At 41.0% G+C, this 72,089-nt stretch overlaps 1 long non-coding RNA gene across 1 annotated transcript; it reads right to left on the bottom strand.

Moving 5' to 3' along the window:
• Window positions 1-18,066: 18,066 nt before the first annotated feature.
• On the bottom strand, window positions 18,067-45,166 carry LOC140209471 (uncharacterized). The gene is made up of 4 exons (XR_011888992.1): window positions 45,059-45,166; window positions 28,785-28,849; window positions 24,246-24,386; window positions 18,067-18,154 (listed from the first exon to the last, which is right to left on the bottom strand). It is a non-coding gene; the product is annotated as an uncharacterized lncRNA (long non-coding RNA).
• Window positions 45,167-72,089: the final 26,923 nt, after the last annotated feature.

Raw genomic sequence — 72,089 nt, forward strand, 5'->3', positions numbered from 1 at the left:
ATCAATGTCTATGTGAGTGCTACTGGGCAATAGTCATTAAGGCAGCTCCTATTATTCTTCTTAGGCACTGGTATAATTGTTGCCTTTTTGAGACAAGTGGGAACTTCTGCTCGCAGCAATGAGAGGTTGAAAATGTCCTTGAGTACTCCCACTAGTTGGTTGGCACAGGTTTTCTGAGCCTTACCAGGTATTCCATCAGGACTTACGAGGGTTCACTCTCTTTAAAGACAGCCTAACATCAGCTCTGAAACAGAGATCACAGCGTCATCAGGTGCAGCAGGGATCTTCACAGCTGTAGTTGTGTTCTCCCTTTGAAAGCTGGCATAGAAGGCATTGAGTTCATCCGGCAGTGAAGCATCGCTGCAATTTCCCCCGGGATCAATAAAGTATGACTATGACTTTGACTATGACTATGACGTTCATGCTATTGGATTTTGTTTTGTAGGACGTAATGTCTTGCAGACCCTACCAGAGTTGCCGTGCATCTGATCTCACCTCCAACCTCATACGAAATTGTCTCTTTACCCTTGAAATAGCCTTCCGCAAATCATACCTGGTTTTCTGGTATAGGCCTGGGTCGCCAGACTTGAATGCCACAGATCTAGCCTTCAGCAGATGATGTACCTTCTGGTTCATCTACAGCCTTTGGTTTGGGAATGTACAGTAACTCTTCATGGGCACACAATCATCCACAAAGGTTTTAATGAAGTCAGTAACAACTGCAACATACTCATCCAGGTTCAAAGATGAATCCCTGAATACAGTCCAGTCCACTGATTCAAAGCAGGGTACAAAAATGGCGTACTGTCTAGCAGAGAGGTAATCTTGGGAGCAGTCATCGTCAGAGTGGTCTGAGTCAGAGTGGTAAGGCTTTGGCTCAACAGGGCTTTGGCAAGAGCAGGCAGAGGCAAGGTAAGTAGGTAAATTCAATCCATATTTCTTATTTCTTTTTTCTTATCTAACTTTTCTAGGGTAGTTAAGAAAGCTTATGGGGTGTTAACTTTTATAAGTCGAGGGACAGAGTTTAAGAGTCACGATGTAATGATGCAGCTCTATAAAACTCTGGTTAGGCCACACTTGGAGTACTGTGTCCATTTCTGGTCGCCCCGCTATAAGAAGGATGTGGAAGCATTGGATAGGGTACAGAGGAGATTTACCAGGATGCTGCCTGGTTTAGAGAGTATGCATTATGATCAGAGATTAGGGGAGCTAGGGCTTTACTCTTTGGGGAGAAGGAAGATGAGAGGAGACATGATACAGGTGTACAAGATAATAAGAGGAATAGATAGAGTGGATAGCCAGCGCCTCTTCCCCAGGGCACCACTGCTCAATACAAGAGGACATGGCTTTAAGGTAATGGGTGGGAAGTTCAAGGGGGATATTAGAGGAATGTTTTTTACTCAGAGAGTGGTTGGTGCGTGGAATGCACTGCCTGAGTCAGTGGTGGAGGCAGATACACTAGTGAAGTTTAAGAGACTACTGGACAGGTATATGGAGGAATTTAAGTTGGGGGCTTTTATGGGAGGCAGAGTTTGAGGGTCGGCACAACATTGTGGGCTGAAGGGCCTGTACTGTGCTGTACTATTCTATGTTCTATAACTCTTGAGAGAATAGCGGGTATGTATACAGATCCAGTGTTCCGTGCTGGATGTCAGATATGGGATTTCTGGGAGACTACCAGCCTCCCCGATGGTGACATCTGCGCCGGGTGCATCAAGATGCAGCTCCTTAGGAACTGCAGTAAGGAACTGGAGCTGCAGCTTGATGAACTTCAGCTTATTTGGGAAAGTGAAAAGGTGATAGCCAAAGAGCTACAGGGACGAAGTCATCCAAGGCTACAGGGGACAGATAAATGGGTGACCGTCAAGAGGAGGAAGGGAGAATGTCAGATAGTGGAGAGCACCCTTGTGGCCGTCTCCCTCAAAAATAAGTACGCCATTTTGAGTACATTTGGAGGGGACAACCTACTTGGGGGAAGCAACTGCTGACAGTGAGTCTGGATCTGTGGATCAGAAGGGTAGGGAACAGAAGAGGATGGCAGTGGTGAGAGGGGACTCTATAGTTAGGGGGACAGATAGGGTGATTGTGTGGATGTAAAAAAGAAACACAGATGTTAGATTGCCTCCCAGGTGCCAGGGCCCGTGATGTTTCTGAATGCATTCACAATATCCTGAAAAGGGAGGGTGAACCGCCAGAAGTCATGGTACATATTGGTACCAACAGCATGGGTAGAAAAAGGGAGGAGGTCCTGGAAGGAGAATACGGGGAGTTAAGAAGGAAGCTGAGAAGCAGGACCTCAAGCGTAGTAATCTAGGGATTGCTGCCTAACCTCGCAACACTGAGGATAGGAATAGAATTAGGGGACAGATAAATGTGTGCTTAAAGAATTAGAGCAGGAGGCAGGGATTCAGATTTCTGGATAATTGGGAACTCTTCTGTGGCAGGTGTGACCTGTACAAAAGGCACTTGAATCCGAGGGTGACCAATATTCTTTCAGGCAGGTTTATTAGAGCTGTTGAGAGTGGTTTAAACTAATATGGCAGGGGGATGGGAAACAGTATGATGGAGCTGAGGATGAGCCAGCTCACAAGTAACATGATGTAACATGAAAGTAAGGAAGGACAAACCAATGATTGGGTACAAATGCAAGAGGGGAAGTTCTCAAATGGCGTGAGTACACAGTAGTGGCTGACAAGGAAGTTAAGGGCTGCATAAAAGCCAAGGAAAGCGCACATAAGGTAACAAAATTGAGTGGGAAATTGGATGATTGGGAATCTTTTAAAATCTAACAAAAAGCAACTGAAAAAGCTGTAAGAAGGGAAAAGATGAAATATGACGACAAACTAGTCAGTAATACAAAGCAGGATACTAGAAGATTTTTCAGTTATATAAAGATTAAAAGGAGGTGATAATTGATAGTGGACCACTGGAAAATTATGCTGGTGAGGTAGTAATGGGGGACAAAGAAATGGAGGGCAAACTTAATGGATACTTTGCATCGGTTTTCACTGTCGAAGACACTAGCAGTGTGCCAGAGGTCCATGAGTGTAAGGGAGAAGGAGTGACTGCCATTGCTATTGCAAAGGAAAAAGTGCCAGGCAAACCCAAAGACCATGACCAATGCATCTGGACCAGATGGACTACACCCTGGTGTCCTAAGAGACGTTGCTGAAGAGATGATGGGTGCATTGGTCATGATCTTTCAAGAATCCCTTGATTCTGGTGTGGACCCAGAGTACTAGAGATTGCCAATGTCACTCCACTCTTTAAGAAGGGAAGAAAGGAAAAGAAAGGTAATTATAGGCCAGTTAGCCTAACCTCAATAGTTGGAAAAGTTTTGGAGTCTAATATTAAGGATGAGGTTTTGGGGTACTTGGAGACTAATGATAAATTAAGTCAAAGTTAGCATGGTTTCTGTAAAGGAAAATCTTACCTGGCAAATCTGTTCACGTTCTTGGAGGAAGTGACTAGCAGGTGGACAGAGGAAAGGCAGTGGATGTGAAATACTTGGATTTTCAGAAGGCATTTGATAAGGTGCCACATGAGGCTGCTTAACAAGATAAAATTCTATGGTATTGCAGGAAGGATACTAGCATGGATAGGGGAATGTCTGACAGGAAGGAGGCAGTGAGTGGGAATAAAAGGAGCCTTTTCTGGTTGGCTGCCAGTGACTAGTGGTGTTCCTCAGGGATCAGAGTTGGGACCGCTACTTTTCACATTGTTTGTCATTTATTTGGATAATGGAATTGATGGCTTTGTGGCAATGTTTGCGGATGATACAAAGATAGGTGGGGGGTAGGTAGTGCTGACAAAGCAATGCGATTGCAGCAGGACTGAGACAAATTGCAAGATGGGCAAGAAAGTGGCAAATGGAATACAGTGTTTGGAAATGTATGATAATGCATTTTGGTACAAGGAACAATAGTGCTGATTATTATCTAAATGGAGAGAAAATTCAAACACCAGAGGTGCAGAGGGACTTAGGAGTTCTTGTGCAAGAAGGTTAATTTACAGGTTGGGTCTGTGGTAAAGAAGGCAATTGCAATGTCGGTACCAAGGGGAATAGAATATAAAAGCAAGGAGACAATGCTGAGCCTTCATAAGACAATAGTTAGGCTGAGCTTGGAGTATTGTCATTAGTGTTCGTCTCCATATCTCAGAAAGGATGTGTTGTCATTGAAGAGAGTTCAGAGGAGGTTCACGAGGATGATTCTAGGAATGAAGGGGTTAACATATGAGGAGCGTTTGGCAGCTTTGGGACTGTACTCGCTGAAATTTAGAAGAATGTGGGGTATCTCATTGAAACCTACTGAATATTGTAAGACCAAGATAGGGTGGATGTGGAAAGGATGTCTCCTGTGATGGGAGTATCCAGAACTAGAAGACATAGCCTCAAAACTGAGTGATGACCTTTCAAAACAGAAGTAAGAAAGATTTTTTTTTAGCCAAGAGAAGTGAATCTATGGAATGCTCTGCCACAGACTGCTGTGGAGACCAAATCCATGGGTATATTTAAGGTGGAAGTTGATAGTTTCTTGATTGCTCAAGGCAACAAAGAATATAGCGAGAAGGCAGGTGTATGGGGTTGAGTGGGATCCAGGATCAGCCATGATAGAATGATGGAGCAGACTTGATGGACTGAATGCCCTAATTCTGCTCCTATGTCTTATGGTCTTCTGGTCTTATAACACAAAGCAGCCAAATGATTCCGTCATAGCTAGCAAAGGCATATGTTTAATGTAAGCAGGATCAGAGAGTGTACAAGAATCTGTTATGACACCATCAGGCAGTATTCTAATTGAAAAAAACAGACAGGAGGTTTATAGTCATAGCCATAGTCATAGTCATATTTTATTGATCCCGAAGGAAATTAGTTTTCGTTACAGTTGCATCTTAAATCATTAAATAGTAATAAAACCATAAATAATTAAATAGTAATATGTAAATTATACCAGGAAATAAGTCCAGGACCAGCCTTTTGGCTCAGGATGTCTGACCCTCCAAGGGAGGAGTTGTAAAGTTTGATGGCCACAGGCAGGAATGACTTCCTATAACGCTCTGTGTTGCATCTCGGTGGAATGAGTCTCTGGCTGAATGTACTCCTGTGCCCAAGCAGTCCATTATGTAGTGGATGGGAGACATTGTCCAAGATGGCATGCAACTTGGACAGCATCCTCTTTTCAGATACCAATATATCAATGAACAGGATAAGCAAATCTTATCTTAAATCATATCTACAGTACATGCCACTAGGAATCAAGGGATGTATGCAGGAAAATGGCTTTAAATAAAAGATCAAACTTGGTCTCACTAGGGTGGATAAGAAAGGCTAATTTGCTATTTCTGCTCTGTTTTTTATGTAGTTTGTGTATTTGTGGTGATTTGATTGAATGCATCCCAAACATGGATTTTGCAGTTACTTGAACAATATGAAGAAGTGGAGCATCAAACATACAAAGTCATATGTATGACTAACCAATATCCAAGATGGTCAAATGTAAAAATAGATTGGTATGAATACACCAAATACTCAGGCAGAATAAGGGCTAGAGTTCCATATGGAATTAATGAAAATGTCAGAGAGTGAATGGGTAATACCCATCATAATGACACATCATTATGATGAGTCCTGATGAATGGTCTCAGCCTAAAGTGTCAACTGTTCCTTCTTCTTCATGGATGCCGCTTAACCTCCAAATTCTTCCAGCATTATGTGTGTGTGTGTATATATATATATCTCAGACAGTTCAGTCTTGCAGATATTCTAAACTGTTTCTAAATAAAGTTGAAAAACAAACAAAACTTCACTCCCACATCTCAAGGTTGTCAGAAGAGAAGGGCTTCGTTGAGATAGACCTATCAAGTGAACATGCCCAGTTTAATTAAATTAAGAAAGCCAGCACATTAATAACTTCCATACTTGTCTTCCAAGCTATTCAATAGTGTACAGTTATCCTCACAACTATTTCAGATAAATATGGAACGTTGCGCAGGATCAAACAAGACTTGAGTAATCAGCATGATGAGCTAAATACAACCACCACAGAAAATAAAAACCTTTTGGAAAACTTTATAAACAGATTGTAAAGCTGAATAACAGCAAATGAGCCTCTGTTCAGAAATAAGTGATTTATTTGGGGCTGCAATTAGATTAAAATTGGCTACCGCAATTTATAGAGAAAGTTGAGACGCAGCCATAAAATCCAAAACGTATCATTGAATTACATTCATTTCTAGGGTGAGTCAGTCTTATTTCGCCACCGAGTAGACACAAATTCACTAGCTATTAGAGAAAGACAAGCAATGATTGGTAGCTATTGAGAGATCAGCAAAAAATTATATGATTTATGCAAGGAATCTCTCAGTACCAGGTAATTTTAGTGCACTAAAACTCCAACCATATATTAAAATTTGTAATAAAGCAGAAATTGTTTTCATTATGAATTCCCACCACTGCCTATAAGGAGTTTGTATGTTCTCCCCATGACTGTGTGTGTTTTCTCCAGGTGCTCCTCTTTCCTCCCACAATCCAAAGACTTACCAGTTGGTAGTTTAATTGGTAATTGTAAATTGTCACATGATTAGGCTAGGATTAAATCAGGCTATTGCTGGGCGGCGTTGCTTGAAGGGCCGTAAGGGCCTATTCCCAGCTGTACCTCAATAAAAAAAATGACATTTGGAACCTATGGTCAATACCTTAAATAAATATTTCTTGTCTGTATTTCCTGTGCAGAAGGACATAGAAGCTAATGAATTTAGGGGAGAAAATGATAGTCATATTCATAGTCATACTTTATTGATCCCGAGGGAAATTGGTTTTCGTTACGGTTGCACCATAAATAATTAAATAGTAATAAAACCACAAATAATTAAATAGTAATATGTAAATTATGCTAGGAAATATGTCCAGGACCAGCCTATTGGCTCTGGGTGTCTGACCCTCCAAGGGAGGAGTTGTAAAGTTTGATGGCCACAGGCAGGAATGACCTCCTATGACACTCTGTGTTGCATCTCGGTGGGATGAGTCTCTGGCTGAATGTACTCCTTTGCCCAACCAGTACATTATGTAGTGGATGGGAGACATTGTCTAAGAAGGCATGCAACTTCGACAGCATCCTCTTTTCAGACACCACCGTCAGAGAGTCCAGTTCCATCCCCACAACATCACTGGCCTTACGAATGAGCTTGTTGATTCTGTTGATGTCTGCTACCCTCAGCCTGCTGCCCCAGCACTCAACAGCAAACATGATAGCACTGGCCACCACAGACTCGTAGAACATCCTCAGCATCGTCCGACAAATATTAAAGGACCTCAGTCTCCTCAGGAAATAGAGACGGCTCTAACCCTTCTTGAAGACAGCCTCAGTGTTCTCTGACTAGTCCAGTTTATTGTTAATTCATATCCCCAGGTATTTGTAATCCTCTACCATGTCCACACTGACCTCCTGGATGGAAACAGGGGTCACCGGTGCCATAGCCCTCCTCAGCTCTCTAGTCTTTTTCACATTGAGCTGCAGATAATTCTGCTCACACCATGTGACAAAGTTTCCTACCTTAGCCCTGTACTCAGCCTCATCTCGCTTGCTGATGCATCCAACTATGGCAGGGTCATCAGAAAACTTCTGAAGATAACAAGACTTTGTGCAGTAGTTGGAAGTCCGAGGTGTTAATGGTGAAGAGAAAGGGAGACAAGACAGTCCCCTGTGGAGCCCCACTGCTGCTGATCACTCTGTCGGACACACAGTGTTGCAAGCACACGTACTGTGGTCTGCCAGTCAGGTAATCAAGAATCCATGACACCAGAAAAGCATCCACCTGCATCGCTGTCAGCTTCTCCCCCAGCAGAGCAGGGCGGATAGTGTTGAACGCACTGGAGAAGTCAAAAAACATGACCCTCACAGTGCTCGCTGGCTTGTCCAGGTGGGTGTAGACACGGTTCAGCAGGTAGACGATGGCATCCTCAACTCCTAGTCGGGGCTGGTAGGCGAACTGGAGGGGATCTAAGTGTGAACTAATCATAGGCCGGAGCAGCTCCAGAACAAGTCTCTCCAGCATCTTCATGACGTGGGAGGTCAATGCCACTGGTCTATAGTCATTGAGGCCACTGGGGCGCGGCGTCTTCGGCACAGGAACAAGGCAGGACGCCTTCCACAGCACAGGAACCCTCTGGAGACTGAGGATCAGGTTGAAGACATGCCGGAGTACTCCACATAGCTGAGGGGCACAGGCCTTGAGCACCCTGGTACTGACACCATCCGGGCCTGCAGCCTTGCTTGGGTTGAGACGTTTCAACTGTCTTCTCACCTGTTCAGCTGTGAAGTCCACCGTGGTGGTTTTGTGTGGGGAAGGGGGTATAGTCATGAGAGCAGGGTGGGGGACTGTGAGGAGCGGTGATGATATCCAGGAATGTTGCAAAGGAAAAGGTGCTGAAGGTTTTGAATTGCATAAAGGTGGATAAATCCCTCTGGTCTTACTAGGTGTATCTAAGATATTATGGGAAGCAACTGCTGGAACCTTAGCTGAGATTTTGTTTCTTTATTATCTCCAGGTCAGGTACTGGAAGAACAAAAGATACTCAATGGTGTATATTTATTTATGAAAACAGGGATAAGCCTAGGAACCTCAGGTCTGAATTGGAGAGAATGAGAGATTGGGTAGGCTAGGTCTGTTTCCCCTGTTGCAAAATAGGCTGAGAAGTGACATGAGAGAGGTATATAAAACTATGAAAGTCAAAAATAAGGTATAGAGCCTGTGCCAGTTTCCCATGGCATTGATGTCTAAAACAAAAAGCATTTGTTTTATGATGAGAGGGAGAAGGTTTAAAGGGGATCAGAGGTGCAAATTTTCTTCATCCACCAGTGGTGAATTCCATATTTTCACCAGTATTTGTATCAAGACATAATTTTGGACATCATAAGAAACAAAAAAAATCTCAGTTACAGAATAGCAGTTACTGAAGTTATGCCTCAAGTCAGAAAGGCCATAAAAAGAGCACACAGGATTAATCATCGGAAGGAAAGTCAGTCTTCCTGAGAAGGTTGAAACGAGTGAGGCTACCCCCTCCCTTTCCCACCAATTTTTACAGGAACACCATTGAGAGGGTCCTCACCAGTTGCATCACCGTCTGGTAAACGAATTGCAAGGTTTCTGACTGCAAGTGCCTCCAAAGTGTTCCAAGGACTGCTAAGAGGATCATTGGGATCTCTCTTCCATTCATCAAAGACATTTTTTATAAGTGCGCTTACGCAGGGCCCTTAGCATTGTCAATAATCCCTCCCATCCATTTAACAATCTCTTCGACCCCTACCATTAGGCAGGAGGTATCATAGCATTAGGACAAGGATGGTTAGGATGGGAAACAACACTCACAACATGCTTGTGGAACTCAGCAGGTCGGGCAGCATCCATGGAAACAATCAGTCAATGTTTTGGGCCGAAATCCTTCATCAGGACTGAAGGGGGAAGAGCCAGAGGCCCGATAAAGAAGGTGGGGGGAGGGTGGGAAGGAGAAGGCTGGTAGGTTCCAGGTGAAAAACCAGTAAGGGGAAAGATAATGGGGTGGGGGAGGGGAAGCATGGAGGTGATAGACAGGAAAGGTGTAGAAGGAATAGGAGAAAACACAATGGGTAGTTGAAGGAGGCGGAACCATAAGGGAGGTGATAGGCAATTGGGGGAGGGGGCAGAGTGACATAGGGATAGGGGAAGGGAGGGGGAGGGAATTACTGGAATTGGAGAATTCTATGTTCATAGCAAGGGACTGGAGACTACCTAGATGGTATATGAGGATGGGAAACAATTTCTTCCACCACACCATGAGACTACTGAACTCCCTGACACCACCTAGGTCTCATCACGTACGAAATGCCTGTAGTTTATACCGTTTACTTTTTAATTTGTATTGTAAATGCCCCTTATTATTTGTTAATTTACATGTTGTAATATTACTTTATGTGTTGTGTCTGTGAGTTATATGGACACTGTGTGCACCTTGGTCCAGAGGAACCTTAATTCATATAGCAGTATACATGTGTGCGGTTGAATAACAATAAACTTGTACATAAACTTGAATAAAATGTAAAGAACTGCAGGGAAGTTATGGTAACTATACTGAATTTTGTTTTAATATGGGATGTATCAGGTGTCCAGAGAGCTGTAGTATGTCTCGTGACATGGCATGTCGTGTCCATTCCATAGCAGTTTACTCACGTTTGGTCCCCTCAAGACACTTAGCTTCCACATGTAGCTGTTTGCACGCATCAGCGGGCACACCCTGGTACACCGCTTTGACAGGTGGGCTAATCCAGGGTAGCCGCTGGTCTCACACACCTGTGGGACAGGGACAGAGCTCTGGCCGACTGGATGGATGAGATCTATAGTGAGATCTAACGGCCAGTAATGCAGTACTGCAATGCACTGTGGAGAGAGAAGGGCATGAGGAGGCACAGAAGATGTCATTCTCATCTACTGCAACCAAGGAAAACCCGTTTGTGACACTTGTTCATACCAACTGGACCCAGAGTTCTGAAGTTGAGAGAGTGGAACTGCTCCAGGGCAACCACTTTTCTACTTAAAAATTCCTCCTGCATAGGTTTCCAGTCATCGTCAGACATGATGGACAACCACCATTAAATTTTGTTTAGAACATTCTTGCTGTATTATATATCATTCTGGTGACAATATTATAAAATACTTTATAGATAGACTGCACATTAAATTTCTTATTTATCTGATAATAATGGTCTTTATTTATGCTCTTCTCCACATCCCAGACAACTTATCACCATTCATAATTTTGATCTTAAGTAACCCTTCAGTCTTCTTTTCTCAAGAGAAAGTACTCACTGCCTTTCTTGATATTTATACCCTTATGTAGTTTTATAAATTCTTTTGTATATTTTCTTCAGCCTTGCCAATGACTCTGTATCTTTTCATATGAAACCCTCTCACCGGGCTCACACACAAACTTGGCTCGTTTGCTAGCTTGACTAACAGCCTCATGGCTCAGCAGTGAGAATGCCATCTTTCATAAACAATATACATCTCGGGTCGGTATGACTTGGGGTTCAACCGAACAGGAAAGTTGGTATGTTCCAATTAACTGAACCCCGACTTGAGCGATTTTTGTGTAAATACTATTCATACACAATTATCAGTTGGCAATAAATAACAGATTGTACATTATGCAAAATTATAACAAAAGTATGTTTACTAATTTTGGCTTTATAAAACAGTTATTAAGAGAAAGTAAAGAAAGAAAAGGGCCCATTACAGTTAAACCACTCTAAATGGGCACGTTGTTAGAGCTCATCTCTTCTAAAAGCTGGATGTAACCATTACTCACAGCACTGAATCCTCATCACCAATCACTGGTAGAGCTTCCCATCTTGGACTCCTTCATCTCGTGAAGCATTCCTTGCAATCATTCTTCCCATCGGATCTAATCCTACAGACATCTCTCCCAATGTTCTCTCCTACACATTTCCCGCCAAAGGACCACAAACCCCTCCAGTGTCTGTCACAACTTCTTCTCCATCCAGCTCTCTTTAGAACCTTCTTCCAATTCCACCATCTTGATTGGTTGACACATCATTCTTAAGTTGAACATCATAACCCCTTATCTTTAGCCGAAACCAAAACATTCTACCAGCAGGACACACCGCATTTACAGAAAGCTACTAAATGAAATACTCCACAGCATTATCAGTAGAAATCTTAACTGGGACACTACTCATATAATACGGCAAGCAGAACTGTAAGTAGCATTTATAGTTTAACTGAGGTTTCATACAAGTTAACAATTCCTTACATTTCAGTTCTATCACAATGGAGATTAATTTGACTGTGGCATGCTTTTTTTTAATAGCCTTTCTAAGCTGAGGCATAAGGTTAGCAATTGGTACTTTTGCATCCAAGATTACTTAGTTCATCTTACTCAACTGAAGTCACATAACCTTGCTTTTCTTTATAGTGATTGGGAGCTATAATTATTACTTCAAGGCTATCAACACTTTAAACATGGTGTTCTGTGACTGTACTCTATGTTGCAAAATATTTATGGAACTATCAAGAGTCAGCCTGTAAGAGCACTTGAGTAAACTATATTCACTTTCAGCTTTTTGTATCTCAAATGTATACATCTGTACATTCTGAAGGGGCTTTATTGAAGGCTAAGAACACACTGATTGCACATCATTTACAATGTCTTTCTTCTTTGATCAAGCCAAGATCTCCAATCAAGAGACGAAAAGAGAGTGCAGGTGAAATTATAACATTACTCAATTCCACACTTGCCGTGACAGTCCAGGCCTGTTTGTCTAGCTACCATATCCGATGCGGACTTTGGTGAGCATGGTTTTCCATGAAGATCTATCCTTCGGTTTTTGGATAACTTCCATTTCCTCGATATGTAGCCACTTGGCTATGCTTTTGATGTACATAACCTGAGGTCTTCCTCTAGATTTACTCCCCTCAATCTTTCCAAGGAGTATGAGTTTTTCTAGTTCATCTTTCCGCATGATGTGTCCTAGGAATCTGAGTTGTCTTTCTCTTATTGTTGGTATGAGTGATCAAACTGCTTGGGATCTTCTGAGAACTTCTTCATTTGATATGTGTGTGGTCCTTGATATTTTTAACATTCTCCTGTAGAACCATAATTGAGCTGCTTCTAGTCTCTTTTCCATTGCTGGAGAAATGGTCCAGCATTCACTTCCATAAGTCAGGGTAGAATACATGTAGCACTGCAGTATTCTGTTTTTAGTGTACGTGCTCATCTTTCTGTCTGTTAATATGGTCTTCACTTTTTGGAAAGCTTCTTTCGCCATTGCTATTCTGTATTTGATATCTGTGTCATACCTGCCATTACTTAAGGTTAGGCTGCCAGGATATTTGAATTTGTTGACTTGTTTGATGTTTGTATTTCCGATCTTGATCACACATTGTGGGATGTTTGTCTTTCTGGAGATGACCATGCTTTCCGTCTTCTTGGTGTTGATTGAGAGGCCTCTGCGATTACAGTCCAGGTAACAAAACTTAAAAGGTTAATCTGGAAGTTTCACTTGTATGTCATCATTTGCAGACCACAAGTTGTCCAGACCCAATGGCAGAGAAATTGTAGTTGTGCACATCCTTTAATGCAGAATATACGCAATTACAATAGCAGAGACCACAGTTGTAATTACGATAAGAATGGGAAGTCCAGCACACCTCATGCATAGGACTTTGTGCAGAGCCTGAAACTTATTCTTTCTTGGCTGAGCATTACACACTTCCTCCTCTGTAGTCCACATACTAAAGTTGTTTGTTGAGCACACCAGTCATATATATCATCATCACAAACACGATGAATTCTGCAGATGCTGGAAATTCAAGCAACACACATCAAAGTTGCTGGTGAACGCAGCAGGCCACTCATCTCTAGGAAGAGGTACAGTCGACATTTCGGGCCGAGGCCCCTCGTCAGGACAAAGGGTCTCGGCCTGAAACGTCGACTGTACCTCTTCCTAGAGATGTTGCCTGGCCTGCTGCGTTCACCAGCAACTTTGATGTGTGTTGCATATATATTACCATGTTTTGACTAACTATCCAGGTTTAATTGTGGGCGAGTTGGCCAACAATGCCTAGGTAGCACACTGAAGTAAGGAGTCCTTTTGTCAGACAGTAAGTCTTTTAATCCAATAATCACATTTTATTTTATTGTGGCATTTTGAATGCTTATTGTGCAGCACATTCTTGTCTGAATTCTGACAATGTGTATTAGTTGTCTTGCATTAGCTGTATCTAAAATTCCTGCATCATTACATTTCCAGGGTTGACATATCATGGCTATCAGTGCAGCTTGTACCATGAAAAAAAACTTGTGACCATGTGAATCTGTATGCTTATACAATCTGTTATATAGCAAGAGAAAGAGAAATGTAGTCTGTGCTCTTTCAATCAGAATGTAAGAGACGTGCATAATAGAGCTGCTGGGTACTTCCTTAGTTAGAAAAAGTTCATGTCATTGTTACCTTCAACTCCATAGCAATACAGATTTCCCACTGCCTTTGTGCCACAGTTGCAATTGGAGCAAGTGGTACTTCCCAATAACAGTTTTATTTATTGGTGTGAGTGAGGTTGAGGTGTGATATTGCTCTTTGAACAGCTTATGGTTTTGCCTTCCCAAACTTCCTTCCTCCCTTCTTGTATTTGTTTGCCCTATTGTGTGGGCAGCTCATCCTCCCAGTTGTGCCGGACTCCAAAAGGAATATCGGTCTGTGAACCCATGTCTACAAGCAACTTGCTTGTGTGGAAGCTTTGACTGAAGATAAAGTCTTTCATCACCTGGCCCACCACTCCCCATGGTTTTTTTAGCATTTTTAAAAATCTCTAGATCATACAAACCTTGTAGAAATTCAGTGGACATCAAGCAACAACAAGTAGAAGCAGGATTTGATCACTTTAGGTAGTGCTAGTGGGTGACCCTTCCTGCAGCTGAGTGTGGTTCAGCTATGCAAAACTAACAACAACATGTTTCTGCTGAGCTGAACTGCAATATGGCAGCACTGATATCAAAATAGCCTTATACATTGATTATATAATATGCCATTTTTACAAATGGGATGGTAATATTTAATAATGGTCACACTAATGTTCCCATCAACTATATATCAGTCTCTTGATACTGAATTTACATCATATGCTCAGCATCTCATATTCTTGATATATATTGCTTATTTAATTTATTATTATTTCTTTCTCTTTGTATTTGCACACTTGTCTTTTGCACACTGTTTGAATGTCCAAGTTGGTGCAGTCTTTCATTGATTCTATTATGGATTTCTTGAATATGACCGCAAGAAAATTAATCTCAGGGTTGTATATGGTGCTATTTATATATCTTGATAATAAATTTATTTTGAACTTTGAACCTTGAAATTTCACCTGGTGGAAGTGCCGAACTAACTATTTGAAGTTGTTATCATGGGTGACTTTAACTTCCCTAATATTGATTGGCACCTGATTAGTTCCAAGGGTTTAGATGGGACAGAGTTTGTTAAGTGTGTCCAGGACGGATTCCTGTTACAGTATGTGGACAGGCCGACTAGGGGCAATGCCATACTAGATCTAGTACTAGGTAATGAACCGGATCAGGTCACAGATCTCTCAGTGGGTGAGCGTCAGGGAGACAGTGACCACCACTCCCTGGCCTTTAGCACTATCATGGAAAAGGATAGAATCAGAAAGGACAGGAAAATTTTTAATTGGGGAAGGGCAAATTATAAGGCTATAAGGCTAGAACTTGCGGGTGTGAATTGGGATGATGATTTTGCAGGGAAATGTGCCATGGACATGTGGTCAATGTTTAGAGATCTCTTGCAGGATGTTAGGGATAAATTTGTCCCAGTGTGGAAGATAAAGAATGGTAAGGTGAAGAAACCATGGGTGACAAGTGAGGTGGAAAATCTAGTCAGGTGGAAGAAGGCAGCATACATGAGATTTAGAAAGCAAGGATCAGATGGGTCTATTGAGGAATATAGGGAAGCAAGAAAGGAGCTTAAGAAGGGGCTGAGAAGAGCAAGAAGGGGGCATGAGAAGGCCTTGGCGAGTAGGGTAAAGGAAAACCCCAAGGCATTCTTCAGTTATGTGAGGGAAAAAAGGATGACAGGAGTGAAGGTAGGACCGATTAGAGATAAAGGTGGGAAGATGTGCCTGGAGGCTGTGGAAGTGAGCGAGGTCCTCAATGAATACTTTTCTTCAGTATTCACCAATGAGAGGGAACTTGATGATGGTGAGGACAATATGAGTGTGGTTGATGTTCCAGAGCATGTTGATATTAAGGGAGAGGAGGTGTTGGAGTTGTTAAAATACATTAGGACGGATAAGTCCCCGGGGCCTGACGGAATATTCCCCAGGCTGCTCCACGAGGTGAGGGAAGAGATTGCTGAACCTCTGGTTAGGATTTTTATGTCTTCGTTGTCCACGGGAATGGTACTGGAGGATTGGAGGGAGGTGAATGTTGTCCCCTTGTTCAAAAAAGGTAGTAGGAATAGTCCGGGTAATTACAGACCAGTGAGCCTTGCGTCTGTGGTGGGAAAGCTGTTGGAAAAGATTTTTAGAGATAGGATCTCTGGGCATTTAGAGAATCATGGTCTGATCAGGGACAGTCAGTATGGCTTTGTGAAGGGCAGAACATGTCTAACAAGCCTGATAAAGTTCTTTGAGGAGATGACCAGGCATATAGAGGAAAGTAGTGCAGTGGATGTGATCTATATGGATTTTAGTAAGGCATCTGACAAGGTTCCACACGGTAGGCTTATTCAGAAAGTCAGAAGGTATGGGATTCAGGGAAGTTCGGCCAGGTGGATTCAGAATTGGCTTGACTGCAGAAAGCAGAGGGTCATGGTGGAGGGAGTACATTCAGATTGGAGGATTGTGACTAGTAGTGTCCCACAAGGATCTGTTTTGGGACCTCTACTTTTCGTGATTTTTATTAACGACCTGGATGTGGGGGTAGAAGAGTGGGTTGGCAAGTTTGCAGACGACACAAAGGTTGGTGCTGTTGTAGATAGTGTAGAAGATTGTCAAAGATTGCAGAGAGACATTGATGGGATGCAGAAGTGGGCTGAGAAGTGGCAGATGGAGTTCAACCTGGAGAAGTGTGAGGTGGTACACATTGGAAGGACAAACTCCAAGGCAGAGTACAAAGTAAATGGCAGGATACTTGGTAGTGTGGAGGAGCAGAGGGATCCGGGGGTACATGTCCACAGATCCCTGAAAGTTGCCTCACAGGTGGATAGGTTAGTTAAGAAAGCTTCTGGGGTGTTAGCTTTCATAAGTCAAGGGATAGAGTTTAAAAGTCGCGATGTAATGATGCAGCTCTATAAAACTCTGTTTAGGCCACACTTGGAGTACTGTGTCCAGTTCTGGTTGCCTCACTATAGGAGGGATGTGGAAGCATTGGAAAGGGTACAGAGGAGTTTTACCAGGATGCTGCCTGGTTTAGAGAGTATGCATTATGATCAGAGCTTAGGGGAGCTAGGGCTTTACTCTTTGGAGAGAAGGAGGATGAGAGGAGACGTGATACAGGTGTACAAGATAATAAGAGGAATAGATAGAGTGGCTAGCCAGTGCCTCTTCCCCAGGGCACCACTGCTCAATACAAGAGTACATGGCTTTAAGGTAAGGAGTGGGAAGTTCAAGGGGGATATTAGAGGAAGGTTTTTTACTCAGAGAGTGGTTGGTGCGTAGAATGCACTGCCTGAGTCAGTGGTGGAGGCAAATACACTAGTGAAGTTTAAGAGACTACTAGGTAGGTATATGGAGGAATTTAAGGTGGGGGCTTATATGGGAGGCAGGGTTTGAGGGTCGGCACAACATTGTGGGCCAAAGGGCCTGTATTGTGCTGTAGTATTCTATGTTCTAAGACTGTGATTCCTGACCTGATACAAGGATCAGAGATTTCAACTTCTCACCTGATTGGCAACTAGCTACCTATGTTTCAAAATGTTGAAACAAACCTCTCCAGTTTAGATACCCAGAAATACAGAGCTTTACATTGGGCAATGTTCTTAAAGTACAGGCAAGTGAAAATTAAGAAGTGTAAGGAATATCTGACGGGAAGCCAGCCGCAGTTCTCAGCCCAGTTTTTGGACTATAGATGCACTCATATCTTGGTGACATCACTCATTAAAAACACTCAGTTTAATACTTGAATTACTCTTTAGGATTTATTTTTAGTCCTTCTGCCATTTTACAAATAAACCTTTATGTTCATAGGTAACCCTTCTTCTCCTGAAGGTGTGTTTGTGTGTGTGTGCGCGGGAGCGCAAGCACGTGCACATGCATGAAGGGGGATAGGATGGGTGTGGCCACTGAGTTATTTCAGTTGGCACACCGACTATGGCATCTAAAGTAAACCAGCTACTCTAAATACAAAGTGCAAAATGGACTATTTTGCTATCTTACAATTTTTTTTGCGGCAAAAAAAGCCTTATTTTGTGCAAATGCGAAGATAACATAATTACTTCTTTATATGTACAATTTAACTTTGAAATGAACAGCTTTTATTCTGAAAAATAATTATATTTTCCAGCTGATGACTTTGACAAGTATTAATTCATTTTGCTTCCTGCTATTCAGAAATGTCAAGCTTTTTCTGTGGTAGATCTGTCAAGATCTGAAAGGAAAGATAATAAACAAATGTTTTGAACACAAATCCTTTGACAGATCGCTACCGAAGACGATTGTTAAGTTCCTGGTTCCTGATAGACCTGTTGTCTACTTCTGAATTCTCAGACATTTAGCATTTCAGGATATTTAAAATTCCTTTTTTTCTATATTCTTAATATTACTGGAAAATCAAAAGCTTAGAGCTCTACTTATAACATGACAAACATATGATGAGTCACATGTGATGGTGTAAACTTTGCTTTATATATGATCTGGGAGCTTCAGAAGATGTATGTTTGTTTCACAATCTCTGCTGGCAATGTGACAAGACATTCCATGAAACAAAAGAGTGTTACTGTGATGAATTGATTTGGACTTTGTCCACATTTGGCTTGCCAATATCCAAAAGGACTGTAGTCAGCTTGTGTTTGCATTATCAAAAGAGGATGGAACCTCCTGTGTAAAGTGGGTGATGAGTGGTGGTCAGGGCAACTTCGGCAGATTTCAATAGCACTGCTGACATCCATAGTGTAATTGTTAACAAATCACAGGACCATCTTTAGATATAACTGCTCCAAAAACCAAATGTCAACGTATTTAGGTGGCACTAGCAGTGGAGGTAAGTATATGATTATCTTCTTCTCACAATAGTGAGAGATGGAAGTCACATTATTGCAGGTCAAAATTACCAAATATTAAGAGTATAAGCAGGCCAAGGGCAATGAAGACAGAGTTATACAGGTAACAGACTATCCAGAAGGACACGTTAATAAGTGAAACTTCTAGAACCTCCAAATCTAATGATCTGGAACAAAAGCAGAACAGGGGTGGAAGAAAGGAATTTGCATATGTATAGCTCTGCGCATCACAGGATGCCCTGAAGCATTTCACAACAATTTAGGATTTGCAATATAGTAACTATTTTAAAGTAGAGAAAATGACAACCAATTTACAAACAGAAACCCACAAATATCAGTGAGATGAAGAGCAATTTAATTTGTAAGCCAGTGATAAATGTAGAACAGAATAGCAAAAGATTTTAAGGTTTTTCCTTTGAATAATACCAGAGGATCTTATATGTCTACATGAGGTTGCTTGGATTTATTGTCTGATCTCTGGATCTACAACAATTCAGGATATCCTCAAGTCTGGTGTGATCCATGAAGCTTTCAAAATGTGACTGCTACTTGAGTGTACATGCTCATATGCAATCACAAATTATGTCCTATAATTTTCAACATCTGGGAAAATCTCACAGCTGAGTTTTTTTTTGAAATTGGCAAGCAGTAATATCTGGCAGTGTTAGTTAACTAGTATGGGCACTAACATGTACTGTAGGTCTTCTGAAGGAGAATCTACACAATGTGAACAGCTGGATCATGTCAACACCAGAAGGACTGCTTGGGATCTTGAATATGCAGGAGGACTTTGTTTTCTTGTAATAACTGCTAACATTCAAATAATATCAAAGGGAACATGTATTGATGTAGAAGCTGTCAGGTAGTTGGAAGCTGAATAGCTATAACCACAGAGTTCCTACCTTGCATTTTCAGCTTTTTAAGTTACCAATTAGCACCATGACACAGGACTGATAGTTTTGTGAAAAATGTGTGCTTAAATAGTGACATTCAGAAACACCACAGCTATTCATCCAAACACAGGAGATTCTGCAGATGCTGGAAACCCAGAGCAACACACACAAAATGCTGGAGAAACTGAACAGGTCAGGCAGCACCTCTGGAAATGAATAAGCAGTATACACAAAGTGCTGGAGGAACTCAGCACGTCAGGAAGCATCCATGGAAAAGAATAAACAGTCGACGTTTCAGATCAAGACCCTTCATCAGGCCTGGAAAGGAAGGGGGAAAGAATCAGCCTGAGAAGCTGGAGAGGTGAGGAGAGGTGAGGAGAGGAGAGGAAGAAGTACAAAATGGCTGGTGATAGGTGAATCCAGGAGAGGGGATGGGGTGATGTAAAGAGCTAGGAAGTTGATTAATGAAAGGGATAAAGGTCTGGAGAAGGGGGAATCTGATAGGAAAGGACAGAAGACCATGGAAGAGAAAGAAGGGACAGGGGAGCACCAGAGGGAGTTGATGTGCAGATAAGGAGAGAAAGTGTGAGAGGGAAATAAGAGTGGGTAATGGTGAAGGGGAGGGAGGGGGACAATTACTGGAAGTTCGAGAAATCAATTTTCATGCTATCAGGTTGGAGGCTACCTAGACAGAATATAAGGTTTTGCTCCTCCAACCTGAGTCTGGCCTCATTATGGCAGTAGAGGAGGTCATGGACTGATGTGTCAGATTGTAAATAGGAAGTAGAATTGAAATGGTTGGCCACCAGGAAATCTTGCTTTTTGTGGAGGCCTGAAACGTCGATTGTTTACTCTTTTCCATGGACGTGGCCCAAACTGCTGAGTTCCTCCAGCATTTTGTGTGTGTTGCTTAGAATTTCCAGCATCTGCAGATTTTCTTGTGTTTATGAATAAGCAATCAATGTTTCAGGATAAGACCCTTCATAAATGCTGTCTGACCTGCTGAGTTCCTCCAGCGTTTTGTGTATAATACCTTTCATCTAATCAAGTACCCTTAAAATCAAATTCTACCATAATTATGGGAATGCAAAACCTAATTTACACCCTTCACAATCCTAGGATAAAGCACGGTGACGACTATATCATCTGATACAGGTATAGAGTCTTAGAGACACGCAACATGGAAACAAACTCTTCAGCCCAACTCAATCATGTTGGCTAATTTCCAGTGAGCTGGTGCCCATAGCCTTCTAACTGATTGTAGCCTCTACCGGTTAGGGTTGACCATGGATATTGTGTCCTAGCTGTCTAGATACGCAAGCCAGGGCAGTACCATATGAAAAGCAAGCTGGTGCCCATGTAGCAAGCTCTCCCTCTCCACGCATCCGATGAACCAAAGGAACGGCAGAGACCGATACAGTTTGGCACCAGCAGCATTGCAGGTGTTTCCAGTCAGCGTTGAGCTCAATGTAGGACTGTCTTAGGGACTCAAGCTCTGGAATTTTCCTTTGGGGTTTACTCCCGAAGCCTCCCTTATGAGTGGGTATAACCGCAAGGCAGCAGAGGTTTGAGATCAGAGTTTCCTTCTTCTAGATCAGCTGCCAACCATGGCTGACAAGTCCCATCTGCCCAAAGTGACTGTTTTTAAGGCACCAGTCGCCTGTCCTTGCCCCTTCTCCTGTCCGTAGAAATGCTTCTGCTAAGCCACACATGAAGGCTAGGAGCTGGACTTGGTTGTCAGAGGCTACTTGAATCGTACAGCATTGGGAGCATTTGATCGGTATTGGGAGCCTGTTTCCACAACTGCTCCCAGCTATAACAACTTAAAGGAACCATAGCCCTTTAAATTCCTCCAATTCCTATATTTATTTAGATGTTATATAAATGTTGCTGATCTGTCCACCTCAACCAATTTATTCTAAAAACACACTGTTCTTTGTGTGAAGAAGCTGCCTCTGATGTACCTTCTAAATCTTTCACCTCTGATCTTAATTCTATGACTTCCAGTTTTTAACATTCTCTCTCTGGGGAAAAGACTAAATACTTTCACCCCGTCTTATGCCCCTCTTGATCTTATATGCCCCTATCTGGACAGCTCTCCACCTCCTACATTTTGGGCTCTCTGCTATAGGAATGATGTTAATAAACTAGAAAGAGTGTAGAAAAGATGTTGCCTGGAGAGTTGTGTAGATTAGGGCTTTATTTAACAGTATGATCAAAATGATACACAATACTCCAAGTACAGCCTCACCACTTTCTTGTAAGTGCTTTATAGTGATCGGATTTAAGAGCTAAATATTGGCCTGGCCATCAAGGAAAAATTCATTGTTCTTTTTCAAAATAGTGCGAGAGAGAGAGAGAGAGAGAGAGATAACACCAACATAGCTAGAGATAGTATCTATAAATTGAAACACATGGCACTACTCTATCCTCTCAATACTGTACAGTAAGTCTGCCTGGAGTCTTGTGTTTGAGACTCAAAAGAATTGACAAGGTCACAAACAACTGACTTTGCCACCCAATTAGCATTGTTGACAGTCAGCCAACAATGTTGCTACCTGTGAATTTAACTGCTCTAGTAATCAAATATACACATATGCAAAATAAATTTACCCGCTTAGAGAATCAGAATTTTCACATCATAAATGGAATTTCGTAATCAAATCAGCCTTCCATATGGATAGAACACATGAGCATTGGCATTCAATAATTTCAGCCTACCAGTTTTGTCCCTGCCCAGACTGACATGCCATTTTCCTGTTTCACCCTATCTGACATAGTCTCCATGTCAGTTTTGTCACACCATGATTCTCACAAAATGTGTGCTCCCACTTAATTTTGATGTTTGTCATACATATGCTACCTGACCTGCTGAATGTGTGTGTTGCTCTGGATTTTCAGCATCTGTAGAATCTTTTACTGTATGTACAGAGCAGTACAACTGAGGAGCAGGCTGTTTGGCCCACAATATTGTGCTGAGCCAATTAAATTAGTAATCAAATGGCTAACTAAACTAATCTCTTCTCCCTACATGAACTCCATATCCTTCGACTGAAATTACCCCCTCTCACCTTAAATGCCTGCACTCTGGTATTAGACATTTTAACTTTCTGACTTTTAAACAATGCCTCAGCTAATAAATACAAGCATTTAATATGCCTTCTTAGCCACTCTATCAACCTGTGTAGACACTTGCAGGGAGCAATGAACTTGGACCTCAAGATCCCTCTGCTCATCAACTCTGTTAACGGTCATGCCTTTAATAGTGCTATGTCTCTTTACATTTGACCTATCAAGGTGCAACACTTCACATTCAGCCGGCTTAAACTGTATCTGCCGTTTCTCTCTCCATATCTGCAATTGATATGGTATCCTGTCATATTCTTTGCCAGTCTTCTACGCTATTCGCAACACCACCAATCTTCATTTTATCTGTAAACCTATGAACCCAGCCATCTACACTTTCACCCAGGTTATTTATATGCATCACGAGCAGCAGAGGTCCCAGTACAGATCCCTGTGGAACAACGCCAATCACAAACCTTCAGCTGGAATAAGTCCCTTTGACCACTACCCTCTGTCTTTTATGGGCAGGAAGGTTCCCAATTCAAATGGCTAGTTCACTATGGAGTCCTATACATCTTAATCTAAAGGATGAGCCTCCCATGAGTGACTTTGTTGAAAACTTTATTAAAATCCATGTAGCCAACATTCACAGCTCTGCCTTGATCAATCATCCTCATCACCTCATCAATAACTCAAACAAGTTAGTAAGACATGATTTGCCCCATATAAAACCATGCTGGCTCTTCCAAATTAGACCATGGTTTTCCAAATGCTCAGAAATCCTATCCCTAAGAATTATTTCCAGTAACTTCCATAGCACTGATGTGAAACTCACTGGTCTATAATTTCCAGGATTATCCATGTTTCTCTTCTTCAATGGAATAACATTAGCAAATTGCCAGTCATCCAGGTCCTGGCCTGTTGCTAGAGAGAACACATAGGTATTGGTCAAGACCCCAGCAATCTCTTCTCTTGACTCCCTGAATAGCCTGGTGTATATCCATCAATCCCTGGGGAGTTATCCATCTTAATAGATAAGAGACCCAACTCTAGCTTTTCCTGAAAATGCCCTGGCATATCAATACACTGAGCACTGATCTTCCTATTCTCTGTGTCTTTGTCCTTGGTAAATAATAATGTAAAATACTCATTAAGGACCTCACCCACATCCTCTGCATCAAAGCAAATGTTCCCACCTTTATCTTTGAGTATTCCTACCCTAGTTTTCCTCTTGTACTTGACGTGTGTATAGAATGCTCTGGGACTCTGTTTAATCCTACATGCCAAGCACTTTTCGTGGGCCCTTCCGGCTTTCCAAGTTTCCTTCTTGACTTATTTTCTGGCTTGTATATAGCTCCTCAATGGCTCTGTTTGATTTTACCTTCCTAAGCTTTATATACTTTTCCTTTTTTTTTCTTCACTAATATGGAAGGAAACCAGAGTAGCAGGAGAGGATGTGCATGGTTAAAGGGAGAACATTCAAAGACCAGACATACGGTACCGGATATCATATCAAATCCGGGTCACTGGAACTGTGAGGCAGCAATTTTCCTACATGTATTGCTGTTCCATCCACCGATGTTTGCTTGCAAACCAACTCCTGGAAGAATAGTCCTTTAGATGATTGTCTCTCCCCAGCCAGCTGGAATTAGATTCAAAATACTCATTAAAAATTTGCTGATATTACAACATTTAGAACTACAACTGATTCCTAGCATAGCAGTATTGATTGAGTAGAACCATACAGTAAGAATGAGGCAGCATTCTGCAAACACATCTTTAAGTGAAAATGCCTTTCACGCTCAGTAAGCTCATTGCATTCTGGAGGAGCTGTTTGTATCTGTTTTGTCCTACAGGCAAAAGTGCCAGGACAAATCACCATGATTAGGGCAAATTTTATGTCATGCTAGATGAAGCATTTTGTAGACCTGTTGTGACTGATCGTTAACATTAGTCAGTGTGATTATGATTAATATGCTTGGTTTTTCAATGACAGTGAGCAAAGGTATGGGAGAGAACACTGTTTTAAGCTTTTGCCACATGTTTCGTTTTTAGGATTATGATTCTTTCTTAATCTCGGGGGATCTATTTTTTTCTCCTGTTGCCTACCTGTCACTTACAAGAGGAACTAAAAACAAACTCCAAATGTTTTCAGGGAGACCATTCTGAATATATATTTTAACAAGATATTTATAATTCTGTTTGGATCTAGTTTTTTGATTAAAGTTCAACAAATAGCTTAGAAATGACAAATGCATAATGTAGTACCACTAAATCCTTAATCCTGTTTCAACAGGAGACCAGTTAATTTCCTGACCTGCTGAATTTCTCAGGCATTTTGTGTGGTTCTCAAGATTTCCAGCATCTGCAGAATCTCTCGTTTCTCTTGTTTCAATAGCTAATGACTAAAATAAGAAAAAGAGAAATAGGGATTCAATTGGAATGTGTTAAGTGTTTATGTAATAACATAACTGACTTGACTTGGTGTGATGGTATTGGGTTCGCTGACCGTGAAGATCTAAACTCAAACAAAGACCTTAAGCCCTATCAGATATAAATAGCCACAACTATTCTCACTACAGGGAGATTATACTGTAACTACACAATCCACAAAGACAAGTTTATTTCCCTGTTGATTCTCCATGGCAAGTTTAGCTGTCAATACCTACTATTTAAGCAAAGAGTGCCCCCCCCGCCAGTACTACCAAAGAGAAGAAGATTCTTACAGTTAACAAAATAGTTTCAAACAAAGTTCTTTTATTTTCAGTGATACATGTTTCTAAGAATCTTGTTTAAGAATTCAAACAACATTCTTAAAACACAGTTAAAACTCAGAGGAGTTCTATCTTATAAAATACTTCCAAATTACAAATTATTTCTATAACACAAAGGATTTCCAGAAGAGAGGTACAATTTCTTTAAAGTAAAAAGACATACCAAGGTTGCAGACAAAATAATCATCCATTGCAGATGTTGAACCTAGAGGAATGTATTCTATTTCACCCTATGTTTCTTTCAGGCTTCTTGATGTCCCATTCCTCATTAGCTTTAACTGTTCTCTACATTTATACATTTCCTTTGCCATTAGGTGACTTCTCATGTATGTGATATTTCCTCAGATACCTTTGTTCCAAAAATTTCTCAAAGCTTTTGGGAGACATAGACCCCAGCTACTCACTACTAATTCTCTAAAGCTAACTTCCTTGAGTACATAAAACTCCCAATGTTAAAAGATCAGGATTTGATATTATCCATCTGATCTTCAAGCTTCCTTGAACTAAGAAACTTAGATAGTTTGTCTGTTTTGATACCAGCCAAATTAATTAACCCATTGTCTTTACTGCACCTCCGGAGCAGCAATAAACCAGGAATTGTGGGCCAGTAGTCTGTTCCATAGACAGAACTTGTTTGCAAAACTGTGATTTCAAACTTCAAACTTATTACTACTTTCCATTTTCATTTTAAGAACTGAAGACCAGCTCATATTTATGACCTGAAGGTAAACAATGATATTAGTTGGGAGTTTAAGTTACAACTTTTTGATCTTACAAGTGGCTGCCACTGTGTTTAGAAAATCTGCTTGGCAAACATGAGGACCCCATCAGTCAAGAAGCAGATATCCATCACACTTGTTCCCTTGGAAGATGAAGATCAGGTTGAAATCCTTTCATCACAGCAGACTTAATAAGTTAAAACTACTTCTTTTCCCACAATTGCAGCTTGACCTACTGACTATATACAGCATTTTCTGTTTTATTTTAGATTTCCTACATCTGCATTTCCTTTTAATTTACAAATTAATATAAGTTTATATCTGAAAAGGTACTATTACATTGCAAAAGGAAGATATGAAGACATGAACGTGTGTTATATTTGTTGATTTATTAAAAAATGTTTGGAAGTACTATATCCTGGATTATAAAATTATAATGGCTCAGGCTTAGTTGTCTTTTTAATGTTCATAGGGGTGGTTTTGGGGACAGAAAGGGGAGGTGGAAATCACGTTAGGATTTAGGGATAGAGATGTGGAAGAAGTAGAAGTCAAGCCAGAGTCCAGGCCTCTGCTCCATGATCCATGTTTGAAAGCCAGTGATATGGGAATGTGATGAAGGATACCTGTGGACATATATTGGACCAACAAACACTGCGGATAAACATCAGCGAGGACAGGGGCTGGTGACAGGCCAAGATTAACATGTTCTACCAGTTGGATGGGTCCAGGGATAGGAGGCCTGTGTCGGAAGGAATCTTTACATAGGTAAATCAACATGTCCAGGGTTTGAGGCCTGGAGTTTGGAGTCCCAACACTGGTGAGGCCAGAGTTTAAAGGCTGGAGTTCAGGGTTCCGTCATTAGTGAGTCACGGGTCAATATCAAGGATCAAAACCTGAAAATTTATGAAGTCCAGAAATTTGAACCCATTGGCCAAAACTCTGGTTCTGAAAGTCTATTAGGGAAGTCAGAAGACCAACATATAAGAGCCCATGAGACCACAGAAGGCTGGGGGCCTAGAGGAAGCCTATCCTATTATGTGTGTGTAGGAGAGAGGAAAGGAGCTTGTTCTGCGGTTGTTATTTTATTGTTGTTTTGTTGCTGTTTGTGTTGTTGCACTGAACACTGTGGCATGCTATGTTGGTGCTGGGATGTGTGGTGACAATAGGGGGCTGCCTGAACACAGTCATAAAATACCTTTAGATTCTGTTGGATTGTTAACACAAAGGACACATTTCACTGTATGCTTCCACCTACTGAATATGTGATAAATAAATAAATCTGAATTAATATTACACAGTAGATTTAATCAATACCAAATGCTGACTTAGATTTCATAAATGTAACTACTATAACAAAGCATCATAGAAAATTTATGACATATTTGGCCCTTTGTGTCTTTGTCAGTCAACAAATAGCTCTCCAGATTAATTCTACATTTTATTTCCTACCTGTACAGGTCATATCACTTAGTTCCCAAATTTCTTTGGGCAGTGTGATTTATCCTTCAGTAGAAATTATTTTTTTCCTCATCCTTTTTCCAGTCTGTCAAATCTTAGCCCACTGTGTCTTGACTCGTCTGCTAAAGGATAAGGCTCCAAGAGCAGGATCATGCCTGTAGCTGAACCTCCTGAACACTTTCCTCTTGCCTGGGTGAGTAGAGATACAACAAATCTCTGGAAGTTTGACTTATCAGCGAGCTTGTTGTCACACCATTCACCAGCTAAAACAATCACATTGTTCAATAAGATCCATGATCAAGGACTCCCACCATCCAGGTCATGCTCTCTTCTTGCTATTTCCATTGGGAAGGAAGGTGGACCCAGGTTCAAGAACAGTTACAACCATCCAATCTTCAGGCTCCTGTAGCAGCATGGATAGATAACTTCACTTGCCTCAAAACTGAACTGATTGCACAACCTATGGACTCACTTTCAAGAAACTTACAACTTATGTTCTCCATGTTATTTATTGTTATTACAGTGGATTCTGGTTAATTGGGGCACATTAGGACCAATATATTTTGGCTCAATTAAGTGGCTACCCCAATTAGCCAAAGTTTCATGGAAATAGTGTAAAAAGGTATAAAAAAAACAAACTGAGTAACAAATTATATATTTAATTGAAATACAGACCAAATTGGAACACTACCATGACCGACAAAACAGTGTATTAGTTCCTAACAGTTATCAACAGAGGGATTCATCCAGTGTACGCAACAGACAAAATCAGCGCAGGCACCTAGTACAGATAATGGACTGCCTTCATACAACGCCCTCGACAATTGCATTCTCCAAGTCTTCATTTACATTTTAATATTTAAGGTGATTGGTGCTACCTTCAAATTCTACGTAGTTCCTAACTTGAAGTAGTGAAATTGTTTCATTTTCACTTCCAACTCTTTCTGATATCTCCAAGCTGAATGCTTAAAACTGCGATGAGCAAAATGACTACTGCTGATGGCACTGATGCCAGTCATCATGAAATGATTGGAACAACTGAAAATGGCAAATATCAAAAAGTCCATTCCTGCCACATTGGATACTCACCAATATGCCTACTGACACACCTGCTCTACAACAGATGTCATAGCATTCATCTGGTCCTGACACACCTAGAAAACAAAGACAATGGTGTCAGATTGGTAGTTCTGGAATTCAGTTTGGCATTCAACATTGTTATTCCATTAACCTTGGTGAACAACTCCTACTCCTCAGTCTAAATATACCACTGTGCAACTGGGTGTTGGACTTCCTAATGAGTAGACCTCAGAACATCAGGATGCAAAATCGCTCCTCCCTCCCTATCATCCACAATAGAATTGCTCCCCGGGACTGTGTGCTGAGCTCATTGTTAGACACTCTGCTTACACATGACAGCACGGCCAAAACACCTGTCTTTGTAAGTGACTGGAGCAGTTAAATGAAAATGTGCTGTAACACTTTGGTGATATAATCATTCATGTCTTGGGTCTCAGGAGGGGAAAGGAAGACCAGATGAACTTGTGAGGATCTCAATCATGCAGTCGGGTGGTGGAGGTGGCAGAGTGCTGGCTTCCCACTTGCTGAAAGCAATAGCTAAGTCATGGGATTCCTGGGGGAGTTTGGTGAGGTTGAGATTTTTCTCTGTCTCCATGAGCAGGCCTTTAGTTATCAACCCATTGTGAACAGATACAAGACTACTGTAATGTCCTAGAGAACAGGCACCCAAATCATTTCAGATCCTGTGAGAGCACAATCTGTATGAAAGAGAATATTGTAGGCAAGCAAACCAAGCACACTGACATACGTCCCTCTGTTTAAACAGATTTTGGCAATCTGATCACTTAAAAGATGATTATAAGCTGGCATCAGCTAAAGTTGCAGGTAGGGAACTGAATGGGCAGGTGAAGCAAGGTCATGATTGGAGAACCAGGGGTAATCCAAGATGAGAGGAGTGCTGAGCGAGTTGATAAGAAGGAATTGCTTGGACTTACGATGAACGTAAAGCTCACGTACACAAGCCATGTGACTGCTCTGAATATCCCAGACCCCAAAGGATGTCTGTCAATGACCGTGATGCAGAAAGGGTGGAAGACAGGCTTGATAGAAAGCCCAAGCTGCACACAGAGTCCTGTCCAGAAAGTTGCCAGCTCGCCCGGAATCCATTGGTGCCTTCCATGTGCCATGATAGTTTAATGACAATAAGCGATAAACATTGACACTTCTTTCAAAATATACTGTATTTACTAAATGTTTACCAATTGTAACATTAAATCATTGGCAAACAAATGATTGACTCTGAAAACGGTCTTGAAAACAGTCTTACTACATCATCTTTAACTCTTCTCACTTTGAGTTTTCTAACTTTCCCATCTTCATTAGGGAACATTTATATGACATGTCCTCAAGGCCAATGATACATCTTGGCTTGGTTATATTTCAGTAAGATGTCATCAACTGCTTGTAAATTTGGCCTCTCAGTTCTCCACTTTTTCCAACTCTGGTGATTGTTAATGTACTCTCTTTGCTACCTTAGACAAAAGTTTTGGCCAAACTCTGGACTTGCCTCCATTGCTGCCTGTATAGGTCAGCATTGTGTAAGTGACCTGGTGAATCAGGAGGCGAGACAAACTTTTGTGTTTGATGCCTAATAGGGTCAAAAATGAGGCTTCTCTGGATTTGTAGAGACTGAAGTAAGTGGTCTGGTGTTTACAATAGCTGTGACCTTGGCCATGAGGGTTGTCAGGATGTTATGTGAGTTTTGAAGACCCAATTGTAAGGAACATTGCATCAAGGATTGGAAAAATGATGCTAATTATTCTTTCCCATGAACCACCTATCAATTTGTATGACCTCCACATGTTTTTCTTGCCATGATGGACCATGAGCTAAACACATTCAAGCACACATGTGTAGATCCAGGTTCAGTGCTCAAGTGATCTGCTGGCAAGTCTGTCATTCTCTGTTTCTGATATTTACCCTGGAACTAGTCACACAACTGTAGACTAGGCTACTCATTGTTCACTTTCCCCCAACTATCTATCGCTCCTATGGCTCCTTCAGTGAATTGCCAGTTTTGATGACACATTTGTCTGTGGAAATGTCTGATATGCTTTAATCAAAGACAATTCACATTTGTGCAGGTTTTGGGGGATGATAAACACTGAAATTGAGCAAATACCAGTTTTCTTTGTTAGGATTTGGTGGAGGCACTAACTCAGCATAATTGTTCCAGAAAGTGTCTCCATGAGCTCACATAATGATATGTCATTACTGGTTTCCTTCTCCAATTGTGACTGAGGAATATAAGTTGACTAAAGGCCTGCTCTCTGTTATTTGGGTAGGAGTGCAGAAAGGAAGTGGAACTACCCAACATTTTGACTCATCTTTGCTAAACTCATGATTCAAAGGAAGACCTCACCTTTGATGGAAGATGCAGGCTTATAATCATCTTTCAAATGACAGAAGATATATTGCCAAAATCTGTTTGAGCAGAGGTAAGTATGTCAGCGTGTTTGGTTTCCTTGCCTACAATCTTTTCTTTCATACAGACTGTACTCTCACAGGGTCTGAAATGATTTGGGTGCCTGTACTCCAGGACATTACAGTAGTCTTAAATCTGTTGACAGTGGGCTGAGCACCATTGAGGCAGATTTCACCCACCATGACCCAACCTAGGTCTAGTGGTCTGGCATAAACTGCATCATGCCCAACCTTGTGCTGTTCACGTACCTTATGTGCAGGAATGGTGTCTCTGCCAAGCAACCAGAGAATCTCAGCAGAAGAGTCAAATAGGCAAATCTTGTCAACTACGACCTTAAGGTATGAATGACCACGTGCAGCTTAACAGTTGGGTTTTCATCTCTGTTGTTGGGAATATCCTCACTCCATGAGGATTGGCAAGGGTAAGCCGATCTCGCCTCCTGTTACCTCTACGACAAATCCACTGGTGTTTATTCTGGCAATATTTGATGTTCCAGAACATGTCTTTCAGGTGTATGGGGAAACAGAACTTTGAATACTGAAAGCATCAAAGAACGTTGATTTTGCCAATGACATGTTGCTTTAATCATCTCATGTCACAATGTCTCTATCTTTTGCTCAGTATGTCCTCTTGAGTAGATGCTGACTAGACATAACTTACAGCAAGGATTTGCTTTGAAAGTCCTTCCACATACCTCCGTGCATAAGGCAATTGGTACATCTGAAAACCTGCCCGCCATGCTCTGTTGCGGGTATGCTGGAACCAACAGTAGACCAAGGTGCTGGCCCTGAATAAAGTTCTGATATGTTCTGGTCACTGCTGCACTCACTGATATCTTAATAATGATAAATGATAAACATAATGCTTTCTTCAAAATATATCTACTAAATGATTACCAATGTTTACACTCTACTGACTTCAAGGACCTTTTAGATTACAAAATGGCTTCTATGGTTCCTACTTTACAATAACGAATTCACTTTAAGAGGGCTTCGTTGACTGGGAAACATTTCAGCCTCTAAATGTCATAAGGGCGGTGGCTGTGAGCGGACCCAAGTGCAAGACACAGACACTGAAGTACTAGGGACAGGACTAGGATACAGGGCGATGGCAAAGACATGGACAGGAAAACCAGGAACCTGGAACAGGATTGAACAAGAGAGCTAGGAGCCCGGGCTTGGACTCCGAGCCAGAGACTGGACAAGGACCCAGTATCTGGGTCATGCCTCTGACTCGGACCCCAGAGCTAGGTAAGGACAAGGCTTGGCAGGCAGGCAGGATGAGGCTGGAGTCTTCAGGCTAGAAGCTAGAGGCTAGAGACTTGGCAAGAGGCTAGAGGCTAGAAGCTGGAGTCTACAGGCTCGAGGCTAGGCAAGAGACAAGGAGAGGCTTGGCAGAAGGCTGGAGACATGAGGTGAGGAGAGGCTGGAGACTTGAGATGATGCGAGGCTGGAGGCTGGAGACTTGAGGCGAGGCGAGGCTGGAAGCTGGAGACTTGAGGCGAGGTGAGGCGAGGCTGGAGGCTGGAGACTTGAGGCAAGGCTGGAGGCAGGAGACTTGAGGCGAGGCTGGAGGCTGGAGACTTGAGGCAAGGCGAGGCGAGGCTGGAGACTTGAGGTGAGGCGAGGCGAGGCTGGAGACTTAGACTTGAGGCAAGGCCTGGCAGGCTCCTCCTGGGCAGGGCACGAATCTCCTGGGCAGGGCACGGATCACCACCCGACAGAGGCAAGGGACAGGAAGGGACAGAACCAACCCCGGGTACGGCAAGATGGCCTGGCTTACCTGGGTGGAGGCAAGGGACAGGAAGGGACAGAACCAACCCCAGGTAACGGCAAGGCAGCCTGGGTTACCTGGGCGGAGGCAAGGGACAGGAAGGGACAGAACCAATCCCAGGTAACGGCAAGACGGCCTGGGTTACCTGGGCGGAGGCAAGGGACAGAAAGGGACAGAACCCACCCCAGGATACGGCAAGATGGCCTGGCTTACCTGGGCATAGGCAAGGGACAGGAAAGGAGCTAGGTACAGGGGGACTCCAGGACCAGACAGCAAGACAAGGCAAGGCTACTGGCAAAGCAAGGCAAGACGAGAACTTCAGGTGAGGCGAGAGTTACCGGCAAGACAAGACAATGCTTCTGGCAAAGCAAGGTGAGACAGAACTTTAGGCAAGGTGAGAGTTACCGGCAAGACAAGGCAGGGCTTCAGGCGAGGAAACAGAAGGCAGGGGAAGGGAATACAAGGAGTAAGGACAAGAACAATCCAGCAACCATGCCCTGGTCTCTGGAGGTATTTATGCAGCCAGCCCCAACTAGCATCAGTTGCCTCAATTAACTCAACAAGGACAGAAATAGGGTAGATATGAAAACCTGGACCGTGAACCAGAATATGGACTTCACGGACAGGACTATGACACTAAATAAAATTCAAGTTCTTTTTTTCTCACTTATTAAGCATAAACACAGGAGATTCTGCAGATGCTGGAAATCTTGAGCAGCACCCACAGAATATTAGAGGAATGCAGCAAGTTGGGCAGCATCTGAGGAGAGTAACAAACATTCCTGATGAAGAGCCTCAGCTCAAAATGTCAACTGTTTACTCATCACCATAGATACTGAGGTTATTCTTGTTAATTCATTTAATTAAATAAACCTGGAAATAACATTTCTGGTATTGGTCATGGTGAAAGTTTGTCTGGTTTACAAATGTGATTTATGGAAAGAAATCTGCAAGGGGAGTGGGAATGACCAATAAATGCTGATCCATCCAATAATGACTGCATTACATGGAAAAAAATAAAGATTTGAGTTTTTTAACAACCACTTTTTAAGGCCCCCACTGGCAGGGTTATTTCGAATATAGCAGATATTAATTCAAGCAAGAATCAGTCTTCAGATTTTATAGTAAATTGCAAGCACTAAATTGAAGCTAAAAGGACAAGTTGGCCCACAAATTAAGTGCATATGCATTAGGCAAATGTTAAGACAATGAGATTGTTTTAATTGGTCTGCAATCCAGGCAACTATGGGGTTAAGTAATTTGAACAATTATAAGTAAATTCAGGGACGTTTGCAGTTAGCAACTATACAGTGTTCAGAATATTCAGAGGTAACACTATTGTAGACATGCAATTCAAAGGAAACATTGTCTTCCTGAAATATTGAAGTAAATGATGTCATTGCAACTACTGAAACTGTATTGAATCACCTATTGATGTTAAGATATAAAAATATAATGTACTTTCGAGTTTGTGAGACTCTAACCTGAGGTTCTTCAGGAGAATATCTGCTTATCGTGATGAATAAAGTCTTCTATATCACCAGCTTCATTGTCTCTCCGGTGACTTTGATCACAATATTTGGGGGCTCATCTGGGATATGTTTGTAACACACTATATGGCCAGAGACTTAAGCTGTCTGAGGGGTGAGTGTTTTCCAAAGTAGCGCCCACACTTAAAGCCGTTTAGCTCAACAACCATCGAGATTACGAAATATCAAGGAATACAGCAGAGATCTGTATAAAGTGTGGTGTATGTGTGCTCATGTGTGTTCGTGTAAGGGATGAACTGTTAGACATTTTTGAGTAGCTTGGTGAGAAAGGGATACCAGTTGCGAAAGGTGGCCATTTGGGTGTGTGTATACCTGTTTGAGAGACTGTACAGCAGTGAATTTGGCTGTGAACATGTTTTTCTGTGTTTTAAGAATAAGTTTGAAACTTTGAGATAACGATGTTATCTTTTATATGGAAAGGAATACAACAGACAAGCATACAGCAGCACAGATTGCAGAGTACATGCTCTGTGGTTTCAAGTACAGTATGTGCTGCTTAAGTTTTAGTTATTCCTTATATTTTGCTTAAAATGGGAATTAGAGCAGTAATATTTGAGAGAGAGGTTATACTCAGGTATCTCTGTCATGATGGCAACTATCGAGATCAGACAACAGCAGGTCAATAATTCTGATAACCCCAGCAAACCCTTGATTCTAATTATCACCATTCATACACTTGTCAGTCTTTTGTCTGACTTGCCCTTAACTAAACTCACTTATGGGTATTCAGAATTCTGGCAGAAAATTGAAGAAGTTATTGAAATTCACCAGAAAGATATGCACGTGCTGGTGAAAGCAGAATGCCTGAAGAATATGGGGGACAAAATAGCCCAGGCAGTGCGGCAACTAGCGTGAATGCCGGTGATGAGGAGAGATACGGTTTCTTTATGGGGGAAGTGAACCAGTGGAGGGGAGGTGAAAGTAATTGGGGAATAATGATGACAGTGGCTCAAAGAGCTGATGAAGCCGCCAGAGCGTAAATATCGAGCATATGAGGAAAACTCAAGGTTGGACAATGCAGGGAGGGGTGATTCAATCTTCCTGAAAATGCTGAACGATGGCCTGAGCTCAGCCCACCAAAGAAGTTTTAGGCTTAGGTTGCAGTGGAATCGACTTGCCCAGCAATAGTATCATGGGCTAGGGAGATAGATCAGAGGAGGGGGAAGAGAAGTCATAAAGTGGCTGTAGTGAATGTAGCTGTTGTGAAGACACAGAGAATTTGCTTTGTGTGCCAGGAATCAGAGCCCTAGCAAGGAAGTGCTGAAATAGACATAGAAGGTTAAAGGAGATATGTTTCAGCTATGGTCATGTTGGATGCAGTGTTCTTAAATGAGAGGAAGGTAGGAAAGTCAATCACCAAAACTATTGGACTATTGGGGAGAGTTTAAACTAGAATTGCTGGTGTGGGAACCGAACTGAAGAGACGGAGGAAGGGGTGGTTGTCTCATAAATAGAGGAAGCTTGTAGACAGTGCCAGAGGGAGGATAGGCAAGTGATAGAGAAGGGATGCGCTCAGACTGATAGTTTGAGATGTGTCTATTTTAAAGCAAGAAGCATCATGAACAAAGCGGATGAGCTTAGGGTGTAGATCAGTACCTGGAGCTAGGATGTTGTGGCCATTACAGAGATTTGGATGGCTCAGGGGCAGGATGGTTAATTAGAGTGCCAGCTTTAGATGTTTCAGAAAGGACAGGGAGGGAGGCATAAGAGGTGGGGACGTGGCACTGCTGATCAGAGATAGCAGAAAAGGAGGAAGTCATGGAATGATTGTCTGCTGAGTTTCTGTGGGTGCAAGTTAGAAACAGGAAGGGGTTAATAACTCTACTGGATGTTTTTTATAGAGCACCCAATAGTAACAGGGACATCAGGGAGCAGATAGGGAGACAGATTCTGGAAAGGTGTAATAATAGCAGGGTTGTCATGGTGGAAGATATAATTTCCCAAATATTAATCGGCATCTCCCTAGCGCAAGGGGTTTAGATGGGGTGGAGCTTGTTATGTGTGTTGAGGAAGGGTTCCTGACACAATATGTAGATAAGCCTAAAAGAGGAGAGACTGTACTTGATCTGGTATTGGAAAATGAACCTGGTCAGGTGTCAGGTCTCTCAGTGGGAGATCATTGTATCCCTTTACCATAGCATTGGAGAGGAATAGGAACGGACAAGTTAGGAAACGGTTTTATTGGAGTAAAGGGAAATATGAAGCTATAAGGCAGGAACTTGGAGGCATAAACTGGGAACAGATGTTCTCAAGGAAATGTACGACAGAAATGTGGCAAATATCCAGGCGATAGACACTGCATAGGTATGTTCCAATGAGACAGGGAAAGGATGGTAGGGTACAGGAGCCGTTGTGTACAAAGGCTGTTGAAAATCTGGTCAAGAAGAAAAGAAAGCCTTATGAAAGCTTCAAAAAACTAGATAATGATAGAGATCTAGAAGATTATAAGGCTAGCAGGAAGGAGCTTAGGAATGAAATTAGGAGAGCCAGAAGGGGCCATGAGAAGGCCTTGGCGAGCAGGATTAAAGAAAACCGCAAAGCATTCTGCAAGTATGTGAAGAGCAAGAGGACAAGACAGGAGAGAATAGGACCGATCAAGTGTGACAGTGGAGAAGTATATGGAACTGAAGGAGATAGCAGAGGTACTTAATGAATACTTTGCTTCAGTATTCACTATGGAAAGGGATCTTTGCAGTTGTAGGGATAACTTACAGTGGATTGGAAAATTTGAGCATATAGACATTAAGAAATAGGATGTGCTGGAGCTGTTGGAAAGTATCAAGTTGGAAAAGTCTCTGGGACTGGACGAGTTGTACCCCAGGCTACTGTGGGAGGTGAGGGAGGAGACTGCTGAGCCTCTGGCAATGATCTTTGCAGCATCAATAAGGAAGGAAGAGGTTCCAAAGGATTGGAGGGTTGCAGATGATGTTCCCTTATTCAAGAAAGTGAGTAGAGATTGCCCAGGAAATTATAGACCAGTGAGTCTTACTTCAGTGGTTAGTAAGCTGAAGGAAAAGATCCTGAGAGGCAGGATTTATGAACATTTGGAGAAGCATAATATGATTAGGAATAGTCAGCATGGCTTTGTCAAAGGCAAGTCGTGCCTTACGAGCCTGATTGAATTTTTAAGGATTTGACTAAACACATTGATGAAGGTAGAGCAGTAGATGTAGTATAGATGGATTTCAGCAAGGCATTTGATAAGGTAACCCGTGGCAGGCTTATTGAGAAAGTAAGGAGGCATGGGATCCAAGGGTACCTTGCTTTGTGGATCCAGAATTGGCTTATGCACAGAAAGCAAAGAGTGGTTGTAGGCAGGTCATAGAAACTACTAGAACCAATTTACTAAGATTATATGGAGATGTGAAGAGCACTGTAACCAGGGTAACATTTGAGGCAAAACAACAGCAACAAATTGCTGCTCAGAGAGGACCTAATGGAGAAAAGATAGTCCTTTTGCAGTTACATAGCCAAGTAGTGGTAAGAGAGCTGCCTGAAAAGGCAGGGTTTTCTCCTCGGTGGAAATGACCACAGGTGGTGCTCCTGACCCAGTGAGGTAGCCAGTGGAAACACTAAACTCAGGTTAAATTTTCAACACCATAAATCAACCAGTTGTTTTTTATAAAAGTTGCTGGTGAACGCAGCAGGCCAGGCAGCACCTCTAGGAAGAGGTGCAGTCGACGTTTCAGGCCGAGACCCTTCGTCAGGACTAACTGAAGGAAGAGTGAGTAAGGGATTTGAAAGTTGGAGGGGGAGGGGAAGATCCAAAATGATAGGAGAAGACAGGATGGGGAGGGATGGAGCCAAGAGCTAGACAGGTGATAGGCAAAAGGGATAAGAAAGGATCATGGGACAGGAGGTCCGGGAAGAAAGATGGGGGGGGGGGGGGGAACCCAGAAGATGGGCAAGGGGTATATTCAGAGGGACAGAGGGAGAAAAAGAGGAGTGAGAGAAAGAATGTGTGTATACAAATAAGTAACAGATGGGGTACGAGGGGAAGGTGGGGCATTAGCGGAAGTTAGAGAAGTCAATGTTCATGCCATCAGGTTGGAGGCTACCCAGACGGAATATAAGGTGTTGTTCCTCCAACCTGAGTGTGGCTTCATCTTTACAGTAGAGGAGGCCGTGGATAGACATGTCAGAATGGGAATAGGATGTGGAATTAAAATGTGTGGCCACTGGGAGATCCTGCTTACTCTGGCGGACAGAGCGTAGATGTTCAGCAAAGCGGTCTCCCAGTCTGCGTCGGGTCTCGCCAATATATAAAAGGCCACATCGGGAGCACCGGACGCAGTATATCACCCCAGCCGACTCACAGGTGAAGTGTTGCCTCACCTGGAAGGACTGTTTGGGGCCCTGAATGGTGGTAAGGGAGGAAGTGTAAGGGCATGTGTAGCACTTGTTCCGCTTACACGGATAAGTGCCAGGAGGGAGATCAGTGGGGAGGGATGGGGGGGACGAATGGACAAGGGATTTGCGTAGGGAGTGATCCCTGCGGAATGCAGGGGGGGGGAGGCAAAGATGTGCTTAGTGGTGGGATCCCGTTGGAGGTATTAATTCCACATCCCATTCCCATTCTGACATGTCTATCCACGGCCTCCTCTACTGTAAAGATGAAGCCACACTCAGATTGGAGGAACACCTTATATTACGTCTGGGTAGCCTCCAACCTGTGGCATGAACATTGACTTCTCTAACTTCCGCTAATGCCCCACCTCCCCCTCGTACCCCATCTGTTACTTATTTGTATACACACATTCTTTCTCTCACTCTCCTTTTTCTCCCTCTGTCCCTCTGAATATACCCCTTGCCCATTCTCTGGGTCCCCCCCCCGCCCTCCTAGTCTTTATCCCCAGACCTCCTGTCCCATGATCCTCTCTTATCCCTTTTGCCTATCACCTGTCCAGCTCTTGGCTCCATCCCTCCCCCTCCTGTCTTCTCCTATCATTTTGGATCTCCTCCTCCCCCTCCAACTTTCAAATCCCTTACTCACTCTTCCTTCAGTTAGTCCTGACGAAGGGTCTCGGCCTGAAACGTCGACTGCACCTCTTCCTAGAGATGCTGCCTGGCCTGCTGCGTTCACCAGCAACTTTTATGTGTGTTGCTTGAATTTCCAGCATCTGCATAATTCCTGTTGTTTGAGTTGTTTTTATGTCTCCCCTCTTGCTGTGAAACAGAGACACCTCTTTTTCCCTTATTAGGGGAGAGAGAGAGAGAGAGCCTGTGGTATGTCGAATTACCAGGTGAATGAGTAGTCTTTGCAGTACTGCAAGTCTGCGTCGTTGCTGATGCTTTGCTGCACACTTGAGTGCTGGTGGGGGGTGCCGATGCTCTTATGCTGCTGGGGGGGGGATCGTCTCTTTGCTGCTGTTTTTGCTTGGGAGTGGGGAGCTGGGGGGTTGCTTTGGGGTTCTAACATTTAACTGTCAATCATTCTTTGGAACATTCCTCTGTTTATGTGGATGTTTGCAAAGAAAAGGAATTTCAGGATGTATATTGTATACATTTCTCTGACATTAACTGTACCTATTGAAACTGTATGACTTGCCTTCTTGACACCCTCGCAGAGAGAAGAATGGATCAATTCCACCCAGCAACAGTGTTATTACAGTAAATCCAAGTGGTGAGTGCCTGCCTGCTGCTTCACATCTGAAGTCTCCTGATGAAAGCAGTCTTGTGGATGAAATAGAATGGGAATGTGAATGCAGAAGACACAAAGAAAGCATGTCAGCAAGCTATGAACAATGTGCTAAAGTATAACAATAACTGTACTTTGTAATGAAAGCTGGTTCCACAAGGCAGTTGATTAGTTATATGGATCAGGATAGAAAGATATTGGGAACAATGATGGGAAAGGATCCAATTTATGGTATATATTAAAAGTTCCACAACTTTAATTGCAAGGCAGATCAAGGAAGAGAAGAAGTTTATACTTTATACTTTATTGTCGCCAAACAATTGGTACTAGAACGTACAATCATCACAGCGATATTTGATTCTGCGCTTCACACTCCCTGGATTACAAATATTAAATATTAAAAATATTAAAGATAGTTAAAATTAGTAAATATTAAAAATTTAAATTATAAATCATAAATGGAAAATAGAAAAATGGGAAGTAAGGTAGTGCAAAAAAATCGAGAGGCAGGTCCGGATAATTGGAGGGTACGGCCCAGATCCAGGTCAGGATCCGTTCAGCAGTCTTATCACAGTTGGAAAGAAGCTGTTCCCAAATCTGGCCATATGAGTCTTCAAGCTCCTGAACCTTCTCCTGGAGGAAAGAGGAATGAAAAGTGTGTTGGCTGGGTGGGTCGAGTCCTTGATTATCCTGGCAGCACTGCTCCGACAGCATGCGTTGTAAAGTGAGTCCACGGACGGAAGATTGATTTGTGTAATGTGCTGCGCCGTGTTCATGATCTTCTGCAGCTTCTTTCGGTCTTGGACAGGACAACTTCCATACCAAGTTGTGATGCACCCTAGAAGAATACTTTCTACGGTGCATCTATAAAAATTAGTGAAGGTTTTAGGGAATGGGCCAAGTTTCCTTAGTTTTCTCAGGAAGTAAAGGCACTGGTGGGCCTTCTTGGCAGTGAACTCTGCTTGGTTGGATCAAGTCAGGTCATTTGTGATATTGACCCCCAAGGAACTTAAATCTTTTGACCTGTTCTACTTACGCACCACCGATGTAACTTGGGTTGTGCGGTCTGCTACTCCTCCTGAAGTCAACAACCAATTCCTTCATCTTGCTGACGTTGAGGGATAGGTTATCGTCTTCGCACCATGCCACCAGGTTTTTAATTTCCTTTCTGTACTCAAACTCACCATTACCCGAGATACGGCCTACAATTGTTGTGTCAGTAGCAAACTTATATATTGACTTTGATGGAAACTTGGCTACACAATCATGGGTGTACAGTGAGTGCAGCAGGGGGCTGAGTACACAGCCTTGTGGGGCACCGGTGCTCAGAGTGATTGTAGAGGAGAGCTTGTCCCCTATTTTTACAGCCTGGGTCCTGTCTGTGAGGAAGTTGAAGATCCTGCTGCAGAACTGAGTGCTAAGGCCCAGTTTCTGGAGCTTAGGAATCAGTTTATTTGGAATGGTGGTATTAAAGGCAGAGCTGTAGTCAATGAAAAGGAGCCTTACGTATGCGTCTTTATTCTCCAGGTGTTCTAAGGAGGAATGTAGGGCCAGAGAGATGGCATCTGCTGTTGACCTGTTGCCTCGGTAGGCGAATTGCAAAGCGTCGAAGTTGACCAGTAGGCTGTGCCATAACCAATCTCTCGAGGCACTTCATAACAATTGATGTCAGTTGTTCACTGCATCCAAAAGCAGCCACCCAAGCTTGGAATGAGAATGGACTCGTGAGCTGGGCCCTTTCAGTGGCTGGGAGAATGATTAAAAGGACAGTGTGGGAGGGGTGCCAATGGGGTAAGATCCTGGCAGCTAATCCAACAGAGACCACCCCAGACCCTCCTGTACATTGGTCAGATGCACTGAAAGACATTGTTGGATTATTCTGACAATCCAATGTTATAAAAATAGGATGTGTTCAAATTTATGGAACATTTTATTGCCATCTCTGCTTAGTCTTGTAGATAACCAGTTAGTGATGATAGTGTAGATTTATATGCACAGAAGGACATGATAGGTTAGTAATTGTGGAAAGGATCTGAAGTGAAGGGCATTTTTTGCAGCCCTACTTAATTAAATCCTTTACAATATTTGGCCTTCTTGGGGTAGATTTCTGTCCACAGATCAAAAAGTGGGCATGTTAGAGAGTATTCTGGAGTTATGTCAATATAGCAGATATTAATTCGCACAAGACCCAGTCTTCAGTTTTTATTGTAAATTGCAAGCAGTAAATTGAAGTTAAAAACACAGATTGACCCACTAAGAGATTGTATATATATATATATCAGCCAAACATTAAGATAATGGGATTGTGTTAATTGGCCTGCAATCTAGGCAACTGTGGGTTTAAGTAAATTGCACTATTGTAAAGAAATCCAGGCAAATGTCACATCAAATGTATTTGAACATTCAGAGTTGTCTCCCACTGTAGATATGCAATTCAAAGGAAGCATTATTAACCCAGAGTATTGAAACAACCCAGAGTATTGAAGTAAATTATGTCATTGCAACTATTGAAACTGTATTTTGATCTTAAAGGTATAAATACGTTTCTTTTGAGTTTGTGAGAACCTGCTTAGAGTGTCTTCAGAGGAATGCCTGCTTATTGTGATGAATAAAGACAATAACATCGCCTGTTTCAGTGTCTTCTTGGTGACTTTAGTTACAGTCACAACACGTACAAGATAAAGAAATGATAGAATACTAATTCATTTCTTTTGTATGGAATCTTCCATTTAAAAAAACTTATTGCCACTTATATCATACATGTTTAAAAGTAACACACATAAAAGTTGCTAGTGAACGCAGCAGGCCAGGCAGCATCTCTAGGAAGAGGTGCAGTCGACGTTTCAGGCCGAGACCCTTCGTCAGGACTAACTGAAGGAACAGTGAGTAAGGGATTTGAAAGTTGGAGGGGGAGGGGGAGATCCAAAATGATAGGAGAAGACAGGAGGGGGAGGGATGGAGCCAAGAGCTGGACAGGTGATAGGCAAAAGGGATAAGAGAGGATCATGGGACAGGAGGTCCGGGGAGAAAGACAAGGAGGGCGGGGGGGGGGGCCCAGAGAATGGGCAAGGGGTATATTCAGAGGGACAGAGGGAGAAAAAGGAGAGTGAGAGAAAGAATGCGTGTATAAAAATAAGTAACAGATGGGGTAAGAGAGGGAGGTGGGGCATTAGCGGAAGTTAGAGAAGTCGATGTTCATGCCATCAGGTTGGAGGCTACCCAGACGGAATATAAGGTGTTGTTCCTCCAACCTGAGTGTGGCTTCATCTTTACAGTAGAGGAGGCCGTGGATAGACATGTCAGAATGAGAATGGGATGTGGAATTAAAATGTGTGGCCACTGGGAGATCCTGCTTTCTCTGGCGGACAGAGCGTAGGTGTTCAGCAAAGTGGTCTCCCAGTCTGCGTCGGGTCTCGCCAATATATAAAAGGCCACATCGGGAGCACCGGATACAGTATATCACCCCAGCCGACTCACAGGTGAAGTGTTGCCTCACCTGGAAGGACTGTTTGGGGCCCTGAATGGTGGTAAGGGAGGAAGTGTAAGGGCATGTGTAGCATTTGTTCCGCTTACATGGATAAGTGCCAGGAGGGAGATCAGTGGGGAGGGATGGGGGGGACGAATGGACAAGGGAGTTGCGTAGGGAGCGATCCCTGCGGAATGCAGAGAGAGGGGGGGAGGGAAAGATGTGCTTAGTGGTGGGATCCTGTTGGAGGTGGCGGAAGCTACAAAGAATAATATGTTGGACCCGGAGGCTGGTGGGGTGGTAGGTGAGGACCAGGGGAACCCTATTCCTAGTGGGGAATGTTTAAAAGTACTACTCACATTTAAATATTGCATTCAGTGTTAAATTAAGCAACAATGAGCAGGAGGTGGCAGTTAGCAACCCCTTCCGGCTTTTGGTTTCCTCATGAAGTTTTCTTGCTGTTGCTTTGGGTTCTATGATGGACGACAAACAATATGGAGGGAGGGGAAATGGGTTAAAGACAATATTTTTTATGTACACTGTTCGATTTTTTACTGCAATTGCGAAATGGTATGACCAATTTTAATATTTACCATATGGATTCGGTTACAGCAGCTCTTCTTCCTCCTTCCCAACTACCAGCATTTTTTTCTAGATGTCTATTTTTGCCACAACCCCATAAGCTGTCATGAGATTTTTTTTTAAATTGAGTTAGAGCCATGATAGAACTGCATTGCATTTCACAAAAAATACTTGTTTCATTTGTTCACAGAATTTTGACTGCTGCTCCAGAATTTGGCAGCTATCCCTAATTGTCCATGAACTGTGTGGTTATTTCTGAGGGCAGTGTGTCTGTGGTTAAATTTAGACCATATGAGAATGGCTTAGAACAGTGATCTAGATGTACTTTTATGACAATCCATTAGGTTCATGGCCATGATTCCTGATATTAACTCTTTATTCCAGATTTATTTAATTAATTGGAGGAGCAGTTATCTCAATACCATGGCTATGAGAACAGGTCAGAGTTGAATATACTGTGACAAGTGACTCACCTTCTTCCACTCCAAAGCCTTTCCATAATCCATCAGGAAAGTAAAGGAATGCACATATCTTGTTTAGTGAGTACAACTACAGCGACAATTAAAAGCTTGCTACTATTCAGGTAAAGCAGCCTGTTTGACTCTGAAGAGATATTAAAGTGACATTCCGTGCACCACCCTATATACTTCACCTTACTTCACCCCTGCCATATTGTGCCTCTGCTTTGCATCGTCTGTAAAATAGAAAGCAACCCGTGTAGAAGAGTCAACTGAAAGCAAATTAAGAAAGGTACTGAATAATGCCACAGCAGTGTTCGAGGGTGTCATTGAAAGCTCAAACATATCAAGGGTAGACTAGTGTTAAATCTCTGTATTAATGGAAACTCACCCCTGCTACTCACAGCAGCAACTCCCAAGCTCACGAAGGACGACAGGAACAGTTGGGCAAACGCCTCCGCTTCCAGGCTTCTTGTCCAAGTTTCAGAATATTCTGACACGTAAATATATTTCCATTCCTTCATCACAGGCACCTTTCCCAAGGGGGATGAGAATAAATACTGGTTAAGCCAATGAATCTCACATCCAAAAGTAAGCAAAATAAACGTGAATTTTAATTCCCTAGCTGCCATGGTGAACTCAGACATATTGCCTCCAGATCAGCAGTTCAGGCCCCTGGGTACTAATCCACATTGACCACATTGCTGCCATACTCCACATAACTAATGCCGGTTATTAAGCAAAGAGCATCAATTTTAAGGACCTACAAATCAGTCTTGTATATCAACCTAATTATGATTTAAGCTGTATGCAGTGAAGTCTGTGTTCATGATGTTTGTTTAGTATTTTAATAGTAACAGGATTAACTCCAACTTCACTTTTTAAAAGCTTGCAGGACCTTTTAATGACCATGGAATAACATACTAAGTAAAGCGTCTCTGCGCTAATGCACTCCTTTGAAGATACGCATTGCCAGCAGGAACATATTAGCAACCTAATGTGCATCAACTGTTTCCATTTTTAAGATGCAGCCTGCATACGCCCAGTTGTTGGGCTCAGCCACTCCCATTTTGTCATTATAAGTAAAGCTGCCAAGATGAGAAATGGATATGAGGTAACTGGTTATTAGGATTAATTGTCTTTTAACGGTGCAGTGAAGCAGGTAGGCCAAAGAGATTAAGCTGCAGATAATAAAGGGCAATATACTCATTGTTTTCTTTCAAATTTGCTCGCACATATGAACTCTGCTACAAGCTGCTACGTCTGTCAGTAAGTGAAATATTGCAAAGCAATTTAACAGCTCCCTTTGTGAGACCGTCTTGAGTTTATGGAACTTTGTTTAAAGATCGATTGACTCAAATGTAGTAATGAAAATTTTGTTATAATAGAGCCTTATTCCCTTGCACCTGCAGCTTACTAACCTTCCCTTCAACTTCAGTCACATCCCCTTGCTCTGGTGTCAAATGAAATTCACTCTATTGACAACAAAACTTTAAGAATTAAAAGCTGAAAGATTTATGACATCTTTAAAACCCAAATAATTATTAAAGTAATGTCCATCTGTACATTGTAAAAGTGAACAAAATAAAATCTTTTGTTTATAGAGCTCTAGCTATATTTTAATTTATGAAGTATGATAATTGCAGCAGAAAATCACTGAATTTGTTAAATATCAGAAGTTTTGTGTGATCTTTAAATGGGGAAAAGCTTCCTTCCAGAAATTATACGGCAAAGATTTGAAGGAATAATTTTGGATGTACTGAGCTGAGATAGTGTAAAAATAATTTCATTTTATATGAGATAATAATGGGCATAACATACAAAGCCAAGCATACAATAAAGACTGCTTCTTATTTTGACCTACAACATTGCAACTAATAAACTATACAGAGGATATTTTTTTTTTTTTTAATAAAAATTTGTATTTTGCATATGTGGCACAAACAATAATCCACATCTCCCATATAAAGTAGCAAAGTATACAGATCTTTGATCAATTGCCACTTCTGGACCCTTTGAACTACTTCAAATATAGATCCGAGATGCTTTTACCTATCCTCTATTGTACAGTTAAGAAGATATTTTGATGGTATTTAGTATACACTATTGATGGATTAATCCAGTGAATCAAATCAGTAGTAAACCATAAACCAAAGGTTAGTCCTGATGAAGGGTCTTGGCCTGAAATATCGACTCAGTATTCATTTCCCTAGATGCTGCCTGACCTGCTGAGTTCCTCCAGTATTATGTATGTGGTACATCGGATTTTCAGCATCTGCAGAATCTCTTGATTCTAAGGTTGTTGTTGAACATTGTTGTTCTGCCCCTTATCCAATATAGGTTGGAAAATGTTGACAGACAGTGAAGCATAGTCTTTTATAATTATACAGCTTTGTTGTACTTTTTTCTGCTGAAAACATTCCATGACATATCAGAAAGAGACTGTTTGGTCCATTGGCCCCATGCCAATTTTCTGAAGAGCAATCCCATCAATCTTGTTGTCTTACTCCTTTGTCTGGAGCTTTACAACATTTTCTCTCAAACAGCCCCAAACTGTGTCTCTCCAACCCAGTTCATTTGCTATCCATCTACTCTAATGGCAATTTACAGGGGCAAATAACCTACCAGTGTTGTGTATGTATTAATATTTTAGTGATATGTGAGTAATATTATAAATATGTTGTTGATCAACCATTGTTTGTTTGAAAAGATAATTCACTGTGGGTTTATATGTAAAAGTATGTAAATCATCACACCCCACATCCTACGTGCGCACTTCATTTAAAGTAAAAATGAACATACACAAATAATCTCCAGGTTCCCTTGTTTTTCTTTCAATTAGTTTTTAGTGGCAACATGGAAGTTTTAAACAAACCCAAGATGACTACCTACATGCTGAAGGGCAGCGATATGTTTGAGTTTTTAAAAGCACAGCAAGATGATCGATCTAAAGAAAATTGCAGCATGTTTTCTTGGAAGGGAAAAAATGTTCAAGTTTAAAATAAAGGAATAAATTGGAAGAATTCACAGGTTCATAAACAATGAGTACTGGGTGATAGTAATCATAATTTTGTTTTAAAGTGAAAGTGGCTGGCTACATTGGAAAGATAGATGCGCCTGGTTGCTCTACAGGTAACTGGCCCATGTATACTAGTTAATTGTGAAGTATCTTGAAGCAAATGAAATATCCAATGAGAAGCAAGTGCCAGTTTTGCTGTGTGCACTGGGTTTAAAGTCAGTCAGTGGATGCTGTCCCAAATCCAGTGTTGGCAGCTATGCACCTCAAACTTCTTCGATCTTGGGTTTAAAGACATACAGTGCACTTAGAAATTTGACTGCTGCAACCACACAGCCAAAATTAGCTTTGCTGATATTGTGAAATTAAGGCAGGGACCATTAGAAACAAAACTATTGTTGATTGCAGAATACTTTAGGTTTCATAAACAGAATCAAAAGGAAGGAGAGTCCATTTCAGTGTACATGGCTGAACTGAAGAAGTTGCCTGAACATTGTCAGTGGAGTGATGGGTTTAGTGATACACTGAGAGATCATTTAGTTTGTGGAATCCTACAAGAAAGCACTTAAAAACAGTTTCAATTGAAGCACATCTCACATTTAAAAGAGCAGTTGAAATTGCTGTATAACTGGAAACAGCAAACAGGGATACAATTGAGTTACAGTCAGGAATGAAAGTGAGTGTGAACAAAATTGCAATGTCTAAATAGAAACTGGCCTGGCCAAACAGAATTTTGTTACGGTTGTGGAAAGGGCTCACATACACCTGACCGATGCAGGTTTAAAGGAGAAACTTGCAGAAAATGCAACAAATTAGCACATATACAAAGATCAAGCTGGAGAGACAAAAAAAATTGACTACACAGGGAAGAAAAAAAGATGAAAAGTCTAGTTGCAGTTTCAAAAAAAGTACTAATCTGCATGCTGTTGATAAAAACCTGATAATAATGAGTGATGGAGGACTGAGTAGCCTTGAGATTTGAAATCTGAAAGCAAACAATATCCAAGTGGTATAGCTTACACTACAAGTGACCTGCAAATTAATTAAAATGGAATTGGCCACTGGCTCAGTTGTTGCAGTTATTCCAGAAGAAGCCACTTTGGGCTTGCATGTGCCAGCATTGTGGCAACATGAGTGGCTGAGACAGCTACAGTTTGATTGGAGATCCATTCACCATCAGTATTCCACATCCCCTGTAACAGAGTCAACTGAAAGCAAATTAAGAAAGGTATTGAATGATGCCACAGAAGTACAGAGGAATGGCATGGAAAATTCAAACATATCAAGGGTAAAATCCTGATGAAAGGTCTTGGCTCAAAAAGTCGACTGTTTATTCCTATCCATTGGTACTGCCTGACTGTTGAGCTCCTCCTGCATATTGTGTGTATTGCTCTAGATTTCCAGCATCTGCAGTACTTCTTGCGTCAAGGGTAAAATGTGTTTGAAAATGCCATACCAAAGTTTTTCAAAGCTCATCTAGTTCCATATACCAATGTAGCCAGTGACCTAGATTGCATGAAGCCTGAAGGAATTCTCTCCAAGGCTGAGTAGAGCCCATAGGCAAAACCCTGGTCCCAATAGCCAAGGAGAATGGATTTGTCAGGATCTGTTGTAATTTTAAGGTTACCACATTGAAAGTAGACCAGTGCCCTCTGCTGAGGACAGAGAACAGAGGATACTTTTGCAAACCTTTTTGGAGGAAAGCAATTCAATAAAGTGGACTTAGCTGAAGTCTACCTACAGATGGAAATGAAGGAAGAGGTCAAAATGTTTCTCACCATAAACACTCACAAAGGGCCTTATCATGAAAATAGACTTTATTTTGGAGTAGCATATGCACCTACACTCTGGCAGAAAGTTATGGACCAGGTACTGCAAGCCTGTCCAGGCACTCAGGGTTACCTGGATGACATCAATGTTACTGGTAAGGATGACAAGGAATATTTTCAAAATCTCAAGACAATGTTAAGAAGATTAGAAGATCAAGGACAGAACTGGACCACACTCCTACACACTGGAGATTGCATCTGATATCTTCTGGAGACAACACATCGATCAGTTGAGAACTGCAGAGTCAATTGTTAGAGAAGAAATCTGGCCAGAGCTGTCTGAACCACCTTCCTGCAGTCCCAAAGTCAACTTCAGCAACCACCATGGAGGAGGCCCCAGAACATGAGTTTATTTCACAGCCAAGCAGAGTGACACCCATCCCCACTCCTGTCAGGGAAGTTGCTATTCCACAAGAGTAAGAAGCCTCCACTGCAATTAAAGCTTTAGGCCTGAATGATACAATATAAAATTTACTATGCTGTGGATGTCTATATTGTAGTTTATTATATCGTATACTGTGTGTGTATATGTGTATATATAAATTTGAGATGCATTCTACATTGAGTTTGAGTTTGCAGCTAAGCAGAAAGGAATGCTGTGTATTTAATATTTCAGTAATGTTTGAGTAATACTGTAAATATTTTTTCATTAAGCATTCATTGTATGTTTAAATAATTTATTATGGGTTATATGTAAAAGTACATAAATACGATACGTCATCACGTCACCATGTCATACATGCGCACTTCGCTTAAAGGAAAAATGAACATACACGAGTTGTCTTCTGGCTCCCTTGTTTCCCTTTCAATTAGTTTTTTTCTGTTTTGAAATTACAAAACATAACAACCAGCACAGTTTTGGGATGAGCAAGGAAACTTGGGCAGCTTGGGATAACCCAAGCCGTCATTGGGAAAAGTATAAACTCAGTGCTAAACTTGGGTCATGCTACCAGTATTTTCTGCACCCAGTTCATCAATACCTTTTCCAAGGGCAACCAGGGACAAATACTTATCCTATCCATAACACCCAAATCCAATGAACAAAAAATGAATTATTGAATAACGACTTCATAATATGGCATTTGGACAATGGATCTATCATTTATTAGCCTATCACCTTGTCCTATACTTTCCTCAAAGAAATGAACAAGCAAGGGAGATCTTTCCTGCACTTTATGTGTCAATTAAAGCCCCTACAAACAGAATAAGAATGCAGCTAATTCCCTGATCACAGCATCAACTACAAAGCTTTACAGTCTAGCCTTAGCATTGGCAGTCAGATTCCAGTGCTTCTGACATGTCTCCAGTTCATGGACTGGGTTTGTGTGGAAGGTGGCTTGGTGGATCTGGTACCAGAAGCAAGATGCAATTTATAGTCATGTGTCTATACAGGACCTGAACTTCAGGACAAAGGTCTAACATTTTCCATTCTTCACCATTACTTAGTTGCTATCCAGTGACTGCTTCTCAAATTATTTTTTGTTGATATAGGTGCCTGAGAAAATGAGAAGGGCAAGTTGAAACAAAGCCCACTGGATAACATTTTTCCTCACAAGAGGGCAATTTGCCAGTGTCCTACCAACTTTTGCTTTGGCCCTCGGAAGCAACCTCTTGATACTAGTATGTAGATTCTTCTTCCATTTCTGTTTATACTTCTACAAATCAGTAGATAGTATATTGTTAATATCATATATGTGATTTGCAAACTGGTGCATAATGCCAAATTAGACTAGTCTCGGTCACAAAGTAAAGTCATATTCTCAGTTCATTCCAAGCATCACCGACAAAGATTCTAACCGGCCTTGCTTATCAAAAATCCATCTATCTCTGCCTTAAAATATTCAAAAATGTTATTTCTAACAGAATCAGAGGTAGAAGTTCCCAAGATTTCCCACATTCTGAGGCCTGTGGCCATTTCTTTAGGTACCCCGTACACCTTCTTGTTAATGCGAATATCTGATCAGCCAATCATGTGACAGCAACTCAATGCACAAAAGCATGCAGACATGGTCAAGCAGTTTAGTTGTTATTCAGACCAGATGTCGGAATGAGGAAGAAATATGATCTTAGTGACTTTGACTGTGGAACAATTGTTGGTCTCAGATAGGGTGGTTTGAATATCTCAGAAACTGCCGATCTCCTGGGATATTTACATACAACAGTCTCTGGAGTTTACAGAGAATGGTGCAAAAACCAAACAAAAAAAAATCTAGTGAGTGGCAGTCTGTGGGCAAAAATGTGAGATGTCAGAGGAGAATGGCCAGACTGGTTCAAGCTGACAGGAATGTGACAGTAATTCAAATAACCACACATTACACACATTATAACACTGGTGTTCAGAAGAACACCTCTGATTGTACAATCAAGTGAAAGAGCTACAGCAGCAGAAAACCACAAACATGTTATCAGTGGCCACTTTCTAGGTACAGGAGGTGCCTAATGAAGGGACACTGAATGTATATTGTCTCACCTATGACCGAAATGTAATTTTTACTTTTAAATTATAGACCCTTGATCTGAATTTCCCTCAAGAATCTCTCCACATTCATACAGATGAGAGAATTCTTAGCTTATAACTGGAAGGCCAAAATGCAGGCTGAATTAGGATGAGGATGGTTTCCATCAAAAAATTCTCTCCTGTGTCCACAAAAGGCAAAAAAAAAAAAAAGCCTTACTGAGCAGGAAAATATAATTGATGAGTTACTCCAGGATTAGTCTGGGTCATTAATTCAGCATTGCCTGTATGCCCTTTCTCTCAATAAATTCTTAATTTTCACCTTTATCATTTACTGCTCTTCCTACCAACTGATTTCACTTTGTATTAGCTTTGTATATGTAGTCAATTGTCAATATTCTTTGATGAATCTTCATTTTTTCGTTAAGTGTCATGTTGTACGACATGGGAGATAACGGTCTTTCCATGACCATGATCGTTCTTGGCCAATGTATCTACAGAAGTGGTTTGCCATTGTCTTCTTTCGGGCAGTGTCTTTATAAGATAGGTGACCCCCAGGCATTATGAATACACTTCAGAAATTGCCTGATGTCAGTGGTCACATAACAAAGTCTTGTGATTACATCAGCTGCTTTATAAGACCATCCACCACCTGCTCCCATAGCTTCAAGTGACCCTGATCTGGGGGCTAAGTAGGTGCTACAACTTGCCTGCCCAAGGGTGATCTGCAGGCTAGCGGAGGGAAGAAGTTCCTTAAACCTCCTTTGGTAGAAATGTATCTCCACCCCACCACCCATGTGATGAATGAGATGAATGTGAAGTGTTGAAATCATGAGATATTTGTTAGAATGAAACCTTCTGTTGTTTATACGTAAATATCTAAGTCCAAGTAGGATGGAAAATATATAAACACACTCTCGAACTTGTCAAATAAAAGTGCTCCTGAATGAATATTTCTACTTCTTCAATTTCTGTATGAAGAGAACTCAAGTAGACATTCAGCTAAAAATATATGACATGGTAAATTAAGGATAAAGTCTAATCCTTTGAAGTATTTATCCTGGCTGTGGCCTTCAAACGAAACTACTCCAAACTATTTAGCATCTGCATTGTGTACTGCCACATTTCCATTAAGTTTCATGGACATCAAACAAAGAATGCAACTTTTAGATAACGTTACTAAATACTTTATTAAATACTTATTAAATAATTAAATAACATTATTAAAAGTTCAAAACAGAAGTTGCAGGTTATTTACTAAATAAATTTAGTAGCTGAATTCTTTTAAAAAGATGTCATAAAAATATCATTTTCAAATATACAGTATATGTCAGAGAATGATAGGCCACCTAGAGTCATATAGCAATACAACACAGAAATGGACTTTTTGGCTCAAATGGTTTGGGTTGACGAAGATTCACACCTAAGTTCCATTTGCTTGTGTTTGGTTCATTTCCTTCTACTTCTTTCCTATCCACAAAGCTGTCCAAGTCCCTTGCATAAAATTACCTTGGAAGTAGTAATTATAACTTCCTGCTCTATTAAACACTCAACTCATAAAACAAGTTACAACATTTCAGGCAATTTTAGAATAAGGATATTTCAAAAAAACAATTCAATATAAATGGAATAAATCTGATTAGCATTAGAAGTAAACGAACAGTCTGTTTGCTAGAAGTCTTCATAATGTATTTTGCTTTCATTAAATCAATAAATAGACAGTTTAATTGTCTCTATTGTGGACAGTCCTATTTGTCCTGTCCAAGATTGCAAATGTTAAGTTTTCTACTTGTTACCAGTGGCAGGCACATGGTTTCTTCCCATCCATCTTCTTTCAACCATATGGTTTAATTTTAAACACTTCTCCATCTTCCAACTAATTGCAGCCAAATCCTTCACCAAAGTTCCATCTGCAATCAAGAAGCTCCACACTTTTTGAATAAAGACCAATAAATTCATCTAAATTTCCATCAGATTTATTTGTATCTTTTTTAACATTTATAATTACTAATTTTGTTCTCATTCACAACAGGAAACAACTTTTGGAACAAAACTGTTCAATCAAGTTCTCCCATACCTTCAAAGAGATCTAATAGAGCATCCCTCATTAGTTCACTTGCTAGAGCTATAACCTAACCAGTGCATTCTTTACTAATAGATGGAATCTTTCAGTGCTAATATAATTTGTGATGAAATGGGTTTTGATTTTGATTAAAGATGTATTTAAAAGAGATTATGTGCATGAGGGAAAATTCAGATTTACAATTCTGCCAGACAAAAAGCAACATGAGTACCAATTAGTCTTTGGTCCTGTGATAGGAAAATGTGAATGCCAATATACTGAATATTCTCATGTTGTTTTTCTAAATTAACTTTTAATTCTGTAAAATTGCACTTCCGAAAGTAAATTATATAATGTTCTAGATGTTACCATCGTGATGAATTATTATTACATTAATCATCACAAATACTATAAACCGGCATTGACCAAGGACACATTATTAAGATATCACTTTGAGGAATGAAAGCTGGTCACGATTTTTTCTGCAGTTTTCCAACTCTTGGTGTATTCTCCAACCCTTTCCTGCTCAGAAGTAGAGATATTAATTTGAATTTTGCACAGCAGCAATGTATCCAATTATCCACTAGAATAAAGCAAGCTAGCAATTCCTTTATACGAATGTCTTTGAAAGAACAAATGCTGAACTTGACATTGGGATGGCATGTAATGGGCCCCTATTCCTATACCTTCTGTTTTATTTTTCCTACAGAGTGATTTTTATCAAATTGCTCACCGATGGGAAGCAGTAACCATCAGCTCGAGATTCAAGGATCTGTGGACACGTGCTTAGAGTGAAGATTAAAAAATACTAGGGTGTCAAGAAGCAAGTGAATTTTTGTTTGTCTTTGGAATGTGGGAGGAAACCAGAACACATAGAGGAAACCTACACGTTCATGGAAAGGATGCTCAAATTCCTTACAGATGGCACTGGAATTGAACTCTGAACTCAGACACCCCAAGCTATAATCGTGTCATGTTATCCACAACGCTACCATGGCACCCATCTATGCTACAGGCTTTTTAGCAGTATGCATTAGATTAGAAATTAAGGTTGATGCTATTACTTGTTTGGTTGATAAGGTAACCACTTTAAAATTAAATTGAATTAGCAATTTAAATGTGTACTTAGCTTCTAAGACATTAGTTCCAGATATTTAAATCAGTTGCAGTTTGATTGAATAAATGTGGACTGACCTTGATAAGGTATACATTGAGAAAATACAGTATTCTCACTTGTGGTCTCCAGAACTGAGGATTGCAAACATATTAGGGAATGCAGAATCTGCTATCTATATTCGTTTTATTTCCTGTGGGTGCCAAGTTAAACTGGCTCAAGTTCAATCAAGTACTTGACTGGGACATCGCCTGCGAATATCAGTTAATATAAAGCTGCTGTTATTCTAACCAGCGTACTGAATTGTTGTGTTAAGCAGAATTTATTCACAGTAAAAAAGCAGTTTCTCTTGTGCTGGTGAGCTCTGGAGTATGTTGTGAAATATTGGGTGCATCTCTTACTTCATTGGTAGGGAAACTGAGGAGACAAGGCTTATCAGCAGAGACCTCAAACAGCATAAATGCCTAAAACACACCAAGTAGGTATTAATCATAAGTAAATTTGTGCTTAACAATGTTTGTCAGAGTTGTCAGACTGAGGCAGTAAATGATATGAAAAGAATATCAGGGCTTGATGAAATCAATCGAGCTTTAAACTGCCATCCTTTGCTGTTTGTGAAATAAATAGGATTCAAAACTGCCCTTCTTGCTTTTTTTCTAGGAGTAAATATGGTGCAAGAATAGATCAGCATCAGATGACATCCCAACCACTGTAGATCTGATGATTCAGAGCCTATTCAGTTTCTTCCTCTTGAGAACTTAGACCAGGTGTCATTCTGCTACTTCCTTTCTCCAAACCTACAGTACTGTGCAAAAGTCTTAGGCGCATACAGTGTATATATAGCTAGGGTGCCTAAGGCTTTTGCACAGTCCTGTAGTTGTAAACATGGAGCGGACAGCAAATCTGTAAATCTGGCAGGAGCAAAGGATGTTGGGAATGGTGAGGGTGGAGCACTGTGGGAGGGGGTAGGACCAGTAGCAGCAGAGAAGAAGTGCCAGAGACAGCGGGTGGGGGGTTATGGCATGGGTGCAGACAAACCCAGCCCTGGGACACCGGGCAAGGGCATTTGATTTCAAGCAATTTGTTTATTGAAAATCACAGAATGTCTCTTGAGTGCTTCCTGATCCCTCCCCTCTCCCTTCCACTTTTCCCACCCATGATTCCCCTCCTTCTTCCCCCTTCCCACTCCCAGTACACAATGCAGACCCATATCAGAATCACTTACCATCTCTTATCAATGGCCAAATATCTTCTTCCTGAATGAGAATGAGAATTCCCTTTTAATGTGGTACAATAAATGAGATCTTTACTGCAGGTCATACAAAGAAAAACAAAGTGTTTCACCAATGGAATCATTCCAACATTCATCTCTATCCCACATATTCCATCTTCACTCTAATCTCCTCTGCAGCCAGGAGGCAAGTCAGACATTCCTGAGTAGTACTGCAGGTCATGTGGTGACTCTGCCATCAAGAGACCCAGGTTGGGTGGTCTTCTCCCAGCTGGGGGCACATTTAATTATAGTACTTACTTAGTTGTTGAATTATTCTCTGTTGTGGAATCTTCCTGTGTTAAATTGCATAATAAGAATAAGTATAAGAGATTCTGCAGTTGCTGGAAATTCAGAGCAACGTGTAAAATGCTGGAAGAACACAGCAGGTCAGGCAGCAAAAACAATCAATGATTCAGGCTGAAATTCTTCATCAGGGAGGCATCTTCCCCATTCCTTTGTAGTTCTGACAAAGGGTCTCATCCTGAAACGTTGACAGTTTATTCTTCTCCACAGATGCTGCCTAGCCTTCCCAGTTCCTCAGCATTTTGTGTGCTAATAAAAATGAGCACAGAGTGACATGTTATAGATAGAAACAGCATGAAAACTTTGTCCATCAAGTCAGAACTGACCATCAACCTCATTTTTATACCATTGCCACATTAATCTCACTTGCTATTTTCCCCACTTTTTTTTATCAATTTCCCTTGGATTCTACCCATCACCTACACACCACAGGCAATTCACAATGGCCAATTAACCTACTGACCTTCTGACCTACTGACCTGCACAACTTTGGAATGAACAACGGGAGGAAATCCATGCAGCCAAGGGAGAGTGTAAACTTCACAATGACAGATCAAGATTGGACGACACAATGGTTCAGTGCTTAATTATTTGTGCCACTGTCAGTCCTGATTTGATGCTTTTTGCAGGTACAAATTCTGACAAAGTTATGGAGGGGAAGTTCAAAAACAGCTACAAACAAGTGGGTAATTTTCATAAGGAATTGCTCAAATAATGCTTCAACTATTCAAACTTCTTGATAGGCATAAGGAAGATAATGAACTAATTTTTTTTTCAGGTTTTGAAAATGTGTTTATGTCAGTTTGTGATGGCATTATTCTTGATTAACGAACACCCCCTGCTGGTTAATAATCAGTTGTTATTTCTAGCCATGACCTGTATCAGTTATTGATCATCTGCAGTCAGAATGTTGCTATAATATTTCCAGATACATCCTGACGTAAATTACTGGAAAGCTACACACTGATACATGATCACTTCAAATGTGGAATCCTGTTGACAGACACCCCTGATTTCTTGTTAGCACAATTGTACATATACCTGCCATCAACAGAAAGTTGGCACTTTAGCTGAATATTCCGCTAAGAATGATGAAGTTGCTGCCAGATAATCTTGACAGATAACTGAATTCTTGTTTTCCCAATAAAATCCAGCTGTTTATTACTAGTGGACTTGCCAACTTTCACACTTCTGCTCAAAATCTTCAACCGAATCTTAATCAACATCAGGTTTTTGGAAGATATCATCTGTTGAATATTGTCTAAAGTGACCGAAATATTAATATTAGTGATATTTAGAAACTTTCAATTTCATTATTTTTGAAAGCATCTTCACTTTACCGATGTTTTTCACATGGTGTGCCTAAGACTTCTGTTCAGCACTGTATGTCCTGGGCCCAACACATAAATGTAATCATGAAGTAAGCACACCAGTGGCTATACCTAGTTAAGACTTCAAGGAGGTTTGAAAATTTACCAAAGGCTTGTGATGGAGAGCATTCTGACTGGTTGCATCACTGCCTTTATGGTGGGCTCCAATGCACAAAATTGAAAAAGTTTCAGAAGCAGGATCAGAATCAAAATCAGGTTTAATATCACTGGCATATGCCATGAAACTTGTTAACTTAGTGGCAGCAGAACAATGCAATACATGATAATATAGAACAAGCCAACAAAATAAAACAATTACAACAAATATATATATATGTATGTTAAATAGTTAAATTAAAAATTGTGTAAAAACAGAAATAATATTTTAAAAAAGTGTGGTAGTGTTCATGGGTTCAATGTCCATTTAGATATCAGATGGCAGAGGGGAAGAAGCTGTTCCTGAATTGCTGAGTGTGCCTTCAGCCTTCTGTACCTCCTTCCTGACGGTAACAATGAGAACAGAGCATGCTGTAGGTGGTGAGGTCCTTAATAATGGATGCCACCTTTCTGAGGCACTGCTCCTTGAAGATGTCTTGGATACTACAGAGGTTAGTACCCAAGATGGAGCTGACTAAATTTACGACCCTCTGCAACTTCTTTCAATCAAGTACATGTACAGAAGCCCCCCCCCATTCCAGACAGTGATGCAGCCCCTGTCAGAATTCTCTCCACGGTACATATGTAGATGTTTTTGAGTGTTTTAGGAGACAAACCAAATTCCAGAAACTCTTAATGAAATATAGCTGCTGCCTTGCCTTCATTATAGCTGCAACAATATATTGGGACCAGGTTAGGTCCTTAGAGATCTTGACACTCAGGACCTTGAAATTGCTCACTCTCTCCACTTCTAATACTTCTATGAAGATTGGTTCATGTTCCCTCGTCTTACCCTTCCTGAAGTCCCCAGTCATGACAATGAATGCAAGGTTGCTGCTGGTATATCTCACTCCTGTACGCCCTCACGTCTCCATCTGAGATTCTGCCAGCAATGGTTGTATCATCATCAAATTTATATATGACATTTGAGTTATATCTAGCCACACAGTCAAGAGTAAAAAGAGAGTAGAGCAGTGGGTTAAACACACATTCCTGAGGTGTGCCAGTATTGACTGTCAACAAAGAGGAGATATTGTTACCAATCTGCACAGATTTTGTATGGAAATCAAGGATCCAATTCAGGTTCTACCCATTCACCATCAGGTTTTTGAATGGTCCATAACCTATGGGTTTCACCTTATGATTCACCTTTTACAGTATTTATTTATTTTGGTAATTTTTAGTGAATTTATTACCGCCAAAAACATATTTGAAGAAATATGTCAGTGATAATAAACCTGATTCTGATTGAAATTCTGATTCTTATCTACTTTACTTCTGATATAAAATTACCAGATTTGTAGTTAATTTATTCTACAGCAATTAGGAAATTGAGATAATTTACTATTCCTGGTTCAGGGTTTTTCGCAGGTGGAATACTGTATATTGGACATGCTCTTCACGTTCTGTTTTTCAGAATTAGTGGTTATAGCAGCTTGTAGTTGATCCCACTAGGAGATGGGCAATTCTGGATTGGGTGTTATGTAATGAACTAGATTTAATTAGGAAGCTTAAGGGAAAGGAACCCTTAGGAGAGAGGCAATGATCATAATATGATAGAATTCACCCTGAAGTTTCAGAAGGAGAAACTAAAATCAAATGTATCGGTATTACAATGGAAAAAATGGAATTACAGAGGCATGAGAGAGGATCTGGCCAAATTTAATCTGAAGGGTTAAACTAGCAGGGATGACCACAGAACAACAATGGCTAGTGTTTCTGGGGAAATTCAGAAGGCTCAGGAAAGATGTACCCCAAGGATGAAGAAATGTTAGGCAACCGTGGCTGACAAGTGAAGTCGAAGACAGCATAAAAGCTAAAGAGAGGGCAGATAATATTGCAGAAATTAGTGGGAAAGTAGAGGATTGGGGAGCTTTTAAAAATGAACAGAAGGCGACTGAAAAAGCTAAAAGGAGAGAAAGGATGAAATATGAAGGTAAGTTAGCCAGTAATATAAAAGTGGATACAAGAAAGTTACAAGAGGTCTAAGTACAATCTCCAGAGAGCTATCTCATGGGTGAAGTGGGAATTCCAGACTAAACTGGATATAACAAATGATGCATATCAGTTGTGGCAGGGCTTGAATCCTATCACCTCTTATAGACAACAACAGGGCTTTGCTTCTAGATGAACTCAATGCTTTCTATGCTTGCTTTGACCATCAAAACATAGAGGAACCGTCACAAACTCTCAGAGCCCTTGATGAAGCTGTGATTTCAATCTCTGAGGCTAACGTGTGAGCAGCCATCAGGAGGGTGAACCCACGAAAAGCATATGGCCCAGATGGCGTACCTGGCCAAGTACCAAAGACCTGTGCTGATCATCTGGCTGGAGTGTTCAATGAGATCTTTAATCACTCACTTCGGCAGTCTAAGGCACCCATCTGCTTCAAGCAGACTTTACTTATACAGGAACCTAAGAAGGATATAGTAACCTTCCTCAATGACTATCATCCAGTAGTAATTATATCCACAGTGATTAAGTGTTTGGAGAGTTTGCTGATGAAACATATCAACTCCTGCCTGAGAAGTGACTTGGACCTGCTCCAGTTTGTCTACTAGAACAATCAGTCCACAGCAAATGCCATCTCATTGGCTCTTAGTCAACCCTGGACAGCAAAGATGCATACATCAATATGGATTTTATTAACTAGAGTTTGGTGTTCAATACCATTATCCCCTCAAAACTAATCAATAAGCTTCAAGACATGGGCTTCAATACCTCCATGTGCAATTTGATACCTGACCTCTTCACTTGCCAGATCCCAGTCAGCTCAGTTAGGCAAAATTAGCTCCTCCTCAATCTCAATCAGCACAGATGCACCACAAAGAACCACACTGTTGAAGGTTGAATCAAAGGTGGTGACGAATCAGTATCTCAGAAGAGACAGAAATTTTGGCTGAGTAGTACCATTACAACCTATTCCTAATGTCAGCGAGACCAAAGTGCTGATTATTGACTTCAGGGGAAGGAACCAGAGGTCCATGAACCAGTCCTCATTGGGAGGATCAGAGGTGGAAGTGCTCAGCAACTTTAAATTCCTCGGTGTTATCATTTTGGAGAAACTGTCCTGGGCCCAGCACATAAAGGCCCAATTACGAATAAAACATGACTGTGCTTCTACTTCCTAAGGGGTTTGCAAAGACTCTGTATGACATATAAAACTTTGACAGGCTTCCACAGATATGCAGTGGAGAATATATTGACTAGCTACATCATAGCTTGGTATGGAAAGACCAACGCCTTGTATGGAAAATCCTACAAAAAGTAGTGGATATGGCCTGGTCCATCATAGCTAAAGCCCTCTCCACATTTGAGTACATCTACATGATGCGTTGATGCAGGAAAGCAGCATCCATCATCAGGGACCAAGCCCAACCACCCACTTCATGCTCTATTTTCACTGCTGTCATCAAGAAGAAGGCATAGGAGCCTCAGGACTCACACCACCAGCTTCAGGAACAGTGTTTACCCCCAACCATCAGCTCTTAAAACAAAGGGGTTAACCACACAACTTCATTTGCCCCATCATTGACATGTTCCTACAGCCTATGGACTCACTTTGCAGGACTTCATCTCATGATTTTGAAATTTATTGTTTTTTCTTATTTATTATTATTATTTCTTTCATTTTTGTATTTGCACAACTTGTGTCTTTTACACATTGGTTGAACACCCAAGTTGGTGCAATTTTTCATTGATTCTATTATGGATATATTGAGAATGTCCACAGAAAAATGAATCTCGGGGTTGTATATGGTGACAAATAGATTAGATTAGATTAGATTATGAGGACACGCAGTCCTCTTTTATTGTCATTTAGTAATGCATGCATTAAGAAATGATACAATGTTCCTCCAGTGTGATATCACAGAAACACAAGACAGACCAAGACTGAAAAACTGACAAAAACCACATAATTATAACATATAGTTACAACAGTGCAAGCAATACCGTAATTTGATGAGGAACAGACCATGGGCATGGTAAAAAAAAGTCTCAAAGTCTCTCGAAAGTCCCAACATCTCACGCAGATGGTAGAAGGAAGAAAACTCTCTCTGCCATGAGCTACCAGCGCCACAAACTTGCTGATACAGCATCCTGGAAACACTTGACCACAGTTCGACTCTGAGTCGGTCCGAAAACTTCGAGACTCCGACACCGAGCACCGAGCACCATCTCTGCCGAGCACTTCGATCCCGGCCCCGGCTGCCAGCAGCAGGCAAAGCCGAGGGTTTGGGAGCTTCCCCTCCGGAGATTCTCGATCGCACAGTAGCAGCGGCAGCAAACTGGGCAATTCAGATGTTTCTCCAGATGTTCCTCCGGCTTCTCACGTCTGTCTCCATCAAATCAGAATTGTGCATGACATCCTACTTAAAAATACGATATCATTCACTGGAGAGGCCGCGTGCGCTGCGTCGCATCGCCATCTTCTCCTCCCTCCCTCCAAATATGTACATTGATAATAAACTTACTTTGAACTTCGAACAAAAAGATTTATCAAATATATAAGGATTAAAATAAAGACAAGAGTGGATATCGGACCACTGGAAAATAATGTTAGAGATGTAGTAATTGGGACAAAAAATAGCAAAGGAACTTAATATTATTTTGCATCAGTCTTCATTGTGGAAGGCACTCGCAAAATGCTAGAAATGTGAGAGCGTCAGGAGGCTGAAGTGAGTGTCATTCTTATCACTAACGACAATGTACTTGGGAAGCTGAAAAGTCTCAAGCTAGATAAGTCATCTGGACCAGAAGTACTGCACGCCCAGGGTCTGGAAAATATAGTTCGTGGAGGCACTAATAATGATCTTTCCAGAGTACTAGATTCTTGAATGGTTGCAGAGGACTGGAAAATTGCAAATGTCGTTCCACTCATTAGAAAGGGAGGGAGACAAAAGAAATGGAATTATAGGGCAGTTAGCCTGACTTCAATGGTTAGAACAATGCTGGTGTCTATTATTAAGGATGAGGTTTCAGAGTACTTGGAGGCCACATGATAAAATAGGCCAAGGTCAGCATGGTTTTCTAAAGGGGAAATCTTGTTTGACAAATCTGTTAGAATTTTTCAAGGAGGTAACAGGCAGGGTAGGCAAAGGAGAGACAGTGTATGTTGTTTACTTGGATTTTCGGAAGGTCTTTCACAAGGTTCCACTCAATAGGCTGCTTAACAACATAACAGCCCATGGGAAAGGTACTAGAATGGATGGAAGAGTGGCTGACTGGCAGGAGGCAAAAAGAGGGTAAAAAAGAAGGCCTTTTTTGTTGGCTTCCAGTAACCAGTGGTGAATTAAATTGAATTTAATTGAATTGACTTTATTTCTTACGTCCTTCACATACATGAGGAGTAAAAATCATTACGTTACGTCTCTGTCTGAGTGTGCAATGTGCAAACTAGAGTAATTTTCAATAAATAGTATGCACAGTTATATATGCAACAGAACAGTCAATATAGCATAGAAATACCCTTGTGTCAGTGTGAATTAAGCAGCCTGATGGCCTGGTGGAAGAAGTTGTCCCAGAGCCTGTTGGCCCTGGCTTTAATGTTGCTGTACCGTTTCCTGGGTAGTAGCAGCTGGAACAGTTTGTGGTTAGGGTGGCCCGGGTCCCCAATGATCCTTCGGGCCATTTTTACGCGCTTGTCGCTGTAAGTGTCCTGAATAGTAGGAAGTTCACATCTATAGATATGCCAGGCTGTCCGCACCACTCTCTGCAGAGTCCTGCAATTGAGGGAAGTACAGTACCCATACCAGGCAGTGATACAGCCAGTCAGGATGCTCTCAGTTGTGCCCCTGTAGAAAGTCCTAAGGATTTGGGGACTCCTGCCAAACTTCTTCAACCATCTGAGGTGAAAGAGGTACTGTTGTGAGGTCATCGGTGATGTGTATACCAAGGACCTTAAAACTGTCACCCTCTTAACCCCAGATCCATTGATGTCAATAGGGGTTAGCCTGTCTCCATTCCTCCTGTAGTCCACAACCAGCTCCTTTGTTTTTGCGGCATTGAAGGAGAGGTTGTTTTCTTGACACCACTGTGTCAGGGTGATGACTTCTTTTCTGTAGGCTGCCTCATTATTATTGGAGATAAAGCCAATCAAGACAAATTTAATTAGCAGATTAGAGGTATGCCATAGGTGTCAGTGTAGGGACCACTTCTTTTCACATTGCATGCCAATGACTCGGATGAAGAAGTTGATAGCTTTGTGGCAAAGTTTGTGGACAATATGAAGATAGATGGAAGGGCATGTAGTATTGAGGAAGTGGGGTCTCTACAGAAGGGGAATGGGGGAAAGGTGGCAGAGGGAATATATTGAAAGAAATTGCATTGTCATGTGCTTTGGCAGAAGGAATAAAGGTGTGTTGTATTTAGTACATGGGGGAAAAATTCAAAAATCAGAGGTGCAAAGGGAATTCAGAGCCCCTGCGTAATATTCTCTAAAGTTTAACCTGCAGGTTGGGTCAATGGTAAGGAAGGCAAATGCAATATTAACATTCATTTCAAGGACTAGAATACAAAAGCATGAATGTCATGCTGAAGCATTAGAAGGCATTGGTCAGATGCACTTGGAGCATTGTGAGCAGTTTTGGACCCCTTATCTATGAAAGGAGGTATTGACATTGGAGAAAGTCCAGAGAAGATTCGTGAGAATGATCCCAGGAATGAAAGGGTTAACATATAAGAACCATTTGATGGCACTGGGCCTGTACTTGATAGCAATTAGAAGAATGAGAAAGAACTAATTTGAGTATTGAAAGGTCTGGATAAAGTGGATGTGGAAAGGATGTTTCCTATCTCGGACTTCAACTACTGTACAGAATCTTGTCATCTTCAGAAGTCTTCTGATGACTCTGCCATAGTTGGATGCATCAGCAAGGGAGATGAGGCTGAGTACAGGGCTATGGTAGGAAACTTTGTCACATGGTGTGAGCAGAATTATCTGCAACTTAATGTGAAAAAGACTATGAAGCTGGCGGTAGACCTGAGGAGAGTTAAGGCACCGGTGACCCCTGTTTCCAGCCAGGGGGTCAGTGTGGACATGGTGGAGGATTACAAATACCTGGGAATACGAATTGACAATAAACTGGACTGGTCAAAGAACACCGAGGCTGTCTACAAGAAGGGTCAGAGCTGTCTCTATTTCCTGAGGAGACTGAGGTGCTTTAACATCTGTCGGACAATGCTGAGGATGTTCTACGAGTCTGTGGTGGCCAGTGCGATCATGTTTGCTGTTGTGTGCTGGGGCAGCAGGCTGAATGTAGCAGACACCAACAGAATCAACAAACTCATTCGTAAGGCCAGTGATGTTGTGGACTCTCTGACTGAAAAGAAGATGCTGTCGAAGTTGCATGCCATCTTGGACAATGTCTCCCATCCACTACATAATGGACTGGTTGGGCACAGGAGTACATTCAGCCAGAGACTCATTCCACCGAGATGCAACACAGAGCGTCATAGGAGGTCATTCCTGCCTGTGGCCATCAAACCTTACAACTCCTCCCTTGGAGGGTCAGATACCCTGAGCCAATAGGCTGGTCCTGGACTTATTTCTTGGCATAATTAACATATTACTATTTAATTATTTATGGTTTTATCACTATTTAATTATTTAAGGTGCAAATGTAACGAAAACCAATTTCCCTCAGGATCAATAAAGTATGACTATGACTATGACTATAATGGTGGAGTCTAGGACCAGAGGGCTCAGCCTCAGAATTTGGGTCATCCAATTCGAACAGAGATGGGGAAATTTTTCTCTAGCCAAGTGGTGGTGAATCTGTGGAATTCTTTTCCACAGATGACTGTGCAGGCAAGGTCATTGGGTATATTTAAAGCAGAGGTTGATAAGTTCTTGATTAATCTGGGTGTCAAAGGTTACGGGGATAAGGCAGGAGAATGAGATTGAGAAGGATAATAAATCAGCCATGAAGAAATGGTGGAGCAGATGCGATGGGACAAGTGGCCTAATTCTACTCCTAGGTCTTATGGTCTAATTTCCAAAGTGCTACCATTAACGAGGTAAATTTTCTATATTATGCCAAATTTCTAAGAGTATAAATGCCAGGCAAAAATTCCTTTTATCTGTTTTGCTGGTAGTATTCTGCATGCAGTCAAAATAACATTTTATTAAATGCTAACTAGCATTATCTGCAAACTGATGGTACCTGTAAAACCAGACAGGGTATGGCCAAGTAGGCCGATATATCAACAGCTCCATGTTGCCTGGATATGTGCAGATGAGTGAGCATATCTAGCGTGTTTAAACATTAGCACTCTTACCTGTGAGGTAGAGGATTAAGATGCTTCAGAACATAGGAAATAGGAGAAGAGGAGGCCATTTGGCCCTCATGCCTGTTCAGCAATTCAACAAGATCATGGCTACATTTTCACCTCAGCATAATTTTTCTGCTCTGTTCTCAAACCTATTGATTCATTTAATATCCAAAGCTTATTAATCCCTCTTTTGAATGTGGTCAAAGGCTGAGCTTCCACTGCCTCATAAAGATTCACCAGCCCTTGAATGAAGAAGCTCCTAACTTTACTCAGATGTCCTTCTTATAGTTAAGTTCATTTTGTCCTTATTCTCTGAGCTCAGTCAGAACACATCAGGTGGGATAAAATTATCAAAGCTCACAGCATACCATGATACATAACTCTTTTAAAATGTTCATTGTAAAAGCGCAAACAACATGTTTCCATATTTCCTTACTGCACAGATGAAGGCCATTTCAGTCCATTAAGTCTATGCTGGGTCACAATGCAATCCAATCATCCACAAATGTTTTTATGTCCTCTTTTCCCCATATGGTTATCAATTCCCCATACATTCCATCATTCAAGCACTCATTCACACTTTTGTGGAAATTTGCAGTTACAAGTTAACCGACGAGCCAACATGTCTTTGCGATGTCACATGATCACATGGAAAATATACAAACTTTGCACAGACTGCACCAGAGGTCAGGACAAACCTGGGCTACTGGTGCTATGAGGCAGAAAACATCATTGCTGCACCACTCTAACATTATATAAAATATTATATAAAATTACCAAAAAATGATTTAAAATATAGCAAACTGTTACTCAATGACATGAGCTCCATATTCCATTGTAATCTATAACATCAATTCAAATAAATCCTTCTCTGATCCACTACTCATGTTCCTTGTGTTAACTGTCTTTTTAATTCAAAATGTCACACATTCTTTATATGTTTTTGTGAATATCGTGCCCTGTTGATCATTCAAAATGTGGTATAGTTCAGCCCACAGCTTCCTGCAAGTTGGCTAAGTTCTTCCTGACTTCTCATCATTCCGTAATGCAAAAATCAATCTGATTGATTGAAACTTCCCCTTTGATTGTGCATTCATTATGTTTGCAGCTATAAGACCATGAATAATCTGATACAGGAATGTTTGTTATGCATCCATTAGCAGCACAAAAATACTTTGGTGGACAAAATATTTGAGGTTATTGACATTCTAAATGTTGGTAAAAGGCTTTCACTTCAATAACAGTTCTAATTTTTACCAGTACTTGCATTGCTCGAGACAGGGCAGACATTATCCTTATTATGTGTCGACTTGTATGCTTTGGTAACACTGTCACATTGCAGCAATCCAGAGAGATGCTTAAAATATAAATGAGCTCCCCATGATTTTCTTTCAACTTCGAGCCTGTTTAAAATGTTCATCTCAGATCCTCTGGGCTCCTCACGTTATACTGGGGTAGATTTTTCAGTTCTTTTGATTGACCATAAGTTAAGAATTTCTTGCTGATAATAATCATGTACATTCATATTTTGAGACCCTGAGTTTGAGATTTCTCAGCCAGGGAAAAATCCTCCCTTATATATCCTTCTGAACCCCTAGAAAGTTTATATGCTTCAAAGCGCTAACTTATTTTTTTTTACTAAACACAAAAGCTAAAATTCTAGTCTTCTCAGGATCTCCTCATGTGACAGATATGTCATCCCAAGACATAATCTGATGAATCTTGACTGTATTCCCTCAATAGGAAGCATGTCTCTTTTTAAGTACTGTATAGTGATCAGAATTCTATATAAACAGCAGATGTGCTTTTATCAAGGCCCTAAATAATCGTAAGCTATCCTTATTCTTGTGCGCAAATTATACAGCAATAAATGCCGTTTGACTTCCTAACTCCCCTGCACGTTATAAATGGTGCAAATATTAGTCTGATGACTTGAGCACAAGTTCCACTGTAATACTTCAATACAGCATTGAGATTGCCAGCTGGTGGCGTAGTGGCATTAGTGCCGGACATCGGAGCGAAGGGTCGTGAGTTCTAATCCAGCCGGCTCCCTTGCACATTTTCCACAAATCCGTGCTGGGTTGAGTATCGAACTAGCAACTTGCTCTCGTAAAAATAAGAAAGCCTGCTAAAAAAACGCCGTCATGACGGCATCCTGATGACTCCACTCGGAGTTAAGGGCTTTCTCCTTCTTCATAGCATTGAGATGTGAAGATGTGCACTGTGGCAGATACAACTTTGAAGAATTAAACAAATATCTTTCTCGGTTCCTTTCTCAAAAGGATATGACATTTCCACAGCATTATTGGAACTATGTGATCTTTTCCTCAGTCCCCAACTAGTATTTATTCCTGAACATCATTGATCCTGTTGAAGAGTCTCAACCCGAAACATTGACTCATTATTTCTCTCTACAGATGCTGCCTCACGTGTTGAGTTCCTCTAGAATTGTGCGTGTGTGTTATTCTGGATTTCCAGAATTTGTGATCTTGAATTCACAAATTGCCTACATTGTTTTCCACCTTTCAATTATGACCAGCAAGAAAGGTACTTTATTGACTATGGAGTACTTTAGAATAACTTAGCATCATGTAAGGCATTTTAGAAATTCAAGACCTTTTTTCTATTTTCATTAAACTCAAACCATTACACAATTTAATTTAAATTAGTTTTCAATCTTACTATTAGCATATAATGAGTACATTTTGTTGATAATTAGTAAGAATTTTTACACCTGACCTCGCAATGCAACACAATTGCAATCCTGTAAAAAGCTTGCCAAAGTACAATGGTTATATCCAGTAAATGACTCCCAGTGAGACGATTCTATTACCAGCAGTGTGATTTCATAAAAATTTGCTTCAATCATAACTGATCCAGCGACCCCCAAGAAAAATCTGACTTCTGCCTGTAATCCCTTTAGTCCCTATCACCTAAATATGAACATTCGGAGATTAAAATAAAGAAAAAAGCATATTTAATATGAAAATGTAAATGCTGGCATCTTTGCAAAAGAGTGTTTTGCATTTTAATAAAAATAATAACTTCATTAGTATAGTAGAGCATTTATGTCTGACATCCTCTTAACAACATACATTTAATACAGCAGTTGATTTTCTAACCACAAAATAAACCAGAAACACTTATCCTTTGGGACTTGTTAAATGATCCTGTTGGTCTGTAGGTCATAATAAACATACTTCAGAATGTATTCATTCAGCTGGAATTAGTCCTTTGATCAATAGCTGTAAGAATTAGTGGAGATGAAAGTGTGATAATGTGCAAAACATGCAATACTATCAGAAAGCAGCAATGAGACACAGTAGATCTGTCAGCTTCAAGGGAAAGAAAATACAAGGCTGTGGTTTGAGTGGAAGTCCTTCATTAGATGACGTTTTATGTTTTGATCTTAGTACCATAAATCACATGGACATTCTAAATGTTGGCATTGCAATGACATTCAGCTGAATCTAGCAAAAAGTCACTTGTATTTTTTATAGCAAGTTTCATAATGTTGGACACATCTTGAAGTACATTACAACATTAACAATAAAATTTTATACTTCTGTTGTATGCTTAACATGCCAAGTGTTTCAAACTGCTTCATAAAAGCATTGTTAAATAGGCACTGGACCACAGTATGGATTTTAATGAGTGCCGTGAGTGAGTAAAGTAAGTTAGTGAGTTAGTGAGGCTGTGTAATAGATTTTGAAGATTCAGGTCTTTTGTCTAGAAGTAGAGATGTCAGTGAAGTAGCAATCATAAAAAACACTAGGTACAAATCTAATCATCTCTTATTTCTTCTTATGACATAGAAGGAGGCTATTCAACCTGTCCAATCCATGAAGGCTCCCTAAATATACCTCTCAGTTTTGTTGTGTGCACTTCTGGGCACCAAGTTAGAGAAAGGCTGCAAGTAACCTAAAAAAGGTTCAGGAAGATTCACAGGAAGGTGGCCTGGATTGTAGGGCTTTATCTACAAGGAGAAACTGGATATGCTTGAACTGTTCAAGATGAAAGCGAATGGGTGACCTAATGGAGTTTCTTTTTAATTATGAGGAGTATAGATAGTCACGGCCCTTTTCCCAGGACAGGGGGTCTAATAGCAAAGGGAATAGGTTTAAGGTGAGAGGGAAAGAACTCTGAATGGCAGGGTTTTCACACAGAGGGCAGCAGGTATACAGAATTAATTGTCAGAGGAGTTGGTATTGGCGATGTAATTACCATATTTAAATGAAATGCGGATAGATACATGGTTAGGAGAGGTTTAGTAAGATATGGGCTCAACACAGAAAAATAGGAGTAACATAAATAGATAAATTGTTCAACACAGGCGAATTAGATCAAAGAGTCCATTTGTATGCAGTCTTACTCTAGGAATTTAATGAATTATACACGTTTGTACAAATAAATGCATTGTACAAACAAAACAGCACTTTGCAGTAAGAATAACAATTTTAAACTCAGAAATTAGCCATTCTAAAATAGTTTAGGTTGTTCATAGGATTAATAGTGTTAGTTTCAGAAAGAGTACTGAGAGATGTGAGTTGAACCTAACGTGGAGAGTAGCTGAATTTTTTTGTGAAGTTTTGTTCTGGAATTTATAAATGATGTAAATCTGTGGAGGAACCTTGCAAAGCAAAATTAATCAAGTCACAGTTGAATTGGCCTGTCCACTGAGGGCAGAAATGGTGGGAGTGTGATGGTGGGAGATGACTGCTTGTGACGGTTGGGTGGGCTGCCAGCTGAAGCAAAGGAGACTGGCAATGACAGCTGAAAGCCTCTGACAGCTGAGACTTGGACAGTTTGACCTCAGCTTGTAAGGTAATAACAGGGTCAAATGGATGATAATATCATCCTCTTCTGAATTGTCTCTTTGTTGATGAAATCCTTGAATTTTTCAAGAGAACTTCGGCAGGAACACTGCTTGTATAATAGCTAACAACTCCTTGGCAAGAATTTTCTCTTCTGCTTTCAGTATTTGCTTATCGTTGGTTTACAAATGAGGGGAAACTATTTGTCTAAGTAGAAGCTGCTGTTCGACCTATTTATAGATGTATGCCTAACACATCAGTATGACATTAATTTGTCCATTACTTTAATGCAGGTAGACAGAAGAATATCAAACATTCATATGCTATTATATCTAATTTTGATTCCTAACTCATCAAGGGAAATGATTCTATTTTGGAAAAAAAAACATGAGGTTCCAAATATAATCTTGGCACTTTATACACAACATGTCCATTCACCTTTGAGGAAATAGTAACAACTAAATATCTGGAAGTTTCTTGACAAATTTGCAAGTCATATAATAATGCAACTACATTTTCACTTATTGTATTTTTCCAAGGATTAATCATGGAACATAAAGTGATGAATAAGGGATCCCTCAATCGTTTTATTCCCATGTGGATTTATCTATTTACCTGTGTTTTAGAACTAGAAATGTGGGGATTTATGTAATATCAGTGTAGGTGCAACAAGATCATTTAATTTTCTTTTTTAAAGCATGTATATTCAGGTTTAAGTCATCCATATTCTCATCTACTTTCTCAACTGTTATGAAT

Source organism: Mobula birostris, chromosome 14 (genome assembly GCF_030028105.1).
Source record: "Mobula birostris isolate sMobBir1 chromosome 14, sMobBir1.hap1, whole genome shotgun sequence".
NCBI classification, from domain to species: Eukaryota; Metazoa; Chordata; class Chondrichthyes; order Myliobatiformes; family Myliobatidae; genus Mobula; species Mobula birostris.